The following is a 72,089-nucleotide window of genomic DNA, read 5'->3' on the forward strand; positions in this document are numbered from 1 at the left end:
AAACTTAGAAACCCTAACTATTTTACATTTGTTCTTTGTTCTTTTCTTTAATTAATTTTAATGGAAATCAAGTGTTAAAATCAAATAAACCCATAGATTCATACTATGAAACCCAAACTAAAAAAAACTTAGAAACCCTAACTATTTTACATTTGTTCTTTGTTCTTTTCTTTAATTAATCTTAATCCTATTTTAATTTATTCAGGATTGAAAGTTGACTCCAACTCTCCAAGTATCATTTTCTGCCCTCAAGTTTGAACCCACACACCCACGGCTTTAAGGTATGGTTTGTTAATTATGTAATGCTTGTAAATTGTAAATTATGTAATGCTTGGTTACTATTCCATTCTCGGGTTTCCTAAATGAATTGTTAACATTAGACATTTTTTTGTTTGGTTTATTTGAGTTCAAAACATGGAGTTTAAATGTTTAATGTTGTGAACTGATAACTTTATTGCAAGTCACCTTTAAAAAGTCAAGACTTTTAAGGTGGACAAAAAATTTGAGATGGAGGGAGTGTATGAGTTTTTTTTTTGAGTAAATTTTGTGCATCTATTATTGCTGAAGTTTTTGGACATTTATTGCTCTTGTTGATTGTGAGACACTACTACTGTTAGACCCACTTACTAAGGAGAGTTTAGACCACACATAATGGTAACTGGTAAGGGTTAGAGCTTAGAATAACTTTTAAGTAATTAATCTAATGCTTTCCATTAGCTTAAATGTTTGGGACAATTTTACTTTCTTATTTTTTATTTTCATTTCTTATTTCCAAGGATTATGAAAGCTCAATATATGATTAGTCTTTTTGGACATTTATTGCTCTTGTTGATTGTGAGACACTACTACTGTTAGACCAACTTACTAAGGAGAGTTTAGACCACACATAATGGTAAGGGTTAGAGCTTAGAATAACTTTTAAGTAATTAATCTAATGCTTTCCATTAGCTTAAATGTTTGGGACAATTTTACTTTCTTATTTCTTATTTTCATTTCTTATTTCCAAGGATTATGAAAGCTCAATATATGATTAGTCTTTTTGGACATTTATTGCTCTTGTTGATTGTGAGACACTACTACTGTTAGACCAACTTACTAAGGAGAGTTTAGACCACACATAATGGTAAGGGTTAGAGCTTAGAATAACTTTTAAGTAATTAATCTAATGCTTTCCATTAGCTTAAATGTTTGGGACAATTTTACTTTCTTATTTTTTATTTTCATTTCTTATTTCCAAGGATTATGAAAGCTCAATATATGATTAGTCTTTTTAAGAATATACTAACATATAAATGGTTCAAGTAATAGCCTAATAGTGATGACATGATGCAAATATGTTTGATTTGAACCCTATTGCCAGTTTGGAGAACAATTGCTGGACAATGTGTTTGGCAAAACTAAGGAAAACTATATCTTTTATATAACACTGTGCAACTATATCAACCTTTTGTCATCTTTCTTTTCAAAAAAATAAAAACCTTTTGTCGTTTTGTTAGAGAGTTGGAAAAGGAAAGTTCTACAAGATAAATGCAAATCTTGGATATGATTCCTGCTTATACCCTAACGACAATCATTCATTAAAATATTAAAACAACTTTTTGGTAGTTTAAACAATTACGTATGCTGGTGATAAACAAATTAAGCACATACATATAGTCCAATAATTACCTTTGTGTTTTTACGTAATAACTTTTTGCTAAAAGTCTATTTGTTTATTTGCTAAAAGATTGTTTATTTGTTTAATTATAACTTAAAATAAAAAGGTTTAAAAAAACTGTACAGAATATATATACAAGCAAACAAATTGAAAAACTAAAAGAAAAGGTGGTTGTTAAAGCAAACACAAATCACCTAGCTAACTGCTAACAAGGTTTGGCCAATACATAATTAATAGTTTATTTGACTTTGGGACGTGCACTTTGAGTTCTTATCTTGCCCATGCCTTGCTCGGCTGTATATACTTTATACCAGCCAATACTCTTTTTTTTCTTTTCAAATTGCAACCCATAACATGTATAGTATATTGCTATATTCTTTGATAAAAATAAGGTACGCTTCATGCCAATTAATGCATGTAAAGGTGCTCACTGCTCAGTTTTACAAGACATAAATGTTTCTTTTGCTCAATGATTTTTAAGGACTGTCTGTGTATGATTCTTCAAACCTTAAATAATTGTGATTATATGAGAAGATTGTTATAATGTGGCTGTTCCTAATTTTGGTTTGTGTGGTTATCATTTATTATTATTAGTTTATTACTATTAAAGTTAGGAATTATACTTGTTACTCTAGTTTGCTTATGTGTATCTTTATTTTTTTAGGTCATGGAAACCTTAGCGAATGAACCCTCTCTCCAAACTCCAGCTACTACAGAAGATGTTGGTGCTATTCCCACCCAAGCTGAAGATTCTGCTGCTACCCAAGCTGAAGCAGTTGCAGCTGCTGAGTTGCCTCCTGTTCCACCATGCCAAGTGAGTATGACAGCTCCTGTTAGTGGTACTTGTAGTGGTAGGAAAAAGTCACTTGCTTGGGATTATTTTGAAAAAGTAAAGATAGGCGAGGGTGATTCTAGTAAAATTAAGGCTGTTTGTAATTTTTGCCAAAAATCGTATAATGCTGATAGTAAGAGTTGTGGTACTAGTAATTTGTTAGCTCATGTGGTAATATGTCCTAAGAACCCTAATAGAGATGATCTAGTTAAAGGGCAGAAAACATTAGCTTTTGAACCCAAAAAGGATGGAGATGATGGATTCAACCTTGTGTCAACAACCTTTTCTGTTGAGGCTTCTAGAAAGGCATTGGCTGAAATGATTATAATTGATGAATTGCCTTTTAGGTATGTTGAGGGATATGGGTTTAAGAAGTATGTAACTACCTTACAACCTAAGCTTCGATTAAAGGATATCCCATCTTGCCAAACTGTGGCTAGAGATGTGATTGGCATTTATAATAGTGAGAGAGATAAGCTAAGGAAATCTTTGAAGGGTTGTAGGATGTGTCTTACTACGGACACATGGACTTCTGTTCAAAATTTAAATTATATGTGTCTCACATGTCACTTCATTGATGATGCTTGGAAATTACATAAGAGAATTTTAAACTTTTGTCTAGTTGAAGACCACAAGGGGGAGACTATAGGTAGAAAAATTGAGATGTCATTGCGTGAGTGGGGTATTGATGGGATATTTACCTTGACAGTAGATAATGCTAGCTCAAATTTAACAACAATTAAATTTTTGCAAAGGGTGACTAAAGATTGGAATGGGACAGTTTTGGGAAATGAGTACATGCACATGAGGTGTTGTGCTCATATCCTAAATCTCATTGTGGGGGAGGGTTTGAAAGAGATTGATGTATCTGTTGCTAAGGTACGTGAAGCTGTGAGGTATGTGAAGTCCTCACCCAATAGAAGTCAAACTTTTAAGAGTTTTATGGAGAGGTTAGGTATGGAGTCCAAGAGTCTTCTTAGTTTAGATGTACCTACTAGGTGGAACTCGACCTATATCATGTTAGAAACTGCTGAAAAGTTTGAGAAAGTGTTCCTTCGAATGGATTTTGAAGATGATGGTTATTCTTCGTACTTTAGGACCAAGGAAGATAGTGGTGGTTTGGGATCTCCGTGTATGGCTGATTTCCAAAATTGTAGGTCATTTGTGACTTTTTTAAGGCTTTTTTATAATGCAATGAAGAAATTCTCTGGTTCTTTGTATGTTACTTCAAATACCTTTTATGATGAGATCTTTGTTATTCAGGAGAGTATTTCCAATTTAGTTAAATCCCAAAACACTCTCTTGAAAAACACAGCCACAAACATGCAAACTAAATTTGAGAAGTATTGGGGGGAAGGGGAGAAAATTAATCCTCTTTTGTATGTGGCTGTGGTTCTTGATCCACGAAAAAAATTGAGGTTTTTGAAGTTTTCTTTTACTGAAATTTATGGGAATTTAGTTGCTGAAGTGATGGTTGATAGGGTGAAAGATCTTTTGTACAAGTTGTATAATTTTTACTCTTCTATTCATTCACCAAATTTGCAAGAACAAAGTGAGAGTGAGAGGTCAGAATTGGAAAGTGATGGTAGTGATCCATATGTGATGGTTCACTCGCGATATGAACGATTTTTGGAAGTTGAACAATCTGTAGGTTGTAGTAATGAGCTTGAGAAGTATTTGGCTGAAAATTGTGATGGGAGAAAGGATGTGAATTTTGAGATATTGGAGTGGTGGAGGGACAATTGTAGTAGGTACCAAGTGTTGTCTAAAGTAGCTAAGGATGTGCTGGCTATGCCAGTTTCCACTGTTGCATCTGAGTCTGCATTCAGCACTGGTGGTCGAATTGTCGATCCATTTCGAAGTTCACTATCTCCTCTCATGGTTCAAAACCTTGTATGTTCACAAAATTGGCTTCAAGCCACAGTTCCAATTTCTCATCGCCGGTCAAAGGATGATGTAGAGGCATTGGAGGAGGAGTTACTTGACTTAGGTAATATGTTTAAATTCTGAAATTTAGTCTATTAATCTTATTGAATGTCTTGTGTATTCAAGCCAAATTTAATTTATTGTGTTTATTTCCTATTCTTTTCTAGTTTTAAATGAACAACCAACAGCAAATGCAACAGCAAATTCCAACTCAAGCAAGAGTTTCACTTCCGGCAAACGACCCTTAATTAGCATTGATGATTAATGGCTGACTTGGTATGATTCTGCCTTTAGCTTGCTACCGTTATAAACTTGGTTTCCTTACAAGCTAGTCGTTTTGTATTTGGTACTAATTTATTGTTTGTTCTGTCTATTGTAGGATGGTAATTTATTTTGTAAAGAAGGCAGCTTTTTGGGAATATTTTGGAAGCTTTTTTGTACACGTCGCTTTTCTAACTTGTAACGATACTCGACAGTCAATGCTTATAGAAAAGAAATCTTAGTTCATAGGTTTTCTCTTCTATTAGTTATAGACTTATAAACTTTAGAGTAGTCATTCAATGCTTTGGAAAAGCTATTTTTTGGAAATACCTATGGTATTTGATTGTTGTAAGTAATTATGGGTTACCAAGCTTTCTGCCTAAGTGGGTTACTGCCCAAAAACTTGCGAATCGCTTCTATGGTAATATTGGAGTTTATTTGTTGCTAAAAATATTATTTGTTATGGTCGACAGGTTTTATAGGCATTGAGCTACTAGCTTACTGCCTTGGTGCTTATATTAATTTTTGTGGTTAATGTGGGAAAGGTTATGTATGTGGATTGATAGACTAGCTTACTGCCTTGGTGCTTATATTAATTTTTGTGGTTAATGTGGGAAAGGTTATGTATGTGGAATGGATTGATAGGTGCTACATGTTTCAGATCACAGGTGATTAAAAAAAAAAAACATTTTGGTGTGTTGTGTTGACTGTTGATCACAGGTGATGAAAAGAATAGACATTTTTTGGGCCTTTTAGATATGTCCTAATTGAAGCCCTATTTTAAAATAAGTTTAATAAAAATAGGCCCAATTCGAAATATATGGCGGATTTCAGTTGCCAAACCAAGTAATTTGGGCTAAGAAGGCCCAAAAAAATGAAATAATTGAAATTTTAATAATGTAATATATTCCGGCCCAATCTGAGGCCCAGACCCGTCAATCCAACAACTCCGACCCGTACAACCGATTATCCGAAACGTCAAATCCGACCCGAATATTCGGTCGAATATGGGTCTAGAATTCAGTAACCCGAACCAGTCGGGTCGAGTTCGGTTTGGGCCCAAAACCGACCCGGCCCGACCCGTGGACAGCCCTACTTCTGACCACACATTTGAGAATAGATTCCGCTGTGAAGAAAAATTATGGCCTACATTTGTTCAGGGCCAAAATAGGAAATTAGTAATAATTTTTAAACAATATAATTAGTAGTTACTGTTTACAAATTATATTTTTTACTAGCATCTCGAGTTTAAAAAACTCGATTTTGGGCCTATAAATTTTTTCCACGTGGCGTCCACCTAAAAATCAAGTTTTAAGACTCGATTTATAAGCCAAAAAAAAAATCACAAACCACTATATTAAACCAATTTTCAGACAAACTCTTTCCTCTTCTCTCACGCTCTCTCCTCTTCTCCAACAAAAACACTCTCTCCTCTTCTCTCACGCTCTGTCTCATCCCCCTCCGGCTCCAATTTCCTCTCCATGGGCTCCGATTCAGAAATCCTCTCCATGGCAATCTAGATTAAGATTTCCTCTCCATAAAAATTTTCAACCTCAGGCTTGCCTTGTCGTCTCAAACAATGCTTGATCTTCCACAAACAACACGGTGGTTTTCTGGGTTTCTGGGTTTCATTTTTTTGGGTTTTAATTTTCTGGTTTCTGGGTTTTCTGGGTTTCATTTTTCTGCGTTTTCTGGGTGTTATTTTTCTGGTTTTCTGGGTTTTTTGGGTTTCATTTTTCTGCGTTTTCTGGTTTTCTGGGTTTCATTTTTCTGCATTTTCTGGGTTTTATTTTCTGGTTTCTAGCTTTTCTGGGTTTAATTTTTTTGCGTTTTCTGGGTTTTATTTTTCTGCATTTTCTGGGTTTTATTTTTCTGGTTTTCTGCGTTTTTTGGGTTTCATTTTTCTGCGTTTTTTTTCTGCATTTTCTGGGTTTCATTTTTCTGGGTTTTAATTTTCTGGTTTCTGGGTTTTTTTTTTTTTTTTTTTTTTTTTTTTTTTTTTTTTCATTTTTCTGGTTTTTTGAGTTTTATTGTTCTGGGTTTTTTTTTATTGGTTGATTGGGTGGGATTGAATATGATTGTGGTAGTCCGGTGGTGATTGGGTTTTATTTTCTCTCTCTTTCTTCTCTGATGAGAAGATGTAAATGGTGGGCTTAAAAAGGTATAAAGGAGTTGTAAAGGGTTGTAAATCGAGTCTTAGAGACTTGAATTTCAGGTGAATGCCACGTGAAAAAAATGTCACATCAGACAGATCAAACCATAAAAATCGATCTTCAAATTCTCGATTTATAGATCCAAAATCGAGTCTTTTAAACTCGAGATGCTAGTAAAAAATATAGTTTGTAATATTGTGTGAAATTTTTTGCTAATTTCCCATTTTGGCCTTTGTTCAACCAATAGAGGATGAAGTCATCGGGCGCCAAAGCTCAAGAAAGCGTTTAAGAAAAGAAACTGAGAAACTGGGTAGGAATATCAGATAGAGACTATTGTGTGGAATTTTCATTCAAGAAATTACTGTAGAATTGAGTTCTTTATTTGACAAGCATTTAGATGGCCTACCTTAACCATTTCCATCATGACCACATTCCTCGATTAAATATGCTACCCCAAAAAAAAGAAAAAAGAAAAAAGAGAGAATCGGCTAACCATGAAAAGAGTAAGTATTCAATTTTCACATACCAATGCTATCGTCAATTCTGAATTAGGATTGTCTAAAACACAACTATCAGAGACCAAAATTCTGAAAAAAAAAAAATTCTCGGTGGCTTGATGTGGTGGCATTAATGTTCTTTCAAAGGTAATATTGTACAGGTATCATGGCTTTTCTAAGTGTAGGCAATTTGTTGGTTATTGCTCTTCTCCTAAGCACTTGGGACACTTGCATTTGAAACCATAATCAGCAAGTAATGCTTGCCTCTCCTCGAATGGAAGGTCCTCATCTACATATGAAATTGTAACCTGAAAATGCTTTAAAATGTTAAATGGTGCTAAATAAAAAATCTACAAATAGGATTAGAAAACCTCTCCACATAAAAGCTCACATGGAGTTTCCATTTTGGGTAATTTTTGATCAGTTGAAGTGAGAACTATAATGGCAAAATTTACGTCAATGAATTACCTCTTCCCCCTTGCAGATGGGTTTGAGTGCAATAATTATTGCTTGGCCATCTTTGTCCTGGAATAGAGAACAAATATGAATGAAAAGGGGAAACCAAGCCTCCTTGCACAATTCAAACTACCATGGGCATTGCTAAATCATGCTTGATGTATTCATATGCCCATCAATATAAGTTTGTACATGAATTCGATTTCTAACCCAGGGTATACTAGAGGAAACACTTTGTTTTACATGTCTTCATCAACAAAACAACTCATGAGATATATGTAATTACTATATACATGCTATAATAATCACATACTCCACATCTATAATTACTGCACACATGCTGTTTGTGTGTGTGTGTATAGTGTGCGTTTGGATACCAGTTATTTTGCTGAAAACTAAAACTGAAAACAATAAAATAAAATAAAATAAAATAAGTAAAAAATTACTGTTCATCCTTGAAAGTACTGTGCATATGCCTGATTGCACTGTTCATGTCCCATGAACAGTGCAAGAGGAGCTGGACTTTAATAGAAAAAAAAGAATCAGCCAGACACAGATGTGGGAAGCGCGTTTTGCACCTATAATGTAAGGAACCTCTCTAAATAAAGTCTTATGGATTCATCTCTAGCCAGTAAAACCTATGGGCAACTGATCCCACCTGCTAAAATCAGTTGCCAGATAATCTAAGGGCATTCACTGTCAGGGTTCAGCAGTTTATGCTCATGCCAGGAGCTGGTTTCTAAATTTTACACATCCCAATGTCCAGCCTACTCTTGTCACATAAGATGTGATGGGATAGCATGATTTAACCAGGTGTTGTCTGTTCAACAGACAGCCCACTGGTAACGGGAAAAACAATATGTGCTGTATTTCAAGATGTTGCTCAATCGACTCTAAAATTTGTTGTTCAAGTATTTACAGCCGACTAGGTCCCAACTAAATTAAAGATGATTTCCATTAATCCAAATTGCCAGAAAACAGTGTAATTCGAATAAATTTATATTTATAAAAAAGTTAAATTAACAGAACATGTTGCTATATTTCTTTGGCCAGTCTTAAATATTCAGGAGAATATATTGTTGTTATTTGTTCCGCATATGGTCCTGTCGTAGACTTATCAAACCACAAATCCTGGTGCTAATCCCAAAAGTTTAACCTAAGTCCATCCTGATAATTAAATTTTCAAGTTCCAAACCTAAATGAAAGCCAGTAATGGAAACAAGCAAACTAGACCCAGAAAAATTCAGGTGGGTTTGCAGATTGCAGAGTGCACTACAATATTGTGTGCTGGATAAAATTCACCAATTCTAGGAGTAAAAACAAGATAGATAGAACTTGGACATCAATAGTCAATAAATCAAATAATTGTTCCCTGAAGTTTAAAGATGTCAATTCATTGCCCTCCACACCACATGACAGCATATTAGCTGGACATTTAAAGACAAAACCAAGTTTCATTCACTGTGCAAATTTTCAACTTCAAGCAGATAATCTCAAAAGCTACAAAAATGTAACTTCTAGCTCACATACCTCTTCTCTTTTAAATGCTTTCGCATTAGGACAACAGGAGTGGTTTATACAACTCTGCAAAGGAAAAAATGCAGTACCTAAAACAAAATTAAATTATGTTAGTCATTATATTAACACCCCCCAATCATCCCCAAACCTTCCCCCACAAAAAAAAAAATACAAATGCAGATAGTTCCAATTTGAAATTACCATAACCTGCTAAAAAGGCAACCACAATCACAACAGACAGGTTGCATGAGAGAGAAACTCTATTGGAAACCACAAGCAACAGAATTTAAGACATATGAGTAGCTTTTGCTCAACTTATTTGATTCAGATACAAAAAATTACTACAGACTGACAACTGACTTATTAGAAGAATCATAAAACTAAAAACTCCGAGCTTATTAAGACTGCAGAAAACCATATCTGACATGTTGCAATGCATTATAGAACTCGATACAGGTTGCATGCAATGCTAGCAGGGATTTCAATTTGACAAAGAATACAGTAAATTGCTTTGCAGTTCTCCCATTTCTGCACATTTTGAACAGGACCCATTGAGACCTACTTTTTCCTAATTGCTGAATGTTGAAGGAAAACGTGTTACCACTCCCATAAAAACCAATGACTGTCAAAAACCAATATTCAAGCCACCAGCTGAACAACATTTAGAAAACAGATCAGTTTTAGTTCAACACCTTTTACAAAAGCATATATCTTGAACAGCTATTAAAGAATACACACCTAAACCACCCCCATAAGAGAGCTCAACATTAAATGGCAAAAAAAAAAAAAAAATACAAGCAAGAGAAAATACTTGCTTAGGCATGTGGACAAAGAATCTGTATTAAAGTTCATCTTACCCTGGCAACAAACTGAATAGTCATCTCCAAGAGCATCAAGAAATGGTCGTGTAACTTTCTCAGCTTCTTGCTGCCATTGGTTTTAAGGTGAATAACATTAAAACTTTCTATTTGTTCAACCCCCACCCCCCAAAAAAAGAAAGATATAAGGCCATAAATTCTAACCTTTTCAGGATATGGAAGATCATCAATGTATAAAAAGTAATCCTCCACTGGGGATGCTACAACCAAATCACTGAAACATACAAGAATTTGATGTAAAAGTTACTTATCAAAAATAAAAAAGAATTTGATGTAAAGTTACACTGGCACGCCACATGGTTCCAATTTAAGCATATATGCTGTAAAAGGAAATAGTGCAATTTTGCTTCAATTAATCATGCCATTGCAATCATCAATTTTATTGCAAATACTCTACATGTTATAAGGGTGGCATTATAAAGAGCAAAAGCGCAACAGAGCATGACTCTTACAGATTATTCAGTTCAAACATGCCAATAATTTGCCCATAGATCTCTAGGGAAAACACTTGGTAGGAGTTAAGGCCTCACACATAAAGGTGGTAGGAACATTAAGCATAATTACAATGAAATAAAAATTTTCAATAGATTCAGCATTTGGAAGGATACATGGTTCACATTCCTTGCTGAAGATAGCTGCCTTGAGAAGCTGCAGTGACTGAAAGTATTCAAAGAGAACAGTTAGGATAGAATAGAGCAGAATAGTGGTGCAATATATATTATCATCATCATTAATTTGGAACACAGCAGGAAGAGCAGAGGCTCCCTATTATTCTCAACGATGCTTGTTGCATTCATGAAATAAAGATTAATATGTTAAGCTTGTGTTGTGAATAGAATTTATCTTTTGGTTCATGTGACAGGCATAAACCATGACGATTTCATTGTATAAGGCTATGCAAGCCACTTTGATCAAAGATACATGCATGACTACAGACAATTTAAGATTATAATTGCTCTATGTAAGTATGTCCCTAAGGGTCAGTACTGCTGATTCCGAACTTTTAACAGATCTGAACAACTCTGGACTCATAAAAAAACATGGAAGAAATAATACTTCCTCTACCAACTCAAATTCAAATGGTCCAAGAGGCTGGGGAAACATGGTAGTCTCAGGTACGACCTAGAAACACAAATATCTTAAGGTGGAAGAGGAAAGGTGTTGAACTAAGGCAATATATATGGTGCAGGGAGCATTAAGATCATCTAAGATTTTATTTTTAAAGAAAAATTAGTTTTGTTTTTAAATTTTGAATTGGTTTTAATGTTGAGGGTTTTAAGGGATTTGATTAGATGTTTTTCATACTAGTATAATCCCTAAAACCTATTTAACTGGTACTCTAGTAATGGTGAAAGGTAGCACAATTTGAATATGATTAGTTGAGAATATGCCTCGTCCTTTGTTCTCTTTTTTTGGAGGTGATATCAAACACCCTTCAGTGGTGATGCCTAGGATTTGTTCTTGATACCAAGTTGATGCAAAAAAATATAGGAAAATAGATATAAAAGAGGAACAAAAGGAGCAACAGAAAAAATCCTAGGCTTCACCACCTAGAATCTGCCTGCAAACCCTAGGCATCACCACCAAAGGGCATTTGGCATCAGCACCAAAAAAAGAGAAAAAAGGAGGAGACATATTCTCAACTCATCATAAAATTATTCTTATTCAAATTGTAATACCATTCGCCATTACAAGAGTGCCACTTAAATCGGTTTTCGGGATTATACAAAAATGAAAATTTTCTAATCAAATCCCTTAAAACCCTCAGCATTACCAAATTCAAAATTTAAAAAAAAAATTATTTTACATTAAAAAAAAATCTTAGATGATATTAATGCCCCTGCATCAATATATATCCTGGATAGGCCAGAGATTTCCTTGAAAAATTTGCAAGATAATTGTCAAAAGACCAGGACCATCGATGAAAGAGGTTCTTAGATGGCAGAGTTGGTTGTTCTGACTTCTAACCCCAAGCTTATATCATGAAAAGCTTTACAATAACAACCAGGCATGGTCAACATATTGGGTTCTTGCATCAAGTTATGCACGGATTGGTGCAGCTAAGGGTACCTTGAAGATCACTTCTCTAAGGAGTACTGATTAAACAGTGAGTGCTGGACTCGGATAGCTTGCAGTGGGTTTCAAGGTGGAGAAAATCGGTTTGCTACTCAATGGTCCAATCTCTGTAAAAGGAAGCCCTTCTCTCATAGCAGAGTGTTAAATCCCCTAATGCCTGTCAATACTTTTTCACCTGTGGAGCCATCAGCATGATATACACCTAAGAAGGGAGACAGTGGGGTAGCTGACTGAGGAACACAGATATTTTGCATTAGTCACGCTCACGCCCATAATTGTAATCATTGGTACATTCATTTTCCTCAAAGAATCCACTTACAAAAGGTTTGGCTTTGGCACCTTAGGAGTAACGTATATAATGTGAGTCGCACCCAAAAACATGACTACCACTCACTGAACAGTTTCATCTTCATTTCACAATCATTTTAGTATAATGAGGAAACCCCGGAACAAGATTTGCATCCATTCCTTTAGTTGCTGCTTATAACTTTTGGGAATTTGACAAAAAAAGGATACAAGAATGCCAAACCTAGAAATTTGGAAAAAAACGATTTATATATAGGGGAAGATTGAAGCCTACATCAGCAAAGATCATCTTTAAAAAATAACAATCTAAGTCAATAGCACAAAGACTAACATTTCTGAGTTACAGAGGACCCCCAGAAAAGAAATAACGTAAAAAAAATAATAATAAAAAACCCATGGAAAAGGCACGAAATTTTCTATCTAGTAGCCAAACTTAAAGTGATATGTCATATGTACTGAAAATAAAATCTCAAAAGTTAGAAATTTTGAGCATGGTGAAGAAAAATGAATGTAATTAGCAAGAGCAATTGCATAAGAGGTAGGCCAAGAAAGGTGGAGACTGAATAAAAAGAAATTAAGAATTCCATGTTTCCCATTTTTTATAATAGGAAATTCCACGTTTCCCAATTTAATTATTAGTTCTTTCTTTTCCTCTTAACAATTTATGAAGAGGCATTGAAACTGATGCAACATCAATTGGAAAAGTGATTCTTAGCTAGAGCATTGATTATGAGCTTTATACATTGTTAGAAAAATGGTTAAATAATTACATTTACCTTTTTCTAGCACCTTAAGGTTTTGGGACAATTGGTAATATTTCATGGTATTAGAGCAAGGGTGGAGTCTAGGCATACATGTGAAAGGGGTGTTAGAATAATAGTTAAATGATTAAATTCACCATTTCTTAATAGCTTAAGCTTTTTGGACTATTAATAATTAATCAGAACTAATGTGTTGAACATGCCAAAAAGGAACAAGAAAAATTTTAAGCTGCCAAAAATAAATTTCAAAAGATAGCTGGAAATTGGAAAACAATCACCCCTTGCCCCTTCTCCCTAGACCGAGGTGAAGGGGGTTCATAATGTAAAAAGAAAATGTCTACTGCCCAAAATAGTTAGAATACTGAGGTACAGATACATAAAGAGCATGGTTAGTTATTGTATTTGGAAGCAACTGAATCACTCAACATGAATTGAGTATGTTTATGTCAACACATGCAACATCTATATGAGAAAGTCTTACTTTGAATGCTAGGTCTTTTAACTGCATCCTGAAAGCAGCTTCATCAGAAGAATCAACATCATCTGGCAATGCAACGCAATCCCACCACCTATATATAGACCCGAGTGAGTGATTCTTCTAACTACTTCAAAATAGTAAAAGTGTCTTCCTATACAGTCTTAACAATACCAAAAAGGTGAAAAGATAAAGATCTACATCAAAGGAAAGAAAAGTTTTTTTTTTTTTTTTTGATAATCAAGGAAAGAAAAGTTTAGAACAATGTGGTGGCCTATTTCACAACCCAGACGTCAGGCTTTGCTATCAACAAATGAAATGTAGTATTCAAAAGAACATAAAAAATATTTCCAAAAACTTTCCAAGATATTAAACCTACCATTACAAGCATGTAAACGATGTTACAGAAGTTAGTTATACAGACAAGAATGATTATAGAAGAGAATTCAAGAAATGTTAACTCGATGAAATTCAAACTTGAGTCAATACAAGTTGGCAAGTCCAAATCCTTAACAACTAATAAGTTCAGGATTTTTCTGTTCAATGGAAGGTCTCTATATACAATCAGATTATATGTGAGTAATTTAAATATAGACCAATAATTCTCTAAGGACTTACTGGCATCCTGAAGCCGGTTAAGTCCATGTGAAGAAAGGTAAAATTGAACTAACATGCATTGGAAGCTGTCGTGACATATTGCACTATAGAAAGTGGAAATTCCTTGGGCCAACATCATGTATCCCCCAAGAAAGAATATGATACCACAATATATTTTTCTTGATAGGTGATTAAGACATGAACTACTCCAATAGTTAAAGTATTGTTCACAAATGCAATGGTATTACAGATTTTCCTTTCAAATTACAATATAGCAAGTCAGCATTGGATCACAACTACCTTTTCTTGTGTCCCATTGATATTGGTTTCCATGCCTCCAAGAGTGAAGATATATCAGAATGGCCTGAAACATCAGGTGTAGCACACTTCTCCGTTTCTTCGAGATGAGTCACTTTCAACTTCCTATACCTTAATATAGTGGAAGAGATAACCTGAAATTCGAATCTGAAGTATTAGGCTCTGATTCTGACCTCCCTCTGTTACTATTACTCTTAGGAACAGTGGCATACATCAAGTAATTGGGGTAACCTCATGCTACGCAGGTATGAAAACCATGAGATATAAGAAATAGGAAGATCAAAAGCAACACTTGCAATAATTACAAACGTACCTTTGCAGCAAGAAGGAAAATATCATTTGTATCTAAAGAACAAGAAGAAAAAACTTTTAGAGAGAGAGAGAGAGAGAGAAAAATTTTATTAGTGGTGGCCATAACCTACAAGTTTAGAACCTTACCATTGGCATGCTGTATAAATTCTAGAAGTGCCTCCCGACATAATGATTTTGAACTCTCCCCAGTGCAAAGTAGGCAATGAGACAATTCCCAATCAGCCTCTGCACATGATTTGCTACAAATATTGGCAACATTATCAATATTGATTAATTCATACTTGATGCCTAAAAAGAATAATTATCAACAGCACATGTTCCAAGGAAACTCAAAAATGAAACTTACTCAGAACAGTTTCATATGGTGAATATTAGGTCTACTCAATTTTATATTATTTTTACATAATTAAAAATCAGGTTTATTTGCAGTTTGGCTTTAAATCAGTAGTTTTCCAGCCAGTTATGGAACAAGAATGTGCCTCCATGTTGTAGACCTCAACAAGCATGAAAGTTGTGCATGTAATAGCATGGCAACTATTACACACCGCCCAAATTGAAATAGATTCTTAAAATAAAATTAAAAAAAAAAAAAAAAAAAAAAGAAGCATGGCAACTATTAGGTAACAGATTTTCCATTTTTCTTTGTTTCTGGTCCTTTTAGGCTATGTCAAAGACTTGATGCCCGTGCTAGAGAAAACACAACCTTGTGTCTTTCTTATATGGCCTTGTTGATAGCATAACAACAATTTTAAGCATTGAGGAATCACCAAAACTAAAAAGTGTTGTTTAAGAAAAAAATTTCATCAAATTCTTAAGAGCCTTTTAAGCATTGATTTTGGATTGCTTACATTTCAGGTAGTTATTGCTACAATGCAACCCCTTTTACAGCCAGTGGTAAAATAAATAACACAGGACAAAACTGGAACAGATGCAACAACACATTTGAATAATAGAAAAATAAGAAATAATCGACAAATCAGCACCTTGCTTGCTTTTAATCAACACCAAGCAAGAAAGCCCAATTTTTACCAACAAAAATAAAAACCAAACCATTGGGAAAATTTCCGTGGAAATTTTATTAATCAAGCAAACTTCTGTTATCTCTATTGGAGTACAACAGCGTGCTTATATTGACTACTATGACTTAACCCAATATTTAATTGACTTAAGAAAGCCCAATTATTGTATCACAATAATAACCTCGACTCTAGAAAATTGAATAAAAAAAATACTAATAACCTAATTAACTAATAAGACCTAAAATAAAATCAAGTGGAACAATAAAAAAATATACAATTAACTTCTTAAACTATATAATATAAATTAAAATAAAATTGGCTTTGCACTTTCTGGTTCAATAAAACATGAATTAGCAAGAAAAGATTTTTCATCATGCAAAGATAGTGTTACCTGCAGTAGTAAGCTTCTCCACAGCCACCGGCACATCGAACAAGCGGAGGCAAGGAGAACTCTTTGGAGTAAGGCAACACCAATTTCCCATTCATTAATGATTCCACAACCTCTCTAGGGAGAGGAAATCTCTCTTTGGAACTGCTAGAAGCACAGTTTCCCAAGTTGTCATGGTTGTTCATAAGGGAATTGTCTTCTCCATCAGAGGAATCAGTTCGGCAGCAATCTTCCGGTATGTGTTTAAAGGTCTCCAGATCAGATTCATGATTCACAGAAAATCCTAAATCTTGCAAATAAAGTCTCCTTCCAATTTGAAGTTCTATGGAGCCAATAAAACGAAAACAGAAGCTACACACTAAACAGTCGATCTACAATGTGAAAAGGAAAATAGGAAATGTGTTAACTTTCAAGGCGAAAAAATTAAAAAAAAAATAAAAAGTAAATGAGAATAAAAAATAAAAAAAAATAAAAAAATAAACCTTGTTTGAACAATGTTGTATTCCCACAAGCATTTGGTCTTTCAAAACAAGCTCTCCTTCCTTAAAGTCCAAGTCAGCATATAAACCTGCAGTTCATCAAATGTGTCAAGATAACCATCGCAATGCAAATCAGAAATAGAAAATCTTCATTAGAACAAAAATGATTAGAATTAGAATCAAGATTTTCAAAGTTTGTTAAAGCTGACCTAAAATATTATTATTGTTGCATACTGTTAACCATTCCATTAACATCACTTATTAAATAATAAAAAACCTATTCCATTTAACATACAACCATAAACAAAAAGGTTACACCCAAAATTCCAAAAAAATGAAAATAAAAATCACTGTGGGCTAAATAAAAAGTAAAAAACCTATTCCATTAACATACAACCGTAAAAAAAAAAAAAGGTTACACCCAAAATTCCAAAAAATAAAAATCGCTGTAACTGCATACATGGAGCTCACTAATTTCAAGTTGTAAGTCCTTTTTGAGAGGAAAACTCAATTAACTTTTGTAATGTTCTACGTTGATCACTGTAAGTGAGAGGGTAATTTATGTTTTGTTATAAACAGGCGATGGCCATTTTTCGTGTTGATTGTACTTATAAGCTTTATAGTGTGTGTGTGTGTGTGTCATTTAACACATTTCAATATTCATAATAATAATAATAATAATAATTCATTAAAAATAAACAGCAGTCTTATCAATTTGACAAAGGCAACATTTCTTATAACAAAGCGATAAGATCAAATTCATTGATAATTCACTTTAACCAATTGGTAATGTACAGCAAGAGGCAAGAGCCTTGTCACTAAGTGGCATTCCTGGTCTCTTTTATGAGGAGAATTGGGGTTTGAATCCTCCTCCCCTACTTGTTGTAACAATTGAATTATATTTATAAAAAAATTGGTAATGGACATTAAACTAATAATCTAGAAGCACGGACACAGGTATGACATAGCAACACGAGCAATTTCTGAAAAATTATAACATGAACCGGTACATTACCCCAAATGAAGTGTGCTTCCTAGTAATAATACAACAATTGCCCAACAACATTGAATTAAATTATAAGATGCACAAGCAAGCAAGCATATGTATTATGGATAGAAGCCGCCACATTACATTGCATAGGCTAACTGTCTAATTGGCAAAATGAATAAAAGGTACCCTTTCCAAGCTCTCCATTTTGTTTCACTTTAATACCACGGCATTGCCTCCTTGATATAACATTATCAAAATACTCCTGAACGAATGAATCACACAGATATATTCATTAACAATATTAATAATAAAACATATGCAGAGTTCGGTGAATTGAAATTTTAAAGATTGTTTATTTATTTTGTTTTCGTCATGAATCAAATTAAGCTCTTATTTGATAAGGAGAGAGAGAGAGAGAGATTGCCTGAAGATGGAGAGGGTGAGGAGGATTCAGAAGAGCAGAGACTTCATTTGCGAACCTAGCGTCGATTGAGCAAACCGTGTCACCCTCTTCCATTCCCAACACTCTTTTTTTTAACAGAGACAACAATAGTTAGTTAAAAATAGCAGAGAAATGAGAAGAGAAGACAGCACGGTGTGTGTTTATTTTGTGCTTGTTAAGTTAGTATTTGTGACGGCGCCTAATATTAATAGCATGGTGTTCACTGGACCATGGGTCGAACTGGAACTGTCCGTGCTCAGCTTTATTTCCCACTTCAGGCACTTCACGCTTATTTATTTATTTATTTATTTGGTTGTGATTGCTACTAATCCATCCTGAAGACAACGAGGGTGGACACCATAAGTTGAAACTTAAAACTGTCTATAAAAAAATATAAAAATAAATAAAAACCTATATGGGGCTAAGTTGGCCCGTTAAACCTATGGACTAGGGGCGTTCGGGTCTCAACAATACTAACATAAGGTGAGCCTCGTCATTCCTTCTTAGTAACGCTACATTGGAAACTCACACAACCATTTTAATGCCTCCCTTGGGGACAAGCCTTCATTGCCCGACTCAACGTTTTCCCCTCTTTTAGGGGGTGTTTGGTAATATTATTCTAATAACGTTGTTTGTATTTTTTGAAAATACGTGTAGGTAAAAAAGTATGTGGAAATATGTATAATGTTGTTTAAAAACTGAAAATTATTACTCAAAAGCACATACCAAATGGCCCCTTAATTGACAGTCAAATAGGCATAAGTTTTATCCCACGGATCATCGGTTTTGCCAACATTAATTAGAGATATACTAAATAGTAAGAAAGTTGAATGAAATATGATAATTTTTTTTTAAGATTTAAATAAATGGTTCAATTAACGAATGTCATATGACATTTGTGGGGAGCAGAATGGTCAAAATACGCTTTTGGGCCTTAGGCCTGGTTTAGAGGTATTAATTTGTCTGAGCAGAGCCTTAAAGTCCACAAGCAAGCTCTTGTTAGAAGGGTTGATGGGGTTGTCCGATGAGAGACATCTCCTCGGCCAAGTCAAGTAAAGGTCGTACGATGCGTCAAGGTGTTTGAAAGGGAATTCTGGAAGGTCTATTGGGTAAAGATATGTTTCACACAGCTATAAAGAGGAAGAACGCATGAGAAATATCATGGAAAATACTGCTACCACTGCATTAAAGACTCTGCACCTACCCTTCTGGCTGGATTAATGGGGAATGACATCTGAACAGTATAAATCAGCCTTACAGCTGTTGTTTAAAGACTTCTAGAGGGCGGTGAATGAGACAAGTATCTAGATCATTGATTTGATCTATACGTGGAAGATAGAGGGAAGAAGGAAGATGGTATAAAGGGAAATGAGAGGCATTCTAGAGTGGGAGAGAAAAAAAAAAAGAAAAGAAACGAAGAAAGCATTGTACACATCATCTTCAATTGTAATTTATTGTTTGGAGAAGGGAAGGCAATACAAGTCATCCTCAGCTTACGTCCGAGAAGAGTTTCTGTTATTTTATCCACAGATTGTATAGATAATGGCAATCTAGTCCACCATATTTGTTGTCCAATATCCATATAACCTAGGTTTCAAGCTCACATTCTACAAATTTGATTGTATAAGCCTTTTTGGGCTTGAACTCATCACGCTGTTGGGTCTGGGTACAAATTGTGCACTTACAACATTCATTAAGGTTAAATTTTATAATATGGTTGATTGTCTTTTTTATAAAAAGTCAAGTTATTTTCAGTTTAAAGGGCATTTGCAATTCTGTTAGTTTTTATTAAGTCCTAATACATATGAGATATGTTTGAAACTTTTTTAAAGAGTGCATAGTGATACATATTAATAAAATACTTGAATAAATTGACGGTCTCTAAAGTTTAGTACAAGTTTGTTTGGGTATTCTATCATTTTCAATAACTTATTTGCTTGGTGTTTACAAAAAGAATATATAGTTTTTGATAACTTTTATATGTTCTTGTTAAAAAGCTAAGATAAAAGGCAAAATTAAGTTTTCAATAAGATATGTGGAGAATTTGGTAATTAACCCTACAATTCCAACGGTAATATTTATTAAAGTGTTTTGGCTTTTGCAAAAGCAACCCTTGGCTGTTTACATGATAATGTTTCACCCTTTGCATTTTAAAGCGCGATTTTTTTAGAAAAACACTATTTGAAACCATTACCAAACGCTCATTTTATATTTTCGGCCTCAAAAAGTGTGTTTTGACTTCTAAAAAGCCGAAACAAATACATACTAGGTCTCAACAAATAAAGTAAACACTTTTAGTCCTTTTGATAATATGGTCAATCTAAGAACAGACACGTCATTACTCTATAAAGACTAAAAGAGTTACCAACAATGTTTTTTCAAAAGTTACCATCACAACAAAAATTCAGGACAATTTTATGACAAGGTTGCCTACAACCTCAAGGTGCTTCTCAATCTGGGCAATTGCACTCGTATCTACTTTCACACACTGCCTCATGTCAACAAACTCCTTTTGCTGATTGATTGCTTAATACTTGTATGCCAACTTCTTAGGCATCAAGGCATTATTCAGTAGTGGTAGATTGCAGTCATTGCAGTCATTTTTCAGTAAGTAGAAGCACTGAAATATAACAAACACTGCTCTAATCAAATTATTAACAAGCTCAACAACCATTTGGATCCTGCAACGAGGATTCCTACTCTTAATAAAAAATTTCAAAAATTCTGTTTCTTCTAATTTTTTACATTTAAATTTTCCAATTCCCTCTAATGTTTAGCTAAATGTAAAACATTAAACATTTAATTAATTTTGCAAGATTTACGTTAATTATTTAAATATCGCATGTCTCACATCAGTGTTCCTAATCTGATTTTAAAATGGGAATGGGAATAGGAATCTATAATAAAAATAAAAATAAAATGAAAATACCTCACATTTTTAATATTTATGTTACTTGATTCACAAGAATTACAACAACTTTTATTTTAATAGATACAATAAAATTTGAAGTGTCCGCTTTTGATTATTCTTTATCATTATGCCAAGTTCATATCTTCTCATCGTCTGCACTTGTTTAAAAGACAACACAATACGCTTCAATCCGTGTATCAACTGACCAAGTCTGAATTTCAACATGTATATCTATTTTCTTTTCCATTTGGATTGAGCTTCTACCATATAATAACATACGCCTAACATCAACACCAAACGAGGCATCAGTCTCTGATTTCAATCTTATAGGAGATTTGGTGCTTGAGAAACATGCCCGTTATTCACCCTCATCCAAAATCCACGAGAAACTGAATAAATTCTTGTGCGTCAGAGTGAATTTCTAATGAAAATGACTATAGGAAATCAAACTAGGGCAAAGGAAAGAGATTTCCCAGCCAACTTGACTCCAGTGACATTCCAATGACAAACTGAAAACTTGCAAAACAATATGATGTAACACCAAAATTATTGCCATAAAAAATACAAACATCAACTTTTTGGTGAAATTATCCCATGGAGTTGGGACATGAACAGATCTATTGCACAAATTTCAAAGAAAGAAAACTTCTCTCCCTTGGGGCATTCGAGGAATACAGACAGATGATATGGATACCAACGGTACAAGAGCACCCAAGGAACATTGGCTGTAATGACCAGAAACTTAAGCTATAAATAAAATCCAAATGGGAGAAAAGACAACCTAGTAAAAGTTTAAAATTATATTTGCATCTTTTTACTGATTTCAGTGTCAAACACATCCAAAGAACTGTTCCAGGGTTGGGGCACTGAATACGTTCGGAGCAGTCCGTTCGGGTCTGATAGCAGATATGTGAAGTTGATATTTGATGAATCTCTGTAACGAATAAGAATAATTTCAGAGATATGCATTACAATGGGTAAATATATTAGTGCCAAAACATTATGAACACAATTGCAGATCTGTCTTTGAAGTAATGATGAGCGGAGATAACATACAGCTAACTGAGAAATGATTTCCGGATTTGTGTCAATATGCCAATCTGGCTCCAATTGCCGTACAAAAGATGACCGCCCATTCTCTGTATTACAGAAAAGAACCTGTATATGCATATCATTAATTATGACATTAGAGCCCAACAAAAACAACCACGAATGGTGAAACAAATCACTAGGCAGAATTAATCCATCTATATCCAGAGTTCTCTAGCAAGCTACAGGGTAAGTAACCTAGAACACTGAAAGCAAATAAACATACCTCCAGTCATTGTTGTTTTAAGTGATTTGTAGAGAAAAAATACTGAAAAAATAATTAATCATAAAAGAATTCTTCTATCCTACGGCCTACACCTTGGAACCCAATTGATGAAGAACATAGGCTTTTCAAAGGCTAGACTAAGGACCACTTCAATTAACATTGGTTTCTTATTTATACTCCTTCCATCAAGAAGCATGATTGACAGTTTATTGCCAAGTGATTGTTCACCCAAAACAAAAGTTGATTCACCAAATGACATTTTAAGTAACTGTTCACAGATAGGCTCCTAATAGGATGGGTCTTTATCTATCACTCTTATTATTATTATTAAATAAAATAAATATACATATATAATACTCAAATAATTTGGATAAACTATATATGGCCCACATTTAGTCTACCAATAGAGATAATCTTATATACAGATCACAAAGTTTATGCTCACAACCAGAACACAAGGATTTCATTACAGCATTTAATCTCTTACAAGTTCTCTTAGCCAATAGAATTGAAAGGGCAATTGCAATAAATGGAGTAGAGTTAAAAAATGATTTCCAAGTCTCCAAGATCAACTGAGATGGAAAGTATCCCCTCTGGTTAGGGAACCGCCGACCACTTTGCCTGACCATCTCCTCCATCACCAACAGCAACACTTGGAGGTCCTCCTGGTAAAGGGGCAGTAATCTCTCAATCCCAATTGATCCTTGGGCAATTGGTGGGTTGATATTATTCGACATTGAAACTATATCATTCAAGCTTTAATAATAAAGAGGATCAGTTTTCATTCTTTGGATTTACGAGCAAAAAAAAGACTTTCTACGGCCCCTTTTTTTAGGGAAGGAGAATGCAAAATTGTTGATAGCAAAGTTGGTGGATGTGGACACAGGGAAGCAGCTGAAGCAGTTTGTGAAAACAGTTAGACAAGGTGAATAGCATGTCATCCAATGCTATTCAAACAATTACAGACTATACCTTACAGTGTTAAAATTTGGCAAAAGTGCTCAGAGAGGGTCTGTCATTAGAGAAGAGGAGGGGCGTCCTTCTATGGATGGGTTAGATTTTGCTTGTATTGAAGAGGAGGACCGCGTGTCCTTAGAGAAGGAGTTCACGAAGGAGGAAGTCTTCCAGGTACTAAAGGAGATGGAGGGGGATAAAGCCCCTGGTCCTGACGGCTTCACCATAGCCTTTTTTCAAAAATGTTGGAGTGTCGTGGAAAGGGATGTAATGGATTTCTTTGAAGATTTCCATCGCCACTCTACGTTTGAACGGTCTTTGAATGCTTCGTTCCTCACTTTAATTCCTAAGAAGTGTAGTGCCGTTAACATTAAAGACTTTCGCCCCATCAGTTTGGTGGGTAGTGTTTATGACCTGCTGTCCAAGGTGTTGGCTAATAGGATGAGGATGGTTTTGGATAATCTCATATCTGAGACTCAAAATCCGTTTGTTGGCAGAAGGCAGATTCTGGATTCAGTGCTTATTGCAAATGAATGCTTGGATAGTAGGTTGAAGAGCAAAATTCCGGGTGTGGTTTGCAAGATGGATATTGAGAAAGCTTATGACCATGTGAACTGGGAGGGCTTGTTTTATTTGTTAAGCCGGATGGGTTTTGGGGTGAAATGGAGGGGGTGGATTAAGGCTTGCGTTTTTTCTGTTCGTTTCTTAGTCCTAGTAAATGGTTCCCCTGAAGGTTTTTTTGGAAGCTCTCGTGGGTTGAGACAAGGGGATCCTCTATCCCCGTTGTTGTTTCTTTTGATAATGGAGGTTTTAAGTAGACTCTTGAAGAAGACAGAGGAGTGTAATCTTATTCGGGGATTTCAGGTGGGAGTTGTGAACTCTGCTGGTGTGAGTATTTCCCATCTGTTATTTGCAGATGACACCATCTTATTTTGTGAGGCCTCTAGGGAGCAACTACTGTCAATAAGGTTGGTGTTGTCTTGTTTTCAGGCGTTTACGGGTTTGAAGGTCAATGTTGGGAAAAGCGAGATTGTCCCCATTGGGGAGGAGAATAATCTAGATGCTTTGGCTAATGTGCTTCACTGTAGAGTAGGCAGTTTGCCTATGAAATATTTGGGGATGCCGTTGGGTTCTTCTTTTAAGTCTCCCTCGATTTGGAATCCTATTTTGGAAAAGATGGAGAAGAGGCTCTCTGGGTGGAAACGTCTATATTTATCTAAGGGTGGTAGGCTCATGTTACTAAAGAGTACTCTCTCAAGTCTCCCGACATATTTTCTATCTCTCTTTACTATTCCTAAAGCAGTGGCGGCTAGATTGGAAAGTATTCAGAGAAATTTCCTTTGGGGGCCTTTTGAGGGGGGTTTCAAATATCCTTTGGTGGCATGGGATAAGGTGTGTTTACCCGTTGAGATGGGTGGATTGGGGTTAAGAAAGGTGGTGCCGTTTAATCAGGCTTTATTAGGGAAATGGCTGTGGAGATATGGCCATGAAGATACCCACCTGTGGTGTCGTCGTGTTATCTCCTCAAAATATGGCGAGGGTCAAGGGGGGTGGAGGACTAGGGTTTGCAGGAGGTCCCATGGGTGCGGCCTTTAGAGAAGCATTAACGAAGGTTGGGAGAGCTTTTCTAAGCATCTATCTTTTGTAGTGGGGGAAGGCATTCGTATCCGCTTTTGGCATGACAGGTGGATTGGTGACGCTACTCTAAAAGTTCTCTATCCTGAGCTCTATGTGTGTTCAGCGGTCAAGGATGCCTGTATCTCTGAGGTTTTGTGGATTCCAGAAGGGGGTACTGTTAGAGTGTGGAATTTAACGTTTTATAGACCTTTCGAAGATTGGGAGTTGGCTGCTTCGTATTCTCTTCTTCGGCTTATCCAAACTTGTATTCCACAAGGTAGTAGAAGAGATACCCTTTACTGGCGGCTTAAAGGGGATGGTAAGTTTGACACTCGGTCTTACCACCTCGCGATCCGGGGTGCTTCGAATGCTTGGCTTCCTTGGAAGGGGGTTTGGAAACCAAAGATCCTTAAGCGCGTGGCGTTCTTTCTGTGGTCTGCTGCTCATGGTCGAATCCTCACCTTGGACAACCTTATGCTTAAGGGTCGCCCTTTGGTTAATAGGTGTTGTTTGTGTTGCAAGGATGGGGAGTCGGTTAACCACCTTCTTCTTCATCGTCCTGTTACCCATTCCCTATGGTCTTGTTTGCTACAGGCCTTTGGGATTCTTTGGGTTATGCCAGGATCGGTGGCGGAGTTGATATCTTGCTGGCATCAGTGGCATGGAAAGCTTAAGTCAGACATATGGAACTTGGTTCCAGGGTGCTTAATATGGATTGTGTGGTTGGAACGAAATCATCGTTCCTTTGAGGACAAAGAGAAGACTTTGGTTGAGTTAAAACTTTTATGCCAACGTAGTCTTTTAGAATGGTCTCGTTGTTGGGGCTTTACTAATTGTTCTTCTCTCTCTGAGTTTTTGTCCTCCCTTAACTTAGTTTCCTATTAGCTTTTTTCTTGTTGTTCATCATCATGAACTCCTTGTATGTTTTTCTTTCTATCATTTATAAAAGCTTTCTGATTACCTATCAAAAAAAAAAGGGGGAGTAAGAATAGGTGTTTCGGAATTGAATTAAAGAAACTCCTTTAGCACGAACAGTACACACAAAACAGAAGTCTGTCAAACACCAACCAGATCAATATTGGGCAAGATTGGGTGACGACAACAGGGGGAAAAAAAACCCACAGGTGGCATTGAAAGGCAAGGGGAGGAGCACCAGCCTGGGCAATAAAAAAGGAAAAGGGGTAATTATGGAAAAAAAAAAATTAAGAATGGAGATATGAAATTGTTGCTAACGGTTTGTTCACGGTTCACGCACTTATAGGGTGTTGGATTTGAGTTCAAAAAGAAGACTCTTCGTCACCATCACTGAAGGAAAGAGGCTAGTGTAGTAGGAGAAAAATATGGGAAGGAAATTGGTGCTTATATGGAAACCGTGTGGACGTATGAGGTAGGACAATAAGCCTGATTTATTTAATAACAAAAAATAGTAAGGAGCCCAGGTTTTTTGGGGAAGGGCTGTTGAGCCAACTCCAGCCCAAAGGGTTGGATGTCAAAATGCGTGAGCAAGTCATGACCAGATCTCCCCACAATGAGGGTTACATTTATCTATTTATACAACTCAAGCCCTACTCTAATTGGTCACACCTGGCTCACTCCTACTCAAACTTTGTCATAGTTTAAGACTACAACTTCACTCAATAGAATTTTATTGGATGTAAATTTTGACAAATCCACCATTGGATTATATTTTCTTCTTATATTCTTCATGCTTGCAAAATTTATAGAAAATCAAAGACCAATAGCTATGTCATCAATCAATTGTTTGAATTGCAAGTTTTTATAGTCTAAAATTATGAATAAAAAATAAGTTTATGGATCATATAGTAAATAACATCCGATTGGTACAAAACTTGACATGTGTTAAAAGTGTAAAGAACATGCAATCCAATAATTAGATTTTTCAAAATATGTAACAATGTTATTTTTTTTTTAAAGGAAGTTGTAGCCTTAGGCTATAACTAAGTTTGTAGCCAAACTTTGTCTCACTTTGTTGGCTTACTAATTCAGCATGTTTTCCTAAGAATTTACCTATGTGATTAATGTGTTACATGTGCTTAAGCCGTAACTAACTCAATCAATTTGTAACTAACTTTATTTTTTTTGATAGGTAAAAGTTAAATTAAATTGTAACTAACTTTAACCCAAACAAACTCTTGTACCTGAGCCCATATATCTTTTCACATGGATTACAACTCTAATTCAAGCCTTAAATTGATTTTTAGATGCCTCCCACATGCAAGAGGGACCAGGACTTGGCTTGGGTCAAATTTAGATGCATTTTGGGCAAGACTAGCATAGAGTTGCAATCAGAGGCTTTAAAGTTCTGATAGGGACTGTCGGAGTGCCAATGAGCACCTCCTCTATAGTCTATATGCCCTAATTTGGCTTCCATTTTAGCTGTTATAAGTTCCTAACATGATCCTAACATATTATTTATTATTTTCCCCCCATTCATTGAGCCCATAATTATGCTTACTGCTATTTTTCTCCAAAACTGTGAACTGCCTATCATTTTCTAAGAGTTGAAGCTCTATAATTATCTGGATTCCCAATTCAGCCATGGTCATGTAAAATAAAGTGTGTCCCACTTCTTTGCAGGAGGCCAGTTATTACCATGACAGACAAAAGGGATGGTGTGTGTGTGTGTGTAAATGCATGTCCAGCACATCCACAGCATTAAAATAAGATTTGACAAAACATTAAAGTCGTATAATGTTAGTAGTAGATATTTATTTACCTTGTCTTTGACCAAACCACCAGATGTGAAAACCCCAGCATCTTCTAGAGCCATAAGAACCTTTTTCTGCAGGCAAAATTTTCACCATAATTGACAAACATTTTAATATATAAGTAATAAACTACAATATAGCAGAAGGAAACACTATTATAGAGCAGTTGGCAGAAAGAATTTTAATTAAGCCACTAAAGGTTAGCAGCAACTAGGATAACCCAACTACAGTTTTGCTGACACAAAAATAATCGTTTGAGAGGCTTTATTATTGACATCTACAAATTATATCATCTTACATGCTTATCTGTGAACATATTCATACTTGTATTTATAGATGGGAAAAATTTGCGGGCTGAAGGTCAGCCCATATGATATAGAATGGAAATAAAATACTGTAAGAATAAAATCCTTGTAAAATAAATGTATTGCAAGAACATAAACCCCAAGCACAGTGGAAGTAAGCCAAAATATTTTTAAACTCAAACAAATAATTAAACAGTAGAGTTTATTTTGAACATTTCCAGATTTAAAACTATATTGATTTCACATTATGTTATCATTACTCTATAGATAAGTTAAAAATGCAGAAAAAGCACTAGAGCATGAGCACTGTAAATACATAATATATAAAGTTATGCACTTTAGAAGTTAGAACATGCTCATTGGGACTTTCAAGCACATCACATGACACAATACATTTTTGCAAAAATTTAGTATTGATTGACTGTAAGAAAATTATAGTTAGCAAGGTCTGTACACACTTCACTTTCGTCATCCAAAACTCTTTCCATGAGATAAAGATCGCAATATTTCGTGATTTCCAAAAGTACTTCCAGCACAGCGGATCTCACAGTTGCTTGTTTCTGCCATGACCATACTAAACAACGTCAATCCATTTCCAGAATGCTATTACAAGAACACAGTTCACTAGAAAGAGAGATTCACTACCTGAAGATCCTCTGGACTACTTTCCTCAAGAATTACTCCAACCAAACGACATGTTACCTACATATATAACAAGTCATCAAACCAAACAAGCAAAAGAAACTAAACTTGCTATATATTGATCGATTTCTTCCAGAAAGTATTAAATACTGGTAAATTAGCAGTGGGTAATACATTTCCTACAAGCTTTAAACATTATAACCTAGACCACAACTAAGAGTGGAAATCAAACCAGGATTTCATGCAGCTAAACTCTGAGGAAGTCAATTTTCATAAGATGAGAAGCACATGAATCAGAAAGTGGAACACAAGGTCCCAATCACTTTAAAAACAGAAAAGGCCAAACTTTAGCCTGTGGAGTTGGAATAAATTATAGTAGTACGACCACAGATAATACTTCAGACAGTTCAGTGATTTTTTTAAGTAAGTAGTAAGATTCTAATGAAAAAAATTAAAAGGAAGCAGTATATGGAAAATATACAAGGACTACAAGAAATGAAAAAAGAAAACTTCAAGCATACATGGAAGCTTTAAAAAGGAAGCAGTATATGGAAAATATACAAGAACTATAAGAAATGAAAGAAGAAAACTTCAAGCATACATGGAAGCTTTAGCTGATACAAAAAGAAATGCCGCATCAAGAAATTCAAGACTTCTTTAGCAAAAAGAAAAAGAAAAACACGATATGAAATTGATTATGTTGAGACCTGAACCCCACACTAAACTTCATGTATGTTTCAAACTACAAAGCTAGTGGCTGTAAATCAGACCCGGTCATTTTGCAGATTCAGTATGCATATACATGGGCAATCTAAAGTACATATGATTTTTCCAATCACATGGTCTCATTCTTTCTCTCAACAAGAATCTTGCACCATAATCTAGTTTATCAAACCTAGACAAGAAAAGATTTACTTACAAACATGCATAATAGAAAAAAAAATATATGGTAACAAATGGTCTAGATTTAACATGGACTCAAGAGCACATGCAGGGTGTAACATGTCTAGGTATTTAGTTTAGTTGAACATGATCTTGGGGAAATAATAAGCCAAACAAAATAATTATGCGTAGCTTATAAAAATATCATAGAGCATCAACTAATTACCTTTCTTCCTTCACTCAATTTCTGCCTTACAATTTGCCCCAAAGTTGGCTGAACAGGGGGAAAAAAAGCAACTTAAGATAAAGTAAGACAATGTAAAGCTATAAATTATTCACAATTAGTGCAAATAACTTACACTAACCTTTACTGGCTGAAAGAACTCGTCAACAACATTTTGAGCTCTTGAATCCTCCAAGGATGAAGAACCACCAGAGGGAACCAAAGTTGAATTGGAATGAGTACTAACAGAAGAACTACTAGGTGTACCAGCTTGCCGTTTGGGTTGCCTTCTCGGAGGTACACTAGGTGATCTCAAAAGCCTCCAAGTGAAGACTATTGCAACGGCAAGCCCCGCAACAGCCCCAACAGATCGTGAATCCTGCTACCAAGTTGAAACTTGTGAGAACCCCAAAACATCCCAGATGGAAATTCTGTTGATGGGATAATCTCCAATCAGAGATAATTGAATGCGTATACCACAACTTAGATGGAAGGCCTAGAAACTGATTTTTTGTTTTAAACAGCATTCATTTCTTCCTTTCTTTTTTCTTTGTCCATTTTTGATGAAGTGCATGCAAGCAAACCATATACTTTTAATAGCATTTCACTGAACTTAACAATTTAAGCTATATTTTTACAGGTAATAAAAGTTAATATTGAAATAAAAAAAGGTGAAGCTCAAGCACACACGAAGTGACCAATAATAGCCTTATATGTCCATCAGGCTGCAATATTGCCCATATTTTTTTGATGGATTACCAGTCATTTTCACGAGCCACCACTTTTATCCTCAATGGTGCAGGCCAGGAGAAGAGGAGCATCACAGAAGAATAGAAACTGTTCTGTGGGAATAAAAATGGAATGCCTGGGAAGGTCAATGATTTTTAGCCTGTCACATTCAAGATGTCTGTGGCTTCCCATAGTAATGCATAACCCAGTGCCCTCACTAAGAGGTAACCAGAGCACTGCATGCTAAGTTTTAATATACACTAGAAAAGTCTTCTTGAAAATTTTAAAGAGTTTTACAAAGCAAAGGATGCTTTAAAGTCCAAACTACATATGGGTCTGATTGGACACAGTTACAAATCATTTTTAAAGACACATTTTACAAATCATGATTCCAATAAAGCAAGAAACCCCCCACCCCCCTCCCAACCAAACAATATATCAAAGCCACATTTCAGTAAATTAACTTAAGCAAGATAACAGTGACCATTTTTTGGACCAAAGACAAGACATCATAGTTTATCATAGTCTTTTTTTTTTTTTTAACAAGTAACTAAAATTTCATTAATATCGCAAAGGGGCATAACCCATTTACCACGTAAACTGTTTATCATAGTTTTCACACCTACTCATCTAATTATTAAAAAAACCTTATTAACTTCTTTAAGTAGTCCATTTTGTCCCTTTATTGATTCATTTTCACTAGTGTACCCAAAAAAAAAAAAAAAACTATCATCCCAGTACCAAGAATGGACATGTCCATCAGGGACTTGCCGCTAAATTTAGCATAAAGATGTGTGCAATAGCAACCTGATCTACTAATAAATAAGGTTTTTTTACACACACTATCAATGAAATAATTCCTAGCTATCCAACCCTAAAATTGCCATGAAATGAACATTGTCAAGACACATTACTTTGATCCCAATAAGGTTTAATGTCAACTATTCACACCTTAACAAATGACACCAACCACAATACCACAAACCCACGATTTTTTTCGCTCATTTTATTTGGTATCCAATCTCAAGAAATGAACATTAGGTTTCACTAACTCCAATTCAACACCTAATGCTTCAAATTTTGTAAGCATAAATAATTAATTGAGCCCATAATTTCATCATCAGGAAAAAAAAAAAAAAAAAAAAAAAAAAAAAAAAAAAAAAAAAAACCTAAACCCAGAATTAACATTCAAAACAAAAATTAGAAGATAGAGCGCATAAACGAAAAATGAAAGAAAAGCATGAGATCGGGTAGGAACAGACCAGGCGCTGAAGCGAGATCGGGAGAAGATTGGAAATCTTGACGGTGAGATAAGCGCCGAAGCGCTTTATCAGCTGAACCAGCTCTTCTTTCGACGAATCCGCCATCAAACAAAACCAGACTCTCTGTTTACGAACACGAACACGAATAAACACAGCCCTTTGATTAAATAATAAATTCTCGGGTCCTTCGCTTCTAGGCTTAGGAGCACTGTTTATGATTTTGTAGACACCAAAGAGTTGTGCTTTGCGTCAACCATCGAAAAGCGAGAAGTGTGTGTTTTTCGATTTTTTTATTTATTATTATTATTATTTTATTTTGGTTATGATTACTCTTCCTTTTCGCTGAGTTCTATTCATACTTTCTCTTTTTCCTTTTTATGATTTTTTTTTTTTTAAAAGAATTTTATAAAAGAAAAGGTTAGTCATGACTTAAACTTAAGTGACGTTTGGTACGGGAGAATCTATATTACTCTTGGTATGAATAACATTTTTAAGAATGCAGTTATTTCTATATTTGGTTTCATTGGAAATATCTTAAGATTCTTAAGAATTTAAAATGATAATATTTGGTTTACTCTTAAGAATCTTAAATAAATTATTTATTTTTCTTATTCTATCCTTAGATTTGAATGTGAACTACCAAGTTCTTAAAAAAAAAATCTTCCTCTAAATAAATAATGAAAAACCAAATATAAATTATTAATGTTGAAAAATTTATTAAAATTATAGTCTAACATTTCAAAATGATAGGTACAATACAAAAAAAACTATTTAAATTCTTAAATGCTTTTATTCTTAATAATAATTTTAAAAGAGTTTAATTCATAATAATTTGTTTTACATTTTATCTTAATTTCTTAAATGATAATGAAAAAGGGTTAAAATTGTCAATTTATAAAAAATACATTTTCCTTTAAGCTTGGGAATTTGGATTCCCACTTGTTTTAAAGGGAATCCACATTCTTACTGAGAAGGGTTTAAGGAGAGAATCCAGATTCCCATGTCATTTGATCCTTAGCATGATTTGCAACCAAACATTAGAATCTTTAAACATTCCTGAGAATCCTAAAACATTACCCCGTACCAAACGCCACATATTTTAAATTTTGTTTAGAAACTTTTGTTGGGAAAATTTAAAAAAAAATATATATTTATTATTAAAATTATATTAAATTTTTCTTAAAATAGTGCATTAATAAATAGCGTGCAATTTAACTTTTTTTAATGACTATGTGTGTAAGATAAATTTAGTAGTGGTTTGAATTTATGTTGGAGAAATGATATGTTTACAATATTTTCACAATATTTTTTACAAAATCTTAAGTGGCAGGTTGTTACTAATTGTTATTATTAGAGAAAAAAGTAATCTTAGTAGTACTTGCTGTGATTGTAGCTTTATTCATCTATTAAACTTTTACCAACAAACACAATGCCCTAATTAGAGATTAATTTCCTATCAAAAAAATTAGAGTTTAATTTATTATGAATTTTTATTTAACAAGCATGAATTCAACCATCCAAATCCAATCTAACCAAATGATACTGCCATACAGATACAGGTTAACTAGGATACAAATTCATTAAAAAAACAAAAATAACTAGGATAGAATCCCCATTTCAAAAAATTAAAATAAAAAATATGTAGGCTCAAAGAACATGAAAAAATTAAGGCTCCACTAAACAGAAAAATTCAACAAGGCTCTATTGGGTAAGTAATACTAAAGGATGAAAGTTCACTTGTATAAATACTAGTTAGAACTCCAATTTTTAAATTATGACTAGATTACTTTTAATCTACTCTGCTAAATGTGGAATAAAAAAATGACAAATTTTTATATTTATTATAAAAATAGTATCAAAATTTTCTTTAAATAGTCAATTAACAAATGCTAAACATTCACCATAGCGTGCAATTTAACTTTTGTATAATGACTCCGTGTGCAAGACAAATTTAGTGGTAGTTTGAATTAATGTTGTGATTGGAGCTTTATTGTATTAAACTTTACCAACAAACACAATTCCCTAATTAGAGATTAATTTATTATGTTTTTTATATTATTAATTTATTATTTTTATCAGAATTAATTTATTATATTTATTTAACAAGTATGCATTCAACCATCCAAATCCAATCTAACCAAATAATACTGCCATATAGATATAGGTTAACTAGGATACAATCCCTTTTCATAATTAAAAAAAAAAAAAAAACTAGGATACAATTGCCTTCTCAAAAAAATTAAAAATTAAAATAAAAAAATCCATAGGCTCAAAGAACATGAAAGAATTAAGACCCCACTAAATAGAAAAATTCAACAAGGCTATGTTGGACAAGTAATATTAAAGGATAATACAAAATTGGCGAAACTACAATGTTAGTTTCTTAAGTTTACCCTGTGTGTGCAATTGGCCTCTCAAATTTGAAACGAGTACAATTGGTCCCTCAAGTTTTAAAACTAAGTTGTATTAGTCATTTTACTAACTTTCGTTAGTAGTGCTTCTTATATGACTAACGGAACAATAACTTTGCATTTTTTTTAATGATGTGACATTTTTTTAATTAAAAAAATTACAATTTTTTTTGTACTGATTGGGTCTTAGTATTATGTCAGTGCCAACTTCCTTGTTAAACCTTACAAGTAAGTTAAGGATTTTTAAAAAAAAAAAAAAAAATTATTTTTTTTAAAAAAAACTGCTTGCAAAGTTGCTCACATTTTTCATACAAGTTTTGAAAAATATTGGTTGACATTTACGGAGGCTTTAGCCTTCAGCGAGTGGCCCACCCCTGTGGTTTTTAAAACATATGTACTAGTTTTTTTTTTTTTTTTTTTTAAATGTTTATTGAAATCCAAATCATGTAGCGTATGTGTCTTCCTTTTACTTGATTTGATTTTCTTAATGAATTTTTCTTGTTGATGTATATGGAATAGCCCCTCTTCATGAACTACGGTGATCTGACATATTAAACAAATTTCCAATGTCTAGGAAGTAAACTACCTGCAGTATCATCCAATCCAGATGGCCTACCGTGTTGCTCAACAGCTTATATGTTTGAAGTACTCCAGCCAAGATGATGATTCAATTCGACAAGCATTGCAGGATCTAAAATAGCAATATATTGACGGAAGGCTCTAGAGTTTGGGGTAGAGCACAATTATGCATTTTGGTACCTACTTGGTATTGAAAGAGCAATATAAGTGGTTTGCTATTTGGCCGGGAGATGTATCTTCAAACTTTTGCAGAATAATCATTACGTCTGTGTAGTAACAGAAAGCCAGAATGTACAGTTTAATTTTAAAAATTTGTAATTTTTTTAATGATGCGGCAAGGGCTTGAGTTTCTTCACTCTCTTCCCTTCTCTCTCTCTCTCATTTGGTACTTTGATGGGGAGATTGTTTATTATGTGTAAATCTATTTTGTAATTTTTTTAATTAAAAAATTGCTACATCATTAAAAAATGTCGAGACATTATTTCGTTAGCCACGTAGGTAACATTACTAACGGCAGTTAGTAAAAAGACTAATACAACTCAATTTTAAAACTTAAAGAACTAATTGTGCTCGCTTCAAACTTGAGGGACCAATTACTCACATAGGGTGAACTTAAGAGACCAACATTGTAATTTTTCCTACCAAATTCATAGATGCTTTTGGCCACCACCCTAAAGAGTAAGTACTTCCGAGAGGTCAATCATCTATGGCAAAACAATCAACCACGAAAGCCCTCACAAGTTTGGAAGGGCATCATCATGTGTACAAGGACTCTACATTGGCTCAAGTCAAATAAAGTGTCCGTGTAAGAGCCTCAATCTAAAGAACATTAATGGTTTAAATCACATCCCAAAGCTACTGAAATAATTGCACTTAACACAAGGCAAAATCAGGAAAAATCTAAATTTAAGAAATTACTGTAGCAATTTGTTAAAAATATTTAGCAATAGCCACCGGGGTGTTGCTTCAACTTTGGTAGTTAGGGGAGGGGGTAAAATAACTTATTTGGGGTTTTATCCACCCCAATGCTAATGCTCTTAGCATCAAATTTTATATTAAACTCTCTGTCTCTCTTTTATTTTTTCTTGTACATCTATATCAAAGGGACAAAGAGCATAGTTAGATACAAATAATTAATCTTAGCAAAACTCTCTTCCTCTCTGTCTCTTTTTGTTTGTCTATATGTGATTTGTCCTCTTTTTTTTTTTTTTTTTGGAATTTCTATTTTCGTATGCTTTTTCACTTAGCAAACTAATTAATATCAGAAAAATTAATTAGTATTTTGGCATATTCTTTTATTTCAGTTTTTTTTAGTACTCCACCCTCTCACTCAAAATCCTGGCTCTGTCCCCGATTGTAAATGAGAGCATAAAAAAATTGCCTCAGGTTCAATCATCTCGGAGGATCGAGACTCTCATTAAAATTAAATCCTTCTCAACAGATTTTCAAATGGATGCCACATGCTAAACTCGCAGGATTGGACCTTCATCTCACTCTGAAATTCTATTCTCAACAAAACAAAATTTAGCTCTTGAACCCTCAACCCAAATGCAAAGCACCCACAAGAACACAAAATGCATAGTTTTTAAACAATAGATACAAGCAAATTTGTCACAAAATATACAGTCACTATACAAGACTTAGCAAAGAGCTTCAAGTGCATCAATTCATAATTAGAATTCCAATTTATTGATACTTGCAATTTGCACAGAACTTGAATTCCAAGTCAAATACACTCCAGTACCACCAAATACTCCCACTCAATCTTTTTTGTGGCTTTAATATTGTGAACCTAGTCCATCTCTTTCCATTTTTTTTCCCCTCTAGTTCGTCAATGTGATAAATCGACAGAGTTGAAGGCTTGAAGCACCCATCTTACATGATAATATGATGCAAACAAGAAAGAACAATTCAAGGTTTTATAAACCAAGAGATTTCAGTGGTGGTGAAGAACTTTGCGTGTCATCTACAGAGATTTCAGTCAGATCGTCCACAGCACTAGGAATTATTGCCCTTTCTATTTTCTGTCCTATGCCATTGAACATCATCTCTTTTTCCAAGTGCAAACAGTAGAACTCAAAAACTCTAGAGCTTACTGCAACTCCAAAATCCAACAGAAAGAGCAACTCTAATTCCAGCCTGTTTAACTCAGCATTGCTTACTCCTCCAACCCGAGCAAAAAATGCATTGTTATAATGCCTGAAAAATTGTAATTGAAGCAAAACAACATTATTATCATAACAATTGCGTGCTATTTCATTTGTGGAGAACAAATTACGGAATCAAGCACATTAATGACGCTGCCCAAGGTACATGTTTTCCATGTGCTTTCTTCAGCAAAATATATGTTGCACCTGTATTGTTGTTTTTGTACACAGCAGCAAAACATATTATATAAATGAATTGTATGCAACACATGTGATGGATGATTCAATTACTTTGTTGACTTCGTAAGCATTATATGCAAGGAAAATGTCTTTGTACCCCTTACCACACACAACAAATGTGACAACTTCAGAGTGCAGATATCTATGGTACAACAGAAGAGAACTTAGGTCACTAGTGTTCAAATGCATATATATTTCAATTGAATTTTAACTGTTACTTTCTTTGCTGAATGGGTTTTAATTGCTACTTATAACACAAAAAAGAAGTTCAAATGAGCTATAACTCTCAAACTATCCCAAAGACCAAACCAACAAGGTAAGAAAACAAACTGAAGCGAGGAAGATGCATAAACCAAACATGTGATAAGTAGGGACAAATGAAAATACCCCATTTAAGAGAGAGAGAGCTTACTCATCATCTAGCATCTTAGAAGCAACCATAACGCTTGTAACCAGCAACCTATGCACGTTCAAGGAAATGACGAGGGAGTCAGGGTGCCTATGCACTAACCTGTCTATATACACAAATCCAACCACAAAACAAGATGGACTACAATCCGTGAACTTGTATAACCTCTCTAAGTACTTTGGTATGCTTATATTTGGTGCTCTCACCCCATGAAACGCATTGAAGCTCTTCCCAAGCCGAGCCGAGCCCAAGCTCAGCTCATCCAGCTCAGCGCTCAGGCAGTCCCTGAGCCGGTCATTTCGAGCCACCAGCTTTTCTAGCACAGAAGACAATATGGTGAGCACTCTCGGCGTGCTTGCCTCAGCTAGGCTCGGCTCCAGCTGCCGACTTTGGTGGTTGTACCCAACAGTAGTTAACATTTAGATTAGGCCATTGTGGTAGTTTTAGTTTCATACACTAGTGTGAGAATGAATTTTGAGGCATTTGCTTCCACTTTGTACATGTTATCAGGTTTGGAGGGTCAAGAACTGGGTTTTTGACACGTGTACTTGCTGTTTTGTCACTCCTAGTCATAAGCTAAAAAAAATGGTGATTTAATATCAAGCGGATGCTATCTCAAAATAAATATAAGCAGCATATATCAAGTAGTTGGAATGGTATGCTGGTGGGAGGTTTGAGCGTGGATGAGGTAAGGTGATTTTGATTTTTGAACCACTGGATTTGAAGAGGTCCCATGTGTGTATCGGAATAAATCGAAAATGGATTTTATATGGACAACAACCATCCGTGAAATTAGTGGTGGAAACTATCTTGTCTGGCTTACTAGAATTAGAATACAAAGACAAAGAGAGTGCTTGAGAGAAAGGCATACTGTCCGTCATCATTGGCAGGGAATTTTCAACTTAATGGACACAAGAATTCTATGACTTTAATGTCGAATGCCACATGCCGATACCTCCGTTAATCATGTAAGATGTCTTCCATATATCATGGAGCTGTGTAAAGTGGTCAGCGATTGTGGTGGTGGTAATGTAACGTTTTGGTTGTAATGGCAGGAGTTACTGTTCAGTCTGATATAAATTATAATGATTTTGCTAATGTGTGCCATAAGGGTAGAATAATTAATTATTTTTGAAAAAAAATTTCTTGAAAATTGAAAAAATATTAATAGTTTTTTCAATTCCCAATAAAATGTTTTTAAAAATAAATGGTTTAATGTATGCCTTAAGGACACATATTAACTAGACCCTAAATTATAAAGCCAAATTGCAATCCAAGGTTACACAAATATGACCAAGTGATGATATATAAGAACAATGTTGAACTCTCTCATAAACTGCTCACATGGGAAGAAGAGCATTATAACATGAAAAAAAAAAAAAAGACCTTGAGCTCAAATTTCAAAAAAAAAAAATTTCCCACCAGTTAGAAGGGTACATCAATACAAAATTATATTGCAATTAATTGAATTGATACTTATCGAGTAAATATTTAATGATTGAATTCCCTATTCTTTTATGAACAAAGGAAAATTGTAATATCTTTTGTATAATGAAATCCCAAATGGAAGGGTAATCCCTGATTGCCAAATCATTGTACTGAGATATCAAGGAAGGGTTTCTAGCTCACTATACATTGTGCTCATTAGAAACAAGTAACTTCTCTTCCTCCTCTGTCAGGTCTTTTTCTGAGAGCTGAATGTTTGTCTTGGAGTTCATTTTATTCCATTCATTCTCTACACGAAAGAAAACCCATTGGAAGCGACGGAAAATCTCCAGGGCAGCAACTGCAAACACCGTAAGGTAATTATGGCGAAGATGGGCAGAGAGCTTGTATGTCCATGCCCAACGCAATACAAGATTGCTTCCCATCACCCAAAAATAAACCTGCAATTCAAGATACATATATAATTACATCATGGAACCAAGTATTACAACCTAGACCAATCACTAAACCAGTAAGATGAGGTCATTTTGATCAGTGCACTAATTAAGAAATATTTACGTTAAACTTTCTTGGCTTTCTGAAAAATTTTAAGTTGGCAGTGGAGAGCCAGTCCCAACAATTAATTCAGGTCACATAATATTGTACAGCTCATACCAGTTCACTCTAGCTTTTTTGCCAGGGGGGAATTCTCCTTGTTGGTTCAGCTAGACAGGCCAATATCATAAAGACATTACTCAAATACTACAATAAAATAGGCATAGCCTTACCCATTTTCGTCCGTATAACAGGTGTGAGAAGACGTGTGGTTTGCTGAACTTGAATATCCGAGTGAAGCTACTGGCAAAAAGAAAGGGATATTTATAGGCACTTCACCAAATAATATTCAAGAGAATCAAGACATAACTTCTAAAACAGTGTTATCTGTGTTCTTATATGGAATGGATCACAGTACAGTTCAAGCACAAATATCAAACAAGCACACCTAAAAGAACTGTAAATTAATTTGAAAATTCACTTTCCATTCAAGTAACTTGCAACTTTATAATATTGCTCCAAGTCTTTTTTCTTTTTTTTCTTTTTCCCTTCTAATTCTACCATGTAACTTCACAATTTATCTCCAACACCCTCAACATATATATCTATATATATATATATATATATATATATATATATATATAGATATATATGTTGAGGGTGTTGGAGATAAATATATATATACATTTTTTTTTTTATAAGTAAACATTAACATTTGTGACAACTAAATTCAAAATCACAGGGGCATGAGTTTTATGCGGTGATACTATGACTTCCAAGATTTATAGAAACTGTATAGAATAGCAAGGGCCAGGAAACATGCTAACTTGTGCCACAAAATTGAGAGCTCAACTACTTTAGATTTCACATGCAAGGGCTCTACAGTAAAAGCCAGCAGGAAAAGGATTTAATGTGTAAGCATGTTACGAAGGTTAATACCAAATAAATACAAAATCAAAGGGGCATGTTAATTATGATGTGATATTGTGAAGGTATAAACATTTGACATACCTCCAGTCCCAATCACGGGTAACATCCCAGTAGAATGAGTACAAAGAGTTCAAAATACCAGAGATGAGCCAGAGAGGCCGATAAAAATTTGTCCACCTATCAGGGAAGACATGATATTTAAGGGCTGATAGAAAAATCACTGGCACTGCGGTCGAATATTTTAAAGCTGAAACCATAAGCAAACAAAGTTACTATGATCTTGTAGCAATAAAGAGTAAAATATAAATGCTAGATGCAGAAATCACTAATTGAAACGTAAACAAGCAATATAATGGACAACCCAACATTGCAATGTTCCAAAAGGCATCAGACGATAAATAACACAGATGAGACAACATAAATGTGAATGATCCAGAGATTTTACCATTCAGAAGGGTTGTTTTCTCCCCAGTATCCTTGTATTGTCGAAGACATTGGAAGAAACGAAAAAGATATGGTAAAACAAGAACAAAAGGAATTGCAAGGGAATGACTGCCACAAACAGAATCAGCTTCAAACCATGCAATAGTGGCAACCTGCTTGAGTTTAGAAAAGATTTCTTAACAAACGAGAAGTGAAGCATCAAATTTATATCAAACCACGTTTAATAAAAACAAGTGTAACTTGTAATAGCCATAATTTAAACTAGCAGGAAACGCAACAGGCTCCACTAGAAATTTAGCAGCAAAGAGGCCAATGACCTGGGGTAATCAAGCTACTGGCAGAGGATTTTACGTTGTACATTGTTCTCCCTTAACTGGTTTCCACACATAACTAACCTCACTCATCAATATAACAATGTATCAGATTGTACCAATTTTCTCACTGAATATCTCATGGGTAATTAATTAAGTTTCAGAGTTTTCTGAACGCATCTTTTCATCCACCATAAATTTCTAGAAAATTGAGAGAAATATATATATATATATATATATATATATATATATATATATAAAGAGGTTCTGTTTATATACTTTCTCTGTACTCAACTTCACTTAGCTTTATCACATTTCCCAGCAATATGGTATAGGCTACACATCTCTATTCCACTTTATCAATTTGAAATGTGCTACAGTTTTGTACTAAAGGGAAAACAAACACCTTTTTCAAGTGAATCAATCTGGTTACACCAACAAAAAGTTTGGATATGTGTGCACCTAAGATAAAAACATAAAATAAGAAACATATGATGAGAATATCTAATTAACATTTGAAATTAAAAGAACCAGTGATAGAAGTAACAACCATGGGTTTCAATCAGGCGCAAAAAGATGACAATTTTATGACAACATAATATTACAAAATATTATATATTAAAAAAAAAGGAAAAGAGAGAGAGAGAGAGAAGAGAGAGATGATTAGGGTAAATCTGTTAATAGCATAAAGCCCATCTCAACAACAGAACACTGACCTGTCGATGGACCATTCGACATACTGAACGCTCCAAATCTGAGAAGACCTGCAAAAGAAGTGACAAGTACAAGCACAGTGAAAAAGGTATTGTGGCAAGAATATATCTTAAGATAGTTCTATCATTTTTGTATGTATATCCGAAATAGATAAACAATTTCCTGATTCTCACTCTCAAGAAAAGGTTAAACCTAGGTAGAATGTAACCTCATATTTACCCGTATCCTATACTCCACTGAAATAATGAACACATACATGTGTAGGCACATAAATATGTGTATATTTATTTTATTTAAGAAACCAATATAATCTTATTTGAAATGAAAATCATGTTATTGAAATATAAAACCATACAAGTGCATGGGATTTGACCTGGAATATGGTTAAAGTAGACAAAGTGATGCATACCTTTGCCATGGAGGTCAAGATATCAGCCACAAAAAAATCAGAGAACGATATTGCCTGAATTCACCAAACAAGCATCAAATATTAACTACAACACACTAGGAAAATAATAAAATGTTTAAACCACAAAAGAACCCATACATTCTTCTCCTAGGCATTGTATGAAAAATAAGAAAATGGATGAGGGGTGCCATAGTGTGCTTCATATGAAAAAGGCAGGTTGTGGGTTAGTTTGATTCCCAGACTCTTATGCTTCCAATGATAAGTTATATGATAATCTAGCATCAATGAGCACACAAACCACAGTACCCATGCTGTTAAGGTTGTGGGGTTTTGTCCTGCCAGGATTTGTCACCTCAATATAGTAGTCATCTGTTTACCATGTGTAGGTTTCATTCAAGTATATTTGCACTAAAACAATGTTGGCTAACACTTTACTTGACTATTTGACAAACGAAAGAAACATGAAAAGAAAATGAATAATTTTATACATGATCGCTGCAGTGCATTTTCATGACAGTACATACTTCCTTTTTTAGGTAAGAATTTTTTTTTTTTTTTAATGGGAAATTTACCCACTCACCTTCCCCTAGCACTTACAAGGGGAGGGAGGTACCAGTTGAGCTAAAGCTCATTGGCAAGTAAGAACAATTTTATTAAGGAAAGACTACTTCATGAACAAAGACCACAAAGAAGCCTTAAGAATTACAAAGAAAGATCTATGTACAAAAAGGCAATGACTCTTAAATCGTCACAATGTAATCACTATTCATAAAACCCAATGCGCGAGACCAATCAAGTGTAATAGTGAAACTATTGACCATCTATTCCTTCATTGTCCGGTTGCTTTGGAGTTGGGGGATATGGTTTTTGGTTTATTTGGAGTTTGCTGCGTTATGCCAATGTCTATTGTTAAGCTTCTTGCTTGCTGGCAAGGTCGATTTGTTTGCCATCATAAGGGAGATATATAGATTGTTGTTCCTCATTATTTGATGTGGTGTATTTGAAAGGAAAGGAATAGTAGGTATTTTGAAGACAATGAACGTTCGATGCATGATCTCAAGCTTCTATTTTTCAGAACCTTATTGGATTGGTTCTTAGTGTGGAGAAACGAACCTTTCTCTTCAATTTTGGATTTACTTGATTTATGTAATTTTTGTATTTGATATTTACACCTTTGTATGCTCCCTGTGAACTTGGGTGTCTCTTTTTTTTTTTTATATCAATAAATCTTTATTACTTATCAAAATTTTTTTTTGATTCACTGTACTTTCCCCATCTTCGAATGTATGCTGATTGTGTTCCCTCCATATGGTCCACATAAAACATAATGGAATAATATTCCAAATATCTGACAAATGGTTACCCATCCAATTTCTCCAACCAAACATAACTTCAATCAGCTTTTCAAATAAAACCTAAAGCTTCACAAAGCAAAAGCAGCAATGCAATGTATCAATAGATGATCCACCATCTCCTCATTACACTAGCACATGCAACACCAACCTACTATATACCCCTCTTAACAAGATTATCACAAGTGAGTATCTTTCCCCATGCTACCGTCCAAATGAAAAAGGAGATCCTTCATGAGACCTTAACACCCCAAATGCCTTTCCAAGGGAAGAGTATGGCTTTTAGCCCCTAAGAGCATTATAGAAAGAGTGACCATCGAATCCTCCCCACTCTTCTTTAGCCTCCAACTCACTAGATCACTATTAGGGATATGGGAATCTAGAAGATGGAGAAATGAGGTCATCAAATAACTCCTAATCATTAAAATCCTAAAGGAATCAAACATCCCAACTCCTATCCCCACACCCCCCCCCCCCCCCCCCAGGGGGTCTACCTCACCAACAAAGACTCCATTGAACCTTCTTTATCAGTGGAACAATCATACAGGATAGGAAAGCCACCCTCAAAGGCTGATCACACCAAGTGTGATGCCAAAACTGGATCCGATTACCCAAGTCATCATCAAAATATACTGTAATAGCCTATTTCATCTCATCCTAAGGATCTTTCACCAATCACATCCATGAGAGTTTCTAACAAGTTTTATACTCATTACTCTAACCTTCCCAATCTTCTCCGAACTTCATAACCACTACATGCCTCCATAAGCATGTATCCTCTGCCACAAAACGCCAATGCTATTTCCTCAACAGAGCTTGATTGAAGGTTTTAAGCTTCCTAATGCTCTTGCCTCCATTAGCAATAGGAGTAAAAACTTAATCCCATCCCACCACATGATGTTTAAACTCATCTCCCAAACCACCCCACAAGAAATTCCTTAGTAATTTCTCAATTCTATTTGCCACATTAGTAAGGATAGTGATAGTGAAAAAGGATAAATAATAGGTAGTTAAGCTCAATTATGTACTCTTCAATAATGTCAAGCTTCTCCAATATAGGGTTCCATATTGACTTTGAATTAAAAGAAGCCCCTAAAAGCATACCAAGATAAGTCATTGGCAAACAGTTATCAGCAAGATCAGTCTTGTTCTCAACCACACCAACCCAACCATCTCACTCTTACTCAAATTGGCTTTTAGGCCTATCACCAACCATTTGAATCTAGAGAATCTGGTCAATTTTGGCATCACAAAAAAGAACTATATCATCAGCAAATAGTAGGTGTGAGACACCCAACCCATCTCCTATTGCATTGCCTACCTTGAATCCCTTAAGAAGGCTTCCCTCCTCCATTCTCTTTAGCATCCTACTCAGAACTTCCATAGAAAAGGAAAGGGGATAAAGGATCCCACTAATTTCATAAAGGCACTACTCAATAAAGTCACTAATCGTCTTAACTCAAAATATCAAGTCAAAAAGTAAAAGTTTGCAAGAGTTATCATATTGAAGGAAAAAATGTGAAGAACAACCTAATTTTTGTACTTGCTGTTAATTTCCCTTTAGAGGGTCATGGTCCCCCAATCAGCAATGACACACATGGGAACTCAAAAGACTCTAAAGATATATGAATTTTGTTGATCTACATATTCTTTCAAAAGCTATACTAAAAAAAAAGGCTTGAAACTATTCATCAATATGTAGAAAATACCCAAACATCCTAGAAAGAGGAGAGTAATATAACCAAAAAAAAAAAAAAAACTTGCCTGTAGTGGGAGAACTATTCGCCAAAGAGTTCTTAACAAGTAATAGCGGGATGATAAATAAAAAATATCAAATGGGAATATCAATATCATCACAACAGCACAATATAAGAGCACCTGCAGAGGAGTGCCATTAAAAGTTAGTACAATTGTAACAATTTCAATGTAATAGTAAAGGTATAACAAAAGATGAAGATCAATTGCTTGTCAATGAGATATTCAATATGGTATGAATATATTATGAAAATAAAGTAGTCCTTGTTATATACAATGCATGAACACTAAAACTAGACTAAACAGAAGAAAGAAAAAGTAGAAGGAATCACTTATGGCATTATGCCTGGCAGGTTAGGTCATCCAATCAGAGTTTGCTTTCTAATATAGATAAACTAATATTCAACAGTAGGATCATCTCCTATGTAGGATCATATTAAAATCCAATAAATGCATGAAACAATACACCATATATAAAAGTTTTCAACATAATATTTGATTACAAGAAGGTCTCAATAAAGACTTCTAGGAAGTAAAGTACCCAATATAAAAATTACTTACTCCATCCTCCTCAATGCACATATAATAGACCCTAGAATAAAGCTCATACATAATTAACTTTTCACCACTCTAATGTGTGAGACATTTCAATACATCTATGAAGCTTCTGCTTCCATGAGAAAATATGTTCAACATCTTCACCAAATATTACAATCAGGTTTGTACAGAGAAAAAGAGATTATTGGAATGACATAATTAAACAAAATAGTCTGTCCATAATTTATAAGAGTGGATGCATCTATTACACTGGTTGTGATGCAGCCAAAGATACTTCTCCATGAGAATAAAGATAAAGATACGCTGTCATGCTAGTTGGGACAATAATAGTCATCCATGTGGCACACTGCAAATATCAGAAAGGATGGTCGTGGTTATTCTAGAAACATATACACAATACTAATATAAATAAATAAATATTGAATATAGATGAAGATAGCAGATAGAAAATATCTAAGAACCTGCAATACATGAAAATTACAGAGAAAAGTCAAATCTGACAAAAGAGAAGTATAAGAGGACTGTTAATAGATGTTTGTTTAAAACCATAATAACAAGAATAATAATTATAGGGAAAAAAAGATTTTAACCTAATGATCAGAAATAGAATTTTCAAAGTACTTTATCAAAAACCCAAAACTCACAACCGGAAATCCCAGAATTACCCATCAAAACAGATGGTCATGGCTATTCTAGAAACATACACACAATGCTAATATAAATAAAGAAATATATACACACACTGTATTTAATAAGGTTTAAAAGAAGAGAAGGACTATAAATTATTTAAAGGATTGCATTTTGAACATCTTTCATGTAAATGTGTAAACCCACACTACTCTATAATGAGAAACAAAAAATTAGCAAAAAAGTAAAAGATCCCCTGGCTTCTTGTATAATTCTTGCTTTACTAGTTATTAATTTATTATTAATAGTAAGGCTGAGTCAATGTTGGACCCTGAGTTTAATTTATTATAGTTCTCACCTAGTTTCTTACAGTTCCAAAATTGTGTTGAGACAGTTGCAAATAAATACAATAAGGAAAGTCACTAATGCTGATGACCAAAAGACATCTTGTTAAAACAAACTCATATTGCACAATTAAACTTATTCGTTTCTAATATAAGTCTTGTCCAACAACAACAACAACCAAGCCTTAGTCCCAAAATCTAATAAGTCTCGTGGATTCGGTAAAATAAGTCCTGAGGTATTTGGAGCGTTTGCTAACTGGAGGAGGGTATTTTAGTAACTTCTGTATGGAATATTAAAGGAATCAAAAGATTCTGCTAGTTGTTAACTTTGACAGTAGGGGGGGTATTTGCTTATTTCCAGTAGTTAAGGGGGTGAATTGTTAATTGCCCAATAGAGAAAGGGGAAAGTCTAATTTACCCTTCAAACTATTTCCACATCCTATTGATGATAAATTGAAAAACATAAGATGTGTTAAAAGCTACAGGTTTATTTGGATGCCCTTGTCAACAAAAAGCGGGTGCCAAACCTGAAACTGAAAATTTTAAAATTGAAGAATCATATCCAAGAATGGACATAGTTCACGTTTGGACACATTTCACATAGCATACTTATTAAATACCATATGGCAAAAGAATTGGTAAAAACCATTAGGCTAGTTAAAGAAAAATGACAGAGTCAATGCACTGGCTGTTTAATATGATACCTTCCAAATTTCTCGGTGAGTTAGATGATTTTGATCAAGATCAAAAATTTTTGCGTAACTAACATTGGCTTGGGAAAAAACCCATAAATTAATTCCCCAAAGCCAAACCATAAGAGTCTGCAATATCAAAATTACAAGAAATGTGTTACCAAAAGGATAAACAATGTAAGAATATGAAAAGATAGTCTACTCTCAATAAAATATAAATAACCAAAACTCACCACAAGTAGAAGAGGATTATAATACAAAAATGCCTCATATAGAAATAAATCCCGTAAGTCCACACTCATTCTCATAACGGAATCCCATCCAATCTGTGACATTCACATATGCCAAAAAAGAACATTCTGACGATGTGAAATCCAAGATATTTCTGCTAGTACTCCTATCAATAGAAAAAATACAAAATGGAACTAACCTTGCAACAACTGAAACCCCAGACAAAGAATAGTAGTACCTGGACATAATTTAAATTAGTATCTGATAATATATATGAAAATCTGGAAAAGAAAACTGAAAATAATAAAGCAGATTTCTGGGTAAAAATAAAAATGCAACTCATCAAGATTATTGTGCACACAGGAGACAAGTAGAGACAGAATCATTTTATATCTATTGCTGAATTATTCTCAAAACAAGAGCGATTACCATACTATGAATTTGAAAATTCAATCTTTAGTTAAATCAAACCATTTCATAATTTTTTTTGATAAGTAAAACCATTTCATAATTATCCACATCAACAATTAAAATCAAACTGAAAAAAAGAAGAAGAAGGAATTTAATAGCATATAAAACAATGATACTATTCAAATAATGAAACCTTGAATCTCCATAATAAAATAGGCGATGGCATCATGGCGGCAGTGCTCATTGGTGTACTTGCACTCTTCAAATCATTTGTCTCCATTGAATGTGAGAAATTATCCTCAACACCATTTTCCACCTCACCTGTAGCTGTGACATTCAACAAGTATAAGATGTACAAAAAAATCAACCATCAAGGTAATACAATAGGATTCATTGCAGTTTGACTTGAAACTATGGGGCCATTTGCCATGTCCACCATAAATTAAATTTTTGCAAGCAACATCTTATTGTTGGTTTGGATTTTATTAGGGCAAAAGTACAATTGTACCTAATAAAGGCAAGGTTTTTAAAAGTTGTACATAAGAATATAAGCTAATAAGTTACCAGAAATAATAATAATAATAATAATAATAATAATAATAATAATCCACACACACATTTAATTTGATAATAATTTGCAATGTCACCCCACCATCCAAATTAGTGTCAAATTTAACAAAGAAATGGGCTGGGTAGCACTAATCTGCCAAAATTAACAGGTCAGTTCTTGGTAATTTGCAATGTCCAGTCCATTATAACTGAACAGTGGGGTGCACATTGCAAATTAATCTCAACAGTACCTAAATGCTTATAACCCAAAGGCTTATAACCAAATCTCAACAGTCGTTAAATATAAGGTAAAAACTATATGCTTATAACCCAAAGGCTTGTAAACCAACATTACCTAGATCAAAAACAACTGGTCTGCTTCCAGACTTCCTTAAGTGTGGACTATTGCTAGGAGCAGTCACAAGACCTCCAAACATAGATAAAGCTAGCAGACAGAAGATTTCTTTAACGTCTTAGCCTGCACTAAGATCTGCAATAAGTGAAATTACAGAGAAAAGTCAAATTTTACAAAAGCTAAGTATAAGAAGAACGTTAAAAGATGTTTACTTTAAAATGAAACAGACTATAAGGAATTTAGCTAAAACCCTAAAAAATAGGGACATGCATAATTTTTTTTTTTTTAAATTCATTTTAAAGGTGATAATTAAGGTGTTATACTTGTAAAATATTGCACAATTTGATCTGTAGTTGCTAATCTTTCCCCAGAATACATTCATCTTGGGGCCAATTATCTGAAGTTTCCAAAGAATACAAGAGACTCATAACACAAGTACAACAATGTGAGCCATTGAAATAGTGTGATTGATGTACCCAGAAAATCGTAACTCCACCTAATAAATTAATCAAGACACCATAAACTGAAACAAAATATGAAGAACTCATCAATGAGAACACACAATCTCAACAGCAATTTTGAAGGGCTAACTTAATAGTCTTTATTTATGAGAAACAAGATCTGGATGCACCCTAATTAGTAATTAGAGGTGTAAACCAAACCATCCTAATCGAAATTCCCAACACAAAGGTGTGTGCGTGTGTGTGTGTAACAACCCAATATGGCTTTAATCATTGACTTAATTATCTAACTACCCAAGCCAGAAGAAGCCCTATAGCACAGCCTCCAATTTGCATCACGCAAACAAAACCCCAATATGTTATTTCAAATATATTGATACAACAAGATCCACACGCCCAATTTGTCCAGTAAAAAGATTAATTCAGTTGAATTGAGAATCACAGCATATTCATGGTAGATAACAGTAACAAGTTCCCTGCAACACATCTACATAATTTTATTGATTCATTGACTTCCGGGTTCTCTCTCTCTCCAACATACAATGTACTTGCAATTGACCAATCAACACAATCAATAATTGCTGTCAATCCAAAGCCATACAAAGTTGCAACAAACAATAGAAATGTCATAAAATCACTGCCTCCTGGACGTCAAAACTGCAATAACAAGAATTATAATTACAGAAAAAAAAAGGAGAATATTTTTCTTTGTTTTGCCTTGATGGTCAGAAATAGAATTTTCCAAAGTACTTCATCACAAGAAAAAACTCACAAATCCGACCATAATCCTAAAAACCCAGAATTGCCCATCAAAACCCAGTTCCAAAAAACCAAACAGTATTATAAAACAACAAGAGAAAAAAGAAACAAACACATAGAAAACAAGTGGATCAGATCCGAAGAGACATACAGCGAAAGGCTTTGAATGATCAATTGGTCTGCATTACATATGGCTCAGCGCAATGCGAACCTTATTCTTCTACTGAGTCCGCTGGATCTCTCTCTCTCTGCTTGTGCTTTGGTGCAAAAGGTTAAGAGGGTGGTTTAAGGGGCTAAGTAGAGGGATAACCGTAATACAACAATGGTCTGAGGACCATTTTGCAAATTTAATCAGTTTGGGGTGGGAGGGCTGGAGGTTTCGGATTTGACTTCAAATTTAAGGCGTGTTTGGTTTCGATGTCGGAAACGTGTTTTTGGGTTGAAACTCTTGAAAGTGAAAAACTTCAGAGGGGTCTAATGTATTCCTTATCATTTGGTCTCTTTAACAGGAGTGTGATAGCCATTCAAAGTGAGCCTTGTTTCTATAAATAAATATATATGTATACACACACACACACACACACACACACACATATATATATATATATATATATATATATATATATCTATCTCTCTCACATTTTTTTTTCTTTTTTTTATAAGGAGATAAGGATATCCTCACATTTAAGGCCAGTTTGGTAAAAGATCTCTAATAAAGTTGTTGTTTTGTGAAAATACGTGTGGGTAAAAAAGTGTGTGAAAATATGTGTGATAGTCATTCAAAGTGTGCCTTGTTTCTATAAATAAATAAAATATATATATATGTATATGTATATATATATATATATATATATCTCTCTCTCTCTCTCTCTCTCTCTCTTTTATATAAGGAGATAATGATATCCTCTCATTTATGGCATGTTTGGTAAAAGATTTCTAATAAAGTTGTTTTGTGAAAATACGTATGGGTGAAAAAGTGTGTGGAAATATGTGTAATGTTGTTTAAACACTAAATACTAACAAACATTCCCTATCATCAAACTCTCTCTTATTTTTAGTTTTTTTTTTTTTAAGGCTTTCTTATTTTTAGTTTTTTTTTTAAGGCTCTCTTATTTTTAGTTTAGTTAGATGTGAGATATGCATCGGCATAGTATTTAGTTGATTTTTTACGTGGGTTTCAGTTAACTCAACTGGTAAAGTTTCTGATGGTTATATAAGATACCAAAATCTTATTGGTGTCTTTTTTAAAAAAAATTATATGATTAGAAGCGAACACTTTAGGTTGAAACTCCCTTTAGAAAAAAGTTGGTTTTGTATGGTTTATATTAGTTTTTTAAAGATATTTGAATTTTTTAAATGTCATGTATCCTATATCTGAATCAAAATTGGATGAAATTAGATGATATATATATATATATATGAGATATGTTCAAGTTACACCTAATGTAACTTTTATAAAGTTATGAATTTACCTCGCTTAACAACAAAAAAGAAAGAATGTCTTTTTTTAGCTTTCTAAAAGATCTAATAGTTTAAAAAATATCATTTAACACTATTACTTTGCAACCGATAACCTAATTAATACCAGAATATTTTCTCTCTCCCCTTATTTATTACTTTCTACTTATTAAAAGGCACATCGCACGCCATCATTTTCAATAACCTGCAAAACACAAACTCATCTATTGAAGGGCACCTTGCCATTGCCAAAGTGGGAGTTTCGGCAAAGAAACAATTGCACGGTACACTCGAAATTTGTTAGGTTGGCATTGTTTGCAAATCAAGCATTTTAGAGTTGCTCTGTTTTCCTACCAAACTTAATTACCGTATATCTATAAGAGTTTCTAAAGAGTTTTACTTTAGAAAGAATCCAAAAAAAAAAAGAAGTTAAGTTGAATTTTAATTTATTTTAATTTATTCCTCCCATATGTAATTAGTAATCATATAGGGTATTTCCTCAAAAAAAAAAAGTAATAATCATACAGGGTAGGCAGCAACCCAAAGTCTATGGGAGAAGACTTATAGTATTCTCGTTTAGACACCCATTAGAGGAAGCTTGAAATGTCATGGATAAGTTTCAGATAATCCAATTGCACACAGCAAAAAATACCAACATACAAGGAGGCAAATGATTAGCACTATAAGCCTTTTGTACTCTTACTAAACGGATATGGCTAGGAGAAATCCAACCCATCATATGTGATTTACAGCAACCTCTATAGTTTGCTCAATAAAATTTCTACCGTTACTTAAAAAATTGAAAGTTTGAGATAAAATTTTGGCATTTATTAAAAACAAAAAATGAAGTGCTCTTCAATGGGTGGAAAGAAAAAGGGAAAAAAAAGTGTGGAAAGTAATAAATAAAGAGAGAAAAAAAAAATGTTATTAACAAGGCAAATTATATGAAAGTCAATACATTTTTAATTGTTTGTTTTAACCGTTAGATCTTTTAGAAATCTACAATGTAAAAAATGTGTAACTTTATAACAGTTACATTAGGTGTAACTTAAACTCAGCTCTCTCTCTCTCTCTCTCTCTCTCTCTCTATATATATATATATATATTTAACTACTATGCTTTACCTTTACATAAATTTTATATAAAAAAATGCAATTAGTTAACATTGCATCTCTTTTTGCTGACTATTACCATTGCATCTTTTATCATCTAAAAGGCTATTGAGAAAATATAATTGTTGAAAATTTTGAAAATGTTACTATTGGAAAATTTAAAAATATAGTTGTTAGGAATAAATAGAGGAAGAATAAAAAAATATTTTAAAAAAAATAAAGAAAGATTAAAGAAAAAATAAAGAAATAATATTTAAATTAGATGAAGTTGGTGTTGGAGACGTTCTTATTTCATTGATAAGGTTGCTAAATTGGCTAAAAAGTCAATTTAGCAACCAATGCCCTAAAAATGTGTTCTACTGCAGAGAAGGGAAACTTGAAAAAAAAAAAAAAATTTGAGTATGAGCTACAGTGAGCTGCTAGAGATAATAGCTCACTGTGGCTTAAAACTCAAAAAAAAAAAAAAAAACTAATTTTTTAATGTGTGGTGTTAAAAAATAGTATTATAATATGTTGATGGTTGTGATTCTTATTTATTATATTGAATATATTATTTTATTTTGTTGTTTATATTATTTTAATATGTTTAATGTTAAAATAAAACATTTAATACTAGATGTATCGCAAAATGAGATGTTAAAATAGATAAAATAGTGTTTTAAATTGCTAAAAGTTATATTTTTTTTTAGCAATTTGTGAATGCTCTAATCCTTTTTGTTTTTTTTTGTTAGTTTGTAGATCACAAGCAAGGTGCTAACAAACAAGGGTGTCAACCTAAAGCAACCTCATGGTTTCCGATCCTAAATTATATCTTTTAATTTTTTTTCCACTTGACCAGAAATTTGAACACATGATATATCTTTTGCAGATCCATCCTTAATACAAAATGAGCCGAAGGGCGCAATTTCAAGGCTGTCCTTGAAGTGAGCAAATCACATGCTAACCAATGATCCTAAAGACGTGCCAACTGCCAACAACTAAGCTATAAGCTAATATACTTCCTTAGTTCTCAAACAACCCCACCCTTGGGATGGAAAAAGCACCAAAACACTGGCATTTATTAGAATATTTAACTTGATAATTTAATACTAAGAAAGTGCGAAAACGTTAGATAGAAGCTAGGGACCATAATCATAAATTTTATGACAAAAATAAAATAAATTTTATTGATAATAAACAAGTGAAAATGGCGTGTCCTAAAGGGTCATGCTAACAAGTTCCCTTAGAGCAATGGTTAATAATCCATTTTATGAGAGTTTTGACATCATTTTTATAGAAAATGAAAAAAACTATCAAAATATTAGATTATGTTTGGTAACTGTTTTTTTCCTTTATTTTCTGTTTTCAAAAAGCAATTTTCTATTTCTGAGACTAATGCTCCGTTTGTTTTGACGTAAAATATTTTCAAATGTAAAATATTTTACTGTAAAACATTTGCAAGTGTTTGGTTAGTGTCATTGCCAATATAAATCGGTCACCACTAGCCACCGCATACTCAGTCACCTGGTACCATTGAAAAACACACCAACTGTAATCCCATCCAATCAGCCACCGTCATCCACCTACCCAAACACCCAAGAGCCACCAAAATCACCACCAACCTTTCAAAAGACAGCCATCAAAACCACCACCAGTTACCACCAAAGATTCAGAAAACCGCCACCAACTACCAAAGAAACAACCACCAACCACCCAAAAAACAACCACAAACAACCCAAAAATCCATATTAGAAAGGCAAAAATACCCACAAAACCAAATCAAAAACCTAAAAAGAAAACCCTTGAACAAAGAATCTAATCTAAAAATCCAACAACCCAATAAATCTAGCGGTGGCAAGATCAGAACAGTCACCGGCAAGATCAGAGCAGCTACCAAAAACCCAAGCCGCCGCTCAGCATCTAGATCCCGATGGATTTTGTGAGAGAGACGAGAGGAATGAGGAGGTGTGAAATCTGTGGGTGGCACCGTAGGTGGGTGGCGCCAGTCTGTGGATGGCACCGATCTGTGGGTGGTGCCGGTGGGTTTTGGGAGAGATGGAATGGGTTAGGTTGTGACTTGTGAGAGAAAACTAAGAAGGAGAGATAGCGTAAGAGTTATCGAGACTAGAGTTAGTGAGCAAATGTAAAATGTTTTACCAAAATTCTAAGTGTAAAATATTTTACATAAATTTGCTTAGGTTGATTTGATTGATTGAAAATATTTTAATTTTAACTAAATATTTTACTACAAAACAAATACCATAAAATAAGAAAATATTTTATTGCAAATATTTTACATCGAAACAAACGGAGCGTAAAAAACTTGTTTGGCAACTCTAAATGGACAAAAAACAAAAATTGTTTTCAAAACTCAATTTGTGAAGGAAACTGAAAATATGCAAAATATTATTTTCAGTTTCTAATTTTTTTTTATACAAGATAGAATTTCTACTATAGCCTAATCTAAGTGTATATGTGTGTAAAACTCCCTCTTAGAGACTTAAACCCTGACCCTTTTTCCCCCACACCCTACAAGTATTTCTACTTGTAGAGTGACCATTGCACCAAGGGTGCGCAGCCAGTTTCTAATTTTTAAAAGTCAATGAAAACACACATTTAATTTAATGAATCTGTCTCATTTAATGAGTTAATTTTAAAGTTCAAATATTAGTAACAACATATTTTAGTATTTTATATTTCTTTCTTCAAAAAAATATCTTTTTAATTTCAACTAACCAAACATGTTTTCGATTTTAAAAATACAAGAAAATTGTTTTTTCTTTATATTCCAAAAAACTAGTTTATGAAAATAGAAAACAAAACTGTTACCAAGCATAACATTAATTTTTTTTTCTTTTCCCATAAAAATTTTCTTTAAATAGATTGTTAACCAATACCCAAAGGGCTTCTATTAACATTTTCTTTTTTTATTATTATTAATCATAATGCTCATATTATAATTAATTGAAAAACTAAGTTTTTATAAACCAAAAACATGTCATTTTATGTAACCATATTATCTAGATGTGTTGAAGAATGATTAGAGTTGTAAATAGACCGAGCCGCTTATTAACAACTTGGATTTAGCTTGATAAAAAATTAGTTTATATTTATTTGTTTAGAAACTGTTGGAATATTATTTTTATAAAAATAATAATTTTGAAGGTCATTAAGTGATAAAATACTTTCTCAAAAAAAAAAAGTGATAAAATAAAATCAGATTAATTTTGATTATTAACATATCGATTTTCTTAATGACATTTCGGTTTCTTTTAGAAATTCTAAGTAAGTATATTCGGAAGACTTTTTCATATAAGTTGGCAGTCTTTGCTTCTTAACATTTTTTCTTAAAAAACTAGTGAACGTTACTGATGTGTTCCTATTGTTCAATCTTAATCCATTGCTTTTAACCCCTATTTTAATTGGCTGGAGTAATTGTATTTAAAACGTATTTGACCACTAAGCAGGTTATGATATTTCCATTTATATATATATATATATATATTTTTTTTTTTTTGCCAAGTGTTGGGGATGATTTTGCGATAAGGGCCAAAAATGCAAGATTAGCCCGAATCTCCCCTTGGATTCTTTAAAAACATTAATTTGTGAAAAATCGAGCCCAAAATTCCAAATGTATAATGAACAAAAAGCTAATGATGCTTTAACAAAAGAGAAACCAAATGCCATAACTCAAATACGAGAAAATGTATACATGTCTGAAACTTCGACCCATAGTCAGCAAAAAGAGAAAATTGAGAGAGGTTATGAGGAAGAGAGGGAAGATTCTCCTGTACCCATATTTCCACTCTAAGATTCAGAATTGAGAGAATGCTAACTGGTTGAATGGGCTTTTACTTTAAAGTTCCAGCTATGTGGGTAAAATGTAGTTGTCATTTTTGAACTAAAGAAAGAGTTTTATATAGAGTTTAGGGTATTGCTAATGACTAAGTTTTTGGTAGTAGAAGAGACTTTTATCCCCCATGACACTAATTTGGTGTCTTGGCTTGGGTTGCTTTTGTTTAGGGAAGAGTTTGACACGCTTGTAAAATGATTTGGGAAATACTTGACTAAACCCTCATTAGCTCTCCCTTTTCAGTTGTTTCAGGCCATTGGGAGGCTCACCTGAATGAGAGCTAACAATTGAAGTTGGCCAATGAGAGCTAACCATTTTTAAAGGAAAAAAGGGGTCTGGCCAGAAACTTTGGGCCACAGTTAGCCAAAGCATAAAAACTCTTTTGGAGTGAAAATTTTGGGTACAAGACCTCCTCCATGAGCCTAAAGTGCTACCAGTATCCCTTACTCACTTGGTAGCATGCATGTGTTGGGCTCATGCAAAAAGTTCGAAAGGGACCAACCCATACCTTCTAAATCACACTTCTTCAATTTCTCCAATAAGTAGCATGGGCTTGGACAATGCTTAAAAGAATAAAATATAATATAGTACATGAATTGAGTCCACAAGGAAGTTGGGCTTGTAAAAAATGTGCCACGATAATGGATATCAACATCAAGAAATATTTCCATTTATATAATTCAACATTTTCCAGGATGTTATATCCATACAATACAATTGTCGTAGCATTTATCGGTAGTTGCTCAATACGTTTAGCCAATAAATTAAGAGTTAAACATCAAGTGTGCCAAATGCCAAATATCCAAATGCCAAATATTTGGCATTTGGCACACTAAGCATAAAAAAAAATAAAAAATAAAAAAACTTCCTCATCAAAATTTTCAAATTCTAAGAGATTTCCAGTATCGTTATTCAATTTTTAGTATTATGGAAATACGTGTTAGTGTTATAAAATGTTATGATCCTAGTGTCCCACATTGGTTAGTGTAAGCTTAATCATGTGTTTATAAGCTCTTAGGCACCCTCTCCTTGCAAGCCGGTTTTCAAGGGTGAGTTCTACTAATGGGTTTATAATATTTGGTATCAAAGCTAACCATCACCCCAATTAATCGGGTGTCGCTCATTGAGTATGGGATCAAATGAGTTGCGGCTTTATGGTCAGATCCTAGAAGGGGCGACCCAGAGGCTAAATTAAAATTACTGATAGTTGAGTGGAGCCACCAAAAAGAGAAAGGGTTATCAATGGATCAGTGTCGCTAGAGTGAGCCATCGTGGACATCGACTGCGGAGCGTGGTGGTATGTTATGATTCTAGTGTCTCACATTGGTTAAGTGTGGGCTTAACCATGTGTTTATAAGCTCTAGGACACCATTCCCTTGCAAGCCGGTTTTTAAGGGTGAGTTCTACTCATGGGTTTGTAACATAAAAATACGTGTTAGAAGTGTTATTGTTGTTTAAATATTGAAAACGGTTGTTTAAATACTAGTATCAAACAACCCCTAAAACTTTTAGCATGGGTGAACACTGCTCCAAATTTTTATTTTTTTGTATTGGGATGATTTTTAAGTAAATATTGTTTTAATGTGTTATATATATATATATATATATATATATATATATTAAATTTAAGGTATGAAATTAAAAAGAATATAACATATGGTATAAGGTGTATTATAAAATGATGTGCTAAAATAATAAAGTAAGCTTTTTAATGCTTTAAAATCATTTACTTTTGCAACAGCAAATGCTGATGCTCTAAAGAATGAATGGCTACTGGGGGATGTACAAAAAGTCAAAAACAAGAATGATCAATATATCTGAGTATACAAGTGTAGTTTGTCACTTTCACATACATTAACATATTTCTAAAACACTTGCATATGGTTCTTTCCTCTTCTTTAAAGAAAAAATATACATCCTTATTACACTTTATTTCTAGGTAAATAAAGTATTATTGAGAATTTCTTATCTTATCAACGGTGGTCTAGGTTTATAAAGATAATTAACAAGATGGTTGGTTTGTTATATTTGAAGAAATTCAAAATTTCTATGAACTAAGCAAAGATCATAGTTATTTCTATGTGTTTAGCAAGACATTAATAGCCTGTTTGGATGGAGGAGGGATGGAGGGGGAGTGGAGTAGAGTTGGCTAAAAATAAGCTAATTTTATGCTAAATCTTCTTTACCCTACTCCTCCTCCCTCTCCCTCAATCCAAACGGACCATAAATGAAACACAGAAAAGAAAATACAAAGGAAGAGAGAGAGAGAGAGAGAGAGAGAGAGAGAGAAATAAATGGAGAAATTTCTGTTAATCTTGCTTAATAATCAATCATACATGTAGAGCTCTATTTATACTTAAATACACAACTAAGTAAGCCCAAGAATCACAGTAACAATTCTCATGAAATCTAGAAAGTTCTAACGGAATCCTACCAGAATTCCCCGTGCTTGTAAACCAACATTTGAGCATAACGGCATGCATTCTATAAGAAATCGTTTAGCTTAATTCATACAACTGAACTGATTGGAACAACACTGTTTTACCTCTGTTTGTCTTCAGACTCAGTGGAAACAGTACCGTTTGTCTTTTTTGGTTTAACAATATCCTGAAGGTAGCACATATAACTGCTAGTCTCCTACACTGAAAACCCTGTAAATGGTGTTATTGTCTCAAGGGAGCGACCTGGTCCGTGCCTCAACTTCGCCACCTAAAAATTCATGGAATTGATGGTAAATTCTTTATCATGTTATGAGCTGTTTTAGAGGCGAGGTAATATCTCAACTTGTTCTCTAATTTTATGGTAAACACATTTCTAGTGATATGTGATTATCTAAGTTATTATTTTATGAATTGCAATTTATTGAATATTTTATATTCTTAGGAACTATATAAAGTCATATAAACAGGTCAAACTCAAGCTTTAGTTTTCGGCATGTTTAAAAATAAGTCAAACCCAAGTAAAAAAAAAAAAATGTTAATGAATAAACATATGAACAATAGGGCTTGATAAAAAAAATCAAGTCAACCTAGGCTTGAAAAATAAACTCATATCTTACTAAGTTTTTATTTAATTGGGAGTTGACCCCTCGTCCAAACCAAACGAGCTTGATAACATGCTTATTTGAGCTTGATAATGTACTTGTGTTAGATCTTAAGATTAAGAACTTGATAGTGAGTTCAAGTTTGAGCTTCATATTGAACTCGAGCTCATTTTGGCTAATGAATCAAGTCGAGCCAAGCAAATATAATAAGATAATTTTACTTATATTTTTTGAGTTTGGAATTTGGTGACAGATAGGATAATCTCTCTTGGTGACAGATAGGATATATATATTTAAAGCCAAAAGATCAAAGAAAATATAATTAAAATCTATAATTGGAGTCCTATTTTACACCATGTGTCCCAAAAAAAAAAAACTAAATTTTGGTGCCAAAATAAATTATGCATTAACACTTAATACATAAGCCCAAAAAATAACAATAATAACGCTCATGAACCCAAGCAAGAACTTCTCACCTACATACTATTATTGATGAACTCAATAGAGTCTTGAGATCTATTGAATCACCACGAAAAAGATCAATTTTAGTTTCAGTTTATTCCAAATTAAGAGTGATAGGGATAATTTTTAATTGGTAAAATAAAAGAAGCTGTCGGAACACGTCAGCTCGGTTATGTATGCTGACGACTTCACGCGAGATGAAGCTGTCAGTCTCTAAGTTGACGACTTCATCCCACGACTTGATGGCGTCTACACTTGGACGGGATGAGAAGCTGACGGGGAGAAAATCTAATGCAAAAAAAGGAAATGGTGATGAGTCTAGCATGGTTATACTTGGCCCCCAAGAATATACATATAAGGAAACATCTTGTGCTCCACGGCTAACCATAATCAAGGGGATCCTTACAAGGAAAGTATCCCACGACATACGCGTGTCAAAGAAGATCTTCTTTACAAGGAAAGACCCTCTCCACCAAGATACGGATGTCAACTCTAAGCTACTATAAAAAAAAAAAATTAAAAACCCTCATAAACCAAGGTACGCATAATTCACCCTAACTCTGGTACTCTAGAGTTGTGAAAGTTCTCTAACTTGACATTTAAAGGACATTTGGCTAGTACCGCACTGGTACTCTACATAGGGTCTTCATCTTTTGTGTTGTGCAGGTTTTTGTCTGGAGCACGTGAGAACTGTGTGGTTTACTGGCGGTTTTAGGCATCATCAGTTTGCGCCATCTATGGGAAACGATAGGAAGTAAGCCATACTACCACTTCTCGGACAAAGAGTTGCATGGTACTTACTCACTCAATGGCAACCACCATCAACAATCAAGGGGACGAACCATGTACCAAAGCCCTCGATAGACAAGTTTAAACACTCGCTGCAACTATAGAATGCTTTACCAAGCAAAACCATGACCTAGAGGAGCAACTGCGCCAAAAGAACGCAGTGCTTAACACTCAGGAGGAAGATCAGGAAGGAACCAGTGCCTAGAGAAGAAACCAAGAATGGCCAGAAGGTAGCAACACCCCAATAAGACAAGAAAGACAGGATACAAGCTGTCCATCCGCCGCAGACACGACCCTACCACATATGGTCGTAGAGATGCAGATGATGAAGGAACAAATAGACTTCATGATGAACGCCCTCAAAGGATGGGTGTCCAGCGACCTCGATGAGTTGGTCCATCGAATTGACTCGCCATTCACCACATTCGTCACTTTGTTCCCTCTTCCGCCGAAGTTCTGAATGCCACAAGTAGAAGTCTATGACAGATCTAAGGATTCCTTGGATCACCTAGAGACTTTCAAGACCCTGATGCACCTGCAAGGTGTGGCAGATGAAATAATGTGCAGGGTTTTCCCTACTACGTTGAAGGAACCCGTAAGGGTTTGGTTCAGCAGGTTGACGCCCAACTCCATTAACATCTTCAAGGAGTTGAGCATTCAGTTTACCTCGCACTTCATTGGGAGACATAGGTATAAGAAGTCCACCACCTGCCTAATGAACATCAAGCAACAAGAGGACGAGACATTGAGGTCATACATTACCTGTTTCAATAAAGAGGCCCTCTCAATTGATGAGGCTAATGACAAGATACTAGTGGCTGCATTCAAGAATGGGTTACATAAGAGTAAGTTTTTATTTTCCTTACACAAAAATGACTCAAAGACTATGTCAGACATACTCTACAGGGCAACTAAATACATGAACGCGGAAGACAGGATGCTGGCTTGAGAAGAAAAGCCTAAGAATAGGGAAAGACAGGAGGAAACGTAGCAGGACAGGGGGCGAAAGACCACAAGGATTAGAGACCAATAGGAGGATAGGCACTCTAAAACCCTCGCTAGGAGGTCCACAAGCTTTACCCTGTTGACCACCCCAATCGACCAAGTTCTGATGTAGATCAAGGACGAAGGATCCTTGACATTTCCCGGCAAGCTGAAGGGAAACCCCAATAAAAGATCCAGAGACAAGTACAGTCGCTTTCGTCGTGATCACAGTCATGACACATCTGACTGCTACGACTTGAAGCAACAAATAAAAGCTCTTATCAGACAAGGAAAGTTGCAGAGGTTCGTCAGCAAGGAAAGGGCTGATGCACTGTAAGAACAGGTTGCTCAAAGAGAGAACGAGCGTCCTAGGCCGCCCCTAGGAGACATAAGGATGATTGTAGGAGGACCTACAGCTTCTAGCTCATAAAAAAAGGCCTATAAGACCTACTTAAGGATGGTTCAAAATGTCCAACTGACGGGCTTCGCCCTAAAGACGGCGCGGATTGACAACCCCATCATCGGATTCTCAGAGGAAGATGCCCGACATCTCTATCACCTACATGACGATGCACTCGTCGTTAGCATACAGGTAGGGAACTACAACACTCACCAGGTTCTGGTTGACAACGGAATCTCTGCTAATATCCTCTACTACCTGGCATTCTAGTAAATAAGGATTGAAAGAGAACGGCTAGTCCCGACCAACGCCCTGCTCGTTGGATTCAGAGGAACAAGGGTATATCCCTTCGAAGTGGTCACATTACCCGTAACAGTTAATGATTATCCACAGCAAATCACAAAGGATGTAACATTTCTTGTGGTCGACTACTCATTTGCCTACAATGCCATCCTTGGACGACCTACCCTTAACTTATGGAAGGCCATGACTTCAACTTATCACCTAATGATGAAGTTCCCTACAGAGTACGGGGTTGGGGAAGTATGCGGAGATCAAGTGGTGGCACGAGAGTATTACATAGCAATGTTGGAAATGGACGACCATCTTCAGACCATGAGCATAGAAGAGCAGCGAACGACTACAGAACCCGTCAAGGGATTAGAAGAGATACCACTCGACTACTTCAGGCCCAAACAAATAACTAGGGTCGACACTCTCGCCCGTCCGACAATTCATCAAGTGCTCATGACGTTTCTAAAAGAGAACCAGGACATCTTTGCTTAAAGTCATAAAAACATGCCTGAAATCGACCCTTCAGTCATGGTGCACAAGTTGAATGCATCGCCTACTTTTCCCCCTATCCGTCAGAAGAAGCGAGTATTCGCCCAAGAACGAGACCAGGTCATAGTAGAGGAAGTCCGCAAGTTGCAAGATGCAGACTTCATTAGAGAAGTTTACTATCCCGACTGGTTAGCCAACATGGTGATGGTCAAGAAAGCCAACGGGAAGTGGAGGATGTGTGTAGATTTTACGGAATTGAACAAGGCATGCCTTAAGGATAGCTACCCACTCCCATGAGTTGACGTCTTAGTGGACTCTATGGCCCGACACCAGTTATTGAGCTTTATGGATGCTTTTTCTGGCTGCAATCAGATTAGACTAGATGAAGTTGATCAAGAGAAGACTTCGTTCTTCATTAACCAAGGCCTCTTCTGCTACCAAGTGATGTCGTTCAGCCTCAAGAACGCTGGTGCAACATATCAGAGGCTAATGAACTTGCCCATTAGATTGGAAGAAACGTCGAAGTCTATGTTGATGACATGTTGGTTAAAAGCCGAAGGGAGGATGACCACTTGAACGACCTCAAGGAGATCTTCAACACCCTTTGCAGTTACAACATGAAGCTCAATCCGAGTAAGTGTGCATTTGGAGTAATGACGAGGAAGTTTCTAGGATTCATGGTGTCCTAGAGAGGTATCGAAGTCAACTCAGACAAAATTTGGGCCATAATAGAGATGTCACCGCCAAGGAACGTGAAAGAAGTACAAAGCCCAACGACAAAGTAGTCGTGTTGAATAGGTTCGTATCAAGGGCTACGGATAGGTGCCTACCTTTCTTCCGCACACTAAAAAAGTCTTTTGAATGGATGGCTAAGTGTCAACAAGAATTTGAAGAATTGAAGGCCTACATCTTTTCACCACCATTGCTAAGTCCCTCCAAGCCAGGAGAAAAATTATTCCTTTACTTTGTTGTATCTCTGGATGCTATTAACGCAACCTTGACCAGGGAAGAAGGCAAGGTGAGCACTCCAAGGCACAAAGGAAAGATACCCACCAATGGAAAAGCTCGTCTTTGCTTTAGTTACTGCACCTCGTAAGTTCAAGCCATACTTCCAAGCCCACACTGTGGTCGTCCTAACGGACAAGCTTCTACAGCGAGCAATGAGTAGTACCGACGCCGCCGGACGAATGGCGCTATGGGCGATAGAATTAAGCAAATTTGATGTTCAATACTGCCCTCGAACAGCCATAAAGGGACGAGTAGTATCTAATTTTATTGCAGAGTTCACCGGCATGGAAGACCAAAGGCAGAAGAACATCCTCAATGGAGCATCCACACAGATGGATCGTCTAATAGGTAGGTTGGCGGGGTAGGCGTAGTGCTTCATTCCTCAAAAGGTGACAAGATTAAATGTATGGTTTGACTGAACTTCCCAAAAACCAATAACGAAGCAGAGAACGAAGCTTTAGTGATAGGGCTAGACCTCATAAAAGCCGCAAGGGCAACAAGTGTGGTCGTACATTACGACTCCCAGGTCGTTACCAGTTAGGTAAACGGAGACTTTAAATGCAAAAGGGAAAAGATGAAGAGGTACTTGGAACAGGTGCGAAAACGAGTAGGCGAGATGTAGGCCAAGTTTGCCCAAGTCCCTAGAGAAGAGAATGAGCAAGCTAATTTCCTTGCCAAAGCCACCTCAGCGGAACACATGCTTATCCCTAGTAAGATACTCTCTTTTGTTCAGCTCTCGCCCTTGATAAATGACATCACTATACAGGAAATAGATTCATGAAGTAATTGGACCACATCAATAGTTTCCTATTTGAAAAACGGTGCATTACCTGACGATAAGGAAACCGCGAGAAAGCTAAAGGTCCAGGTGGCACAGTTCGTCCAAATAAAGGATATCCAGTACAAGAAAGGCTTCTACTGACTGTACCTACGATTCTTAAGCCCCAAAGAAGTGGACTATGTCATAAAAGAAGTCCATGAAGGCATTTGTGGGAACCATTCATGGTCGCAATTGTTGGTGCACAAACTAATTCAAGCTGGATACTACTGACTCACTATGTAAAAGGATGCCCAGGCTTATGTCAAAACCTGTGACAAGTGCCAGAGGTTCAGCAATGTGGTCAGACAGCCAATGGAGGAGCTTACCGCAATGACAACTCCTTGGCCTTTTACTCAATGGGGACTAGACATCATGGGCGCATTCCCAATAACAATAAGGCAGTCGAAGTTTCTAATTGTCGGCATAAACTATTTCACCAAATGGGTTGAACTAAAGCTTTGGCCACCATCATAGAGAAGAGCGTACGAAGCTTTGTGTAAAGGAACATCGTCTACAGGTATGGGATCCCTAGAGTTTTAGTCTCAAATAACAAGAAGTAGTTCGACAACGGCCCCTTCAGAGACTTTTGCTCACAATTGGGAATCAAGAACCACTACTCCTCCCCTACCCACTCTTAAGCCAACGGGCAAGTAGAAGTCACAAACTGATCCTTGCTCAAGATCATCAAGACTCGGCTCGAGGGGGCAAAGGGTATATGGCCGAAAGAGCTGCCAAGCATACTATGGGCGTACAGGATGACAACCAGAACTCCTACAGGGGAAACGCCATTTTGACTGGCATACGGAATCGAGGCAGTTATCCTAGCTGAGGTTGGACTCACAAGTTATGCGGTGGATAACCACGATGAAAGGAAGAACGACGAGGTCATGCGTCTACAACTTGACCTAGTGGACGAAGTCAGGGCAACAGCAGAACAAAGGCTAGCATAGTACCAAGACCTCATGGCCAAGCACTACAACTCCAGGGTTAGGCACAGAGACTTCTAAGTTGGAGATCTTGTCTTGAGGAAGGTGACGGGTGCCATGAGAGACCTTTTCTAGGGAAAGCTTGGACCTAATTGGGAAAGACCCTACAAAGTCATGTCATGGCAAAGGAAAGGTACATACAACCTAGAGACATTAGACAAACAGAAGTTACCCCATCCATGAAACGCCGAGCACCTTAGGAGATACTACCAGTAAAAGACAGCATGAAGGGCGCTACTCCTCATTTCCAATTTATTTCTTTTAGTTAACTTTTACCTATAGTACTTTTTAAGCCCAAATGATAGGTTTTTATTCCTTTTTTTTAAGAACAATTTTCTACTTATGCACGCATTTATCACAATAAGAGAAGTTATTCAGATATGACCTGTGTAAATGTTTGTCTCTACTACATGTGTGATTAAGTCCATAAGTGGACAAGTTCATCCTATGAGGATGCCTTGAAACTATTAAGTCCATAAGTGGACGAGCTTATTATTAAGTCCACAAAGTGGACGAGTTCATTCCATGAGGATGCCTCGAAACTATTAAGTCCATAAGTGGATGAGCTTATTATTAAGTCCACAAGGTGGACGAGTTCATCCCATGAGGGTGCCTTGAAACTACAAAGTCTATAGGTGGACGAGTTTATTATTAAGTCCACAAGGTGGACGAGTTCATCCCATGAGGGTGCCTCGAAACTACAAAGTCCATAAATGGACGAGTTTATTATTAAGTCCACAAGGTGGATGAGTTCATCCCATGAGGGTGCCTCGAAACTACGAAGTCCATAAGTGTACGAGTTTATTATTAAGTCCACAAAGTGGACGAGTTCATCCCATGAGAACGCCTCCAGTCCAAATATGGATGAGTTTACTACAAAGTCCACAAGTGGATAAGTCCATAAGTGGACGAATTTATTAAGTCCATATGTGGCGAGTTTACTACGAAATCTGCAAGTGGATGAACTTACTACAAAGTCCACGAGTGGATGAGTGCACAACTAAGCCCACAAGTAGACGAGTCTGTTGCAAAGTCCACAAGCAGATGGGCTTACCACAAAGTCCACAAGTAAATGAATGGATGGACAAGTTCATTGAGTCACATACTCTCAAGATTGGCAGACATAAACAGAAATCAACAAAAGTATATGTATCTAAAACAACAGTTACAGAAAAGACGCCATAATATAAAAAAGGTGTTTACAATAAAAAGCCCAAAAAACAAAGGGCACACGACATTGTCTGAAAATAGGACGAAGTACATGAAAAATAAGTTAAAAGTAGAAAACTAAACTACAGGGTCTAGGACGTCCTGCACGGGAACATTCTCGTCATCTTTAGGAGAAAGGTCTTGGGTACTTGGAGTTGAAGGGTTCTCAACGTCAAAAGGAGGATCTTCAGATGATAGGAATATAGGAGTAACAGGCCTTTCCTGGGCAGGTTGAGCGAGCACCACAATGTCATCCTGCACACCTTGCTCCACGTGAGTAGACTTGTCGATCACATCATCAGTGGTGTCGCCAGCAGCAAGGGTCGTTGGCATATGGTCGTCCAGGGTGACCTTGGATAAATCCAAATGTGGGAAGATGGACTTGACGTGCTTTTGGCAATCCTCAAACCCGTCACCATAGTAGATGGCATAAGCATTAATAAAATCCTGCAAAGCCTTGAACTCCGTTACGACATTAGTTATGGCAATCTCTACTTGCCCGCAGAGAGCCGTCAGCTCCTTCTCTACATTTACCCTTGCCTCCTCAGCCTTTTCTCTAAGATTCACCTCCTTCGTCAGCTTTTTCTTCAAATCCTCCACCTTTTTGTTCAAAATGCGAACAACCTCCTTGTATTATGCTTGCTCGTAGATTAGGGTCTCATTACATTTTCTAAGGCGATGGATCACCCCTTCCTCTACAACGCACCTATCTTGGAGCGCCTTCATACACACCAATGCCTAAAAAGTGAGACAACCATCAGTTAAAAAATGGTGATGACCCTAGGTCCTCGCTCTCTTGATTACCGCAAGGATCTAACTCCGTCTCCTTAATGATGGACTCAACCATCTCGACGGCGTATTCCTTATGAGTAAGTAGACGACAGGTTTCTTGGTTGATAGGGTCTGTTGTTGTCATTAGGCCTTTGCCAGCCCCATGGCCTTGTTTAGGGGGTGACGACTTCTTCAATTGTTTGTCAGCTGTGACAGTAACCTTGCCCTTCTTAGGAGGCCTGTCCTCCTTCCCTTCAGCCTTGCGTTTGGGCACCCCCTTCCCAACGGCCTTGGGAGCTAACGAGGACGCCACCTCCTTACCTTTCTCCCTTTCCTTCTCTTCTCTCTAGCGGGTAGCAGTTGACACCCTCACTGAGGCTCTCAATCTAGCTGCCTCCATTTCTGCAAAGGATGACTGACAAAGTTAGATGCGTAGACGACATGCAAATGATGGCGGGCAAAAGGAAATGGATGAAATACTTACGTCAATGAGAATAATTGTTTAATCTATGGGCTGCTGGCGTCAGCTTCGGACCACCACAATAGGCGTGCAGACTATCAAGAGTAATGAGGTCCCTGCACTTCCGTTCCTCAAATGGAATTTCAAGGACTCGGTGGATGAATTCCTCTTGCTCTTAAGTTATATGTGGACAAACGCTCGCTGAGAAAAGAAGCAGACGACATTATGAAATTAAAAGAGTAGACGACGTTAAAGCTAACAAAGATGTAGAAAAAGTGAAAGCAGACAGTGCTAAACCTGATTCCTTAACAATGCCCCAAGTATTGTCAAAACCATGAGGCATAGTAACCCGCTTTTCTAGACGACATACCCAATTCGTCCCTTGTACGAAAAAATATCTACTCTTCCACTTCCTATTGGAGTCAAGCATGTTTGACACCAACCTAAGTGTTTTCTTCCTTATTGCAAAATGGAATATTCCTTTGGACGAGGTGATGTGCTGAGGTCGATAGCACCAGAAGAACTCGTCCAATGTAAGTTAACGGTTTCCGCCGTTAAGACGACCCTAGAGGATTTCAGCCCCAATAAATATCCTCCAAGCGTTGGAAGCAATCTGGCTGACGGATATTCCCAAAAATTTAGCCAACTGATGCTGTAATGCTATTAGCGGCAGCCTCAACCCGACAGCAAACATGGCATCATACATGCCGACGTCTGTAGTTCTCCTCGAGTAACACTTCTCAAACTTCTCGGGGAGACGAATTGTGATATTTTTAAGGATTTGGAAACGATCCTTTAGTTCCTTAAAGACATTAAGCGTCATCGATGACTTGAAATCGTTGACAGTCCATATCTTGGGTAGGAGAAATGGATGGGTGTGGCCATCCCATAGGCTTCTTGAACTATCTCCCTCATTAGCCCCCTCATCACCCTCAACCTCGTCCTTGTCATCTTCTTCTCCCTCACCTACCTCTCCATCATAGCTTTTTTCTTCACGGGAAATACACGGGAAACGAAGCGGTGACCTATTTATAAGACGAAATAAGAGGAAATATGAGGAAGAAGTGAGCTATTTATAAGACGAAAAAACACGGGAAACGAAGCAATGCCTTTGTTCAAAAATGAGGCCAATCAGCATGTGCCATGTGTCCTAGCATTTAATAATGAATGTTCAAAGGACCATTAATGAACACGCTTTTTTATGAGCAAATGAAAATAAGAGCTGCAAATTAAACTCCATAGCCCATTGGCTTAAACTGACGGAGCCATGGAGTAACGGCTAGCTAATAGGGGTAATTTTTAATTGGTAAAATAAAAGAAGCTGTTGGAACTCGTCAACTTGGTTATGTATGCTGACGACTTCACGCGAGATGAAGCATTAGTCCCTAAGCTGACGACTTCATCCCATGACTTGACGGTGTCTACACCTGGACGGGATGAGAAGCTAATAGGGAGAAAGTCGAAGGCAAAAAAGGAAATGGTGACAAGTCTAGCATGGTTATACTTGGCTCCCAAGAATATACATATAAGGAAACATCTTGCGCCCCACGGTTAACCCTAATCAAAGGGATCCCTACAAGGAAATTATCCCGCGACATACGCGTGTTAATGAAGATCTTCCCAACAAGGAAAGACCCTCTCCACCAAGAAATGGATGTCAACTCTACGCTACTATAAAAACTCCAAAACCCTCACAAACTAAGGTACGCATAATTCACCCTAACTCTGGCACTTTAGAGCTGTGAAAGTTCTCTAACTTGATATTCGGAGGACATTTGGCTACTACATCGGTACTCTACGTAGGGTCTTCATCTTTTGTGTTTGCAGGTTTTTGTCTAGAGCACGTGAAGACCGTGTGGCTTACTGACGATTTTCGACATCATCAAAGAGCTATAAGATGTTGTGAACTAGACTTTTCAAGTTACTCCAAGCAAGCCAAAAGTATTTAAGTTTTGTATTGTAGATCCCACTTCTACAAACTTCTTCAAAAAACTGCTCTTATTCACGTGTCTGTCATGTGTTAAGGTTAAAATTAAGGAGTCTTAAGGTTAAAAAGAAATGACTAAATGTATTAGATCCAATATTACCATGAAACAAAAGCTGATAGTGATACTGCAGCCTAATAAGAGATCAATGGTTTTGTATAGAACTTGTTGACTACAAAATTTTGATGGTGTGTAATCATGGAAACTATCTTATTAGCTTCCAAATGGTAAAAGTTATGCAAGCAAATGACATGCATCAACTTAGCAAGAGGTTGAACCATGGTATTGAAATCTTGATGGTGTACTCCCGTGCCAAGTAAAATGATGATAGAATGTGCTAGTTTGATGATAACATACACAAGTTTCATCTGAATTTCTTCTTGGCTTCACTGTTCGTTACAACTCCAATCCAATGACTATGAGCCCGTAGCCTGTCATCCCAATAATTGAAATTGGGTTTCTAATTAACTATCAAAATTGAAATAACCACAACAACATCTTCTTTTGCATTCTCCAAAACTTGCAAATTTGTGAAAACTTTAAATCTTGTCAAAAGAAGATGGTTTATTTTATGATTAAATTTATTATATATGTTCAAGTTATTATTATTAAGTGAAAATGCACTTTGGTCTCTACATTTTGAGCCGATTCTCAATTTGGTCTCTAAATTGATTTCGCTATTAGGTTAGTCCTTGATTTCAAAAATTCATTTTTATTTTGGTTCCTGCCGTCAACCTAATAACAGAAAAATCTAAGGTGGCAAATAGAGTGCATATGTGGCATGTTAGACACTGATATGACAAATAAAATAATATTAAAAAATTTTATTTTTCTTTTAAAAATGACAGGTCAGCATTTTAATTAATACAAAAATCAAAATAATTTAAAAAATTTAAACTGAAAAATTCAAAATCAAAAACAAAAAAAGAAAAAAAAACTTTTTCAATTTTAAATATTGAGAAAACAATTTGTGGCAAATATTTCAATTTTTCTTGAACTTTTTTAAGAAAAAAACATTAAATTAACACCCCTTCTCATTCAAGGCTGGCATGACTGTGTTTGTGTTTGTATCTATTTCACTTTCTTCTTTCTTTTAAGATAAACCACAAAAAGAAAAAAAGAAAAAAAAAACTTAATAAATAAATATTATTGGTGAGTGTTTGTGTCTGTGTCTTTTTTCTTTTTTTCAGACTCTCTCTTTCTCTGTCTCTTGGTGTGTATTCGTGTTTGTATCTTTATTTTTCTTCTTTCTTTGTTCAAGCTTTCGATCCCTCTCTCTCTCTCTCTTAATCTCCGACTTTCTCTCTCTCTCTCTCTCTCTCTAAACCCCGCTCTCTAATCTCTGGGTTTTTCTAGTTTTCCGTGGGGTGGTCAGTAATGGAGGTGGAGATCAGTGGTTAGGGTGGAG

General features: G+C 35.3%; 5 protein-coding genes across 6 annotated transcripts; 1 reads left to right on the forward strand and 4 right to left on the reverse strand.

Annotated features, from left to right (window-relative positions):
- Positions 1 to 2,324: 2,324 nt before the first annotated feature.
- LOC142637859 (zinc finger BED domain-containing protein RICESLEEPER 2-like) lies at positions 2,325 to 4,680 on the forward strand. Its single transcript, XM_075811812.1, has 2 exons — positions 2,325 to 4,479; positions 4,583 to 4,680. Exons 1-2 carry the CDS (start codon positions 2,325 to 2,327, stop codon positions 4,678 to 4,680), a joined length of 2,253 nt encoding a protein of 750 aa, XP_075667927.1.
- Positions 4,681 to 7,316: 2,636 nt separating this feature from the next.
- On the reverse strand, positions 7,317 to 18,556 carry LOC142638346 (histone-lysine N-methyltransferase ATXR2). Its single transcript, XM_075812371.1, has 15 exons — positions 18,325 to 18,556; positions 18,087 to 18,162; positions 16,913 to 16,998; positions 16,434 to 16,801; positions 15,150 to 15,262; positions 15,025 to 15,056; positions 14,694 to 14,845; positions 13,803 to 13,890; positions 10,787 to 10,835; positions 10,631 to 10,685; positions 10,323 to 10,392; positions 10,158 to 10,227; positions 9,313 to 9,389; positions 7,795 to 7,851; positions 7,317 to 7,634 (listed from the first exon to the last, which is right to left on the reverse strand). Exons 1-15 carry the CDS (start codon positions 18,415 to 18,417, stop codon positions 7,524 to 7,526), a joined length of 1,497 nt encoding a protein of 498 aa, XP_075668486.1. The 5' UTR covers positions 18,418 to 18,556; the 3' UTR covers positions 7,317 to 7,523.
- Positions 18,557 to 21,770: 3,214 nt separating this feature from the next.
- LOC142639276 (peroxisome biogenesis protein 22) lies at positions 21,771 to 32,239 on the reverse strand. The gene is made up of 8 exons (XM_075813451.1): positions 31,912 to 32,239; positions 30,063 to 30,299; positions 29,924 to 29,971; positions 28,819 to 28,875; positions 28,632 to 28,733; positions 27,877 to 27,942; positions 22,310 to 22,411; positions 21,771 to 22,187 (listed from the first exon to the last, which is right to left on the reverse strand). Exons 1-8 carry the CDS (start codon positions 32,014 to 32,016, stop codon positions 22,083 to 22,085), a joined length of 822 nt encoding a protein of 273 aa, XP_075669566.1. The 5' UTR covers positions 32,017 to 32,239; the 3' UTR covers positions 21,771 to 22,082.
- Positions 32,240 to 36,559: 4,320 nt separating this feature from the next.
- LOC142638883 (cyclin-U1-1) lies at positions 36,560 to 38,250 on the reverse strand. The gene is made up of 2 exons (XM_075812951.1): positions 37,701 to 38,250; positions 36,560 to 37,100 (listed from the first exon to the last, which is right to left on the reverse strand). The coding sequence occupies exons 1-2, from the start codon at positions 38,114 to 38,116 to the stop codon at positions 36,821 to 36,823; spliced, it is 696 nt and encodes a 231-aa protein (XP_075669066.1). The 5' UTR covers positions 38,117 to 38,250; the 3' UTR covers positions 36,560 to 36,820.
- An 806-nt stretch (positions 38,251 to 39,056) lies between these two features.
- LOC142640598 (uncharacterized) lies at positions 39,057 to 50,900 on the reverse strand. 2 transcript variants are annotated; one of them, XM_075814770.1, is made up of 14 exons: positions 50,731 to 50,900; positions 49,360 to 49,494; positions 48,649 to 48,782; positions 48,244 to 48,282; positions 48,047 to 48,139; positions 47,826 to 47,942; positions 46,401 to 46,496; positions 45,602 to 45,715; positions 42,486 to 42,539; positions 42,079 to 42,126; positions 41,053 to 41,203; positions 40,689 to 40,854; positions 39,911 to 39,977; positions 39,057 to 39,583 (listed from the first exon to the last, which is right to left on the reverse strand). In XM_075814770.1, the coding sequence occupies exons 2-14, from the start codon at positions 49,439 to 49,441 to the stop codon at positions 39,326 to 39,328; spliced, it is 1,419 nt and encodes a 472-aa protein (XP_075670885.1). In that variant the 5' UTR covers positions 49,442 to 49,494; positions 50,731 to 50,900; the 3' UTR covers positions 39,057 to 39,325. The 2 variants fall into 2 exon arrangements, with proteins under 2 accessions (XP_075670885.1, XP_075670884.1); XM_075814769.1 differs by having other exon boundaries at positions 39,911 to 39,980.
- Between the last annotated feature and the right edge of the window lie 21,189 nt (positions 50,901 to 72,089).

The sequence above is a fragment of the Castanea sativa genome, chromosome 6, assembly GCF_040712315.1.
Source record: "Castanea sativa cultivar Marrone di Chiusa Pesio chromosome 6, ASM4071231v1".
NCBI lineage: Eukaryota > Viridiplantae > Streptophyta > Magnoliopsida > Fagales > Fagaceae > Castanea > Castanea sativa.

Coding starts and splice junctions, on each gene's coding strand:
- LOC142637859 (XM_075811812.1), top strand. CDS start 2,325: ATGGAAACCTTAGCGAATGAACCCTCTCTCCAAACTCCAGCTACTACA. Junction 4,480..4,582: donor GGAGGAGTTACTTGACTTAG/GTAATATGTTTA, acceptor ATTCTTTTCTAG/TTTTAAATGAACAACCAACA.
- LOC142638346 (XM_075812371.1), bottom strand. CDS start 18,417: ATGGAAGAGGGTGACACGGTTTGCTCAATCGACGCTAGGTTCGCAAAT. Junction 13,891..14,693: donor TCAATGGGACACAAGAAAAG/GTAGTTGTGATC, acceptor GTCTATATATAG/GTGGTGGGATTGCGTTGCAT. Junction 7,852..9,312: donor AAGCATTTAAAAGAGAAGAG/GTATGTGAGCTA, acceptor TCTCTATTCCAG/GACAAAGATGGCCAAGCAAT.
- LOC142639276 (XM_075813451.1), bottom strand. CDS start 32,016: ATGGCGGATTCGTCGAAAGAAGAGCTGGTTCAGCTGATAAAGCGCTTC. Junction 28,876..29,923: donor AATTGAGTGAAGGAAGAAAG/GTAATTAGTTGA, acceptor TTATATATGTAG/GTAACATGTCGTTTGGTTGG. Junction 22,188..22,309: donor AAATCATTTCTCAGTTAGCT/GTATGTTATCTC, acceptor TATTCGTTACAG/AGATTCATCAAATATCAACT.
- LOC142638883 (XM_075812951.1), bottom strand. CDS start 38,116: ATGTTAACTACTGTTGGGTACAACCACCAAAGTCGGCAGCTGGAGCCG. Junction 37,101..37,700: donor TCTAAGATGCTAGATGATGA/GTAAGCTCTCTC, acceptor ACAATTTTTCAG/GCATTATAACAATGCATTTT.
- LOC142640598 (XM_075814769.1), bottom strand. CDS start 49,441: ATGTTTGGAGGTCTTGTGACTGCTCCTAGCAATAGTCCACACTTAAGG. Junction 47,943..48,046: donor ATAATCCTCTTCTACTTGTG/GTGAGTTTTGGT, acceptor TTGATATTGCAG/ACTCTTATGGTTTGGCTTTG. Junction 45,716..46,400: donor CTTTGGCTGCATCACAACCA/GTGTAATAGATG, acceptor ACTCCTCTGCAG/GTGCTCTTATATTGTGCTGT.